Below are 72,089 nucleotides of genomic sequence, written 5' to 3'. Positions count from 1 at the left end.
GTGGAGAAACTGGTCATGTAAAAGTAGACTGCCCAAATTCAAAAAGGAGTGATGAAAAGAAAAGCAAGAAATACTATAAGAAAAAGGCATACATAGCGTGGGAAGATAATGCCTCAAGTTCATCCAACTCTGAAGGATCCGATGAGGAAGAAGCAAACTTTTGCTTAATGGCCAATAGTGATCACTCTGACAGTGAGGTAAGCTCCTCTGACAATGAAAATGATTATGATTCTCTTTATGATGCTTTTCAAGAATTGCTTGCTAAATCCAGTAAACTAGATATTGCTCACAAAAAATTAAAAAGGATTTTAAAGAATTACAAAACAATCTTGAAAAATCTCTTGAAGAAGAAAATGTTTTGAAAAATAAAATCTTAAGTTTAGAAAATAGAGAAATTGAGGCAGTTGAATGTGAATCTTGCAAAAGCTATATGTTTGAGTTAATGATTTTAGAAAAACAACTTAAAGATGCTTTAGAAAATAAATCTTTTGAAAAACATGCTTTTGAGAAGAAGAATCTAAGTAGAAATAAATTTGTTCCTAAAAATAAAATTAAAAGGACTCGCAGAGTGTGGGTAGAAAAAGGAACTGCTCACTATAGAAATACTTGTTTAGCTACTTGTTTTTATTACATGAAAAAGGGGCATACATCAAATAAAAGCAATATTAAACACTATGATGTTCCAAATGGGAAGTATACTTGGATGCCTATTGCTAGATAATTCTTATATCTCTCTAACCCCAAGGACCCAATAAAGTTAATGGGGACCTAAAGAAATTATTTTTTATTTTGTAGTTAACTTCCAAAGCTAGAAAATCATTGTGGTACCTTGACAGTGGATGCTCAAGACACATGACGGGTGATAAAAGGAAGATCAAGAATCTTAAAAGAAAGGATCAAGGATTTGTTACATATGGAGATAACAACAAAGGGAAAATAATTGGAATTGGAGATGTTGGTGGAGGGGATACCTTGGAGATCAAGGATGTGCTACTTGTAGAAGGACTGAAGCACAATCTTCTCAGTATTAGTCAACTATGCGACAAAGGTCTCAAAGTTATCTTTGAAAGTGATTACTGCACTATCCACCAAAAGGATTCTAATGAAATTGCTTTGAAAGGTATGAGACACAACAATATCTATTTAATTGATCTTGATTGTGCATCATCTAGTGATATAACATGTCTAGTTGCAAAAGAAGAAAATCCTTGGTTGTGGCATAAAAGGGCTGCTCATATTCACATGAAACAGTTGAATAAGTTGATTTCTAAGGAATTAGTGATTGGTTTACCAAAAATAAAATTTGAAAAAGATAAAATATGTGCTGCTTGTCAAAAAGGAAAACAAGTAAGATCATCCTTTCATTCAAAAAATATTTTATCTACTTCAAAGCCTTTAGAGCTTTTGCATATGGATTTATTTGGTCCCTCTAGGATTAAGAGTTATGGAGGAAATTATTATGCTCTTATTATTGTGGATGACTACTCTAGGTTTACTTGGACCTTCTTTCTTACCTTAAAAAGTGAAGCCTTTAAAGCATTTAAAAAATTTGCAAAATTAGTTCAAAATGAAAAAGATTTGAAAATTAAGATTATAAGAAGTGATCATGGTGGGGAATTTCAAAATGAGTCATTTGAAAAATTTTGTGATAAAAATGGAATTTTGCATAATTTCTCTGCACCTAGGACACCTCAATAGAATGGTGTTGTAGAGAGGAAAAATAGATCCTTAGAGGAACTGGCTAGAACAATGCTAAATGAATATAATGTTCCTAAATATTTTTGGGCTGATGCTGTGAGTACTGCATGTTATGTTTTAATTAGAATGCTTATTAGGCCTATTTTAAAAATTACTCCTTATGAATTATTTAAAGGTAGAAAGCCAAATATTGCTCATCTTAAAATTTTTGGATGCACGTGTTTTGTTTTAAATAATGGAAAAGAAAATTTAGGAAAATTTGATTCTAAAGCTGATGAGGCAATATTTCTAGGATATTCTCTTACTAGTAAAGCATATAGAGTCTTTAATCGAAGAACTTTGAATGTTGAAGAATCCATGCATGTTGTCTTTGATGAAGTTGTAGACCTTGAGGTGAACCCTCTTGAGTCAAATAAGTAAATTACAGGTGATGAAGAATATATTCAGGAGGCCCTTGATGAGATGTATTTAAATGAGAATCCACCTTATCAATCTGAAGATCTTGAAAAATGCTGGAAGTCACCAAGAGGACTATCTCTAGACAACATCATTGGTGATATTTCAAAAGGGGTAATCACTAGAAATATGAACAATTTCTGTATGAATGTTGCTTTTGTTTCGCAGATTGAACCAAAAAATGTTCAAGAAGCTCTTCAAGATGATCAATGGTGCATTGCAATGCAAGAGGAGCTCAATCAATTTGAAAGAAATAAAGTATGGGAGTTGATTCCAAGAGATGAATCCCTTCAAGTGATTGGAACAAGATGGGTTTTCAGAAATAAGATGGATGAAGATGGAAATATTACTAAGAACAAAGCTAGGCTTGTGGCAAAGGGATATCGACAAGAAGAAGGTATAGACTATGATGAAACATACGCCCCTGTTGCAAGGTTTTGCAAGCATAATGCAAGGTGAGTTTGAAATGTCAATGATGGGAGAATTAAACTTCTTCCTTGGTTTGCAAATTAAACAAATGGATGAAGGGACATTCATATCTCAATCAAAATATTGTAAAGAAATACTTAAAAAATTTGAAATGGATAGTGCCAAAGCAGTAAGTACTCCTATGGCAACTTCCTACTATTTGGATAAAGATGAATTAGGTATTGAGGTAAATCAAACCATGTTTAGAGGTATGATAGGATCTCTTTATATCTTACTGCAAGTAGACCTGATATTATGCAATCTGTATGCGTTTGTGCTAGATATCAAGCTAATCCTAAGGAATCACATCTTATAGCAGTAAAAAGAATCTTAAAATATCTTAAAGGAACTATATCTTTTGGACTTTGGTATCCTTCTGGGGCATCACTTAGTTTAATAGGGTACTCTGATGCTGATTATGGTGGCTGTAAAATAGATAGAAAAAGTACCAGTGGTACTTGTCATCTCTTAGGAAGCTCATTAGTTTCTTGGCACTCCAAAAAACAAGCCTGTGTGGCTTTGTCAACTACAGAGGCTGAATACATTGTTGCTGGCAATTGTTGTGCCCAAATCCTATGGATGAAGCAATAATTAGAGGATTACAATATCTATCTAAATCATATACCTCTAAAATGCGACAATACTAGTGCCATAAACTTAACTAAGAATCCCATAATGCATTCTAGGACAAAACACATAGAAATTAGACACCACTTCTTAAGGGATCACATAAGTAAAGGCAATTGTGTGATAGACTATGTAGACACCAAGCATCAATTGGCAGACATCTTTACAAAGCCTTTAGCCAAAGACAGATTTTATGAGCTTAGGAGAGATTTAGGAATATTAGAAGTCTCTTGAAAGAGCAATAACCTTCATTTTTCATATTTTCGTAAAACAACACTCAATCACTCATGATAATCGATTATCTTCTCCCAAAATAAGTTCTAAATTCCTGGAATAATCGATTATCAATCAGAATAATCGATTATCATGACCCTGATCAAAATACTCAAAATCGTTCTGGAATAATCGATTATTACTTACAATAATCGATTATTTGCTCATACCAATCATTTCTGGAATTCATATTATGAAACATAATCGATTATCACTCAGGATAATCGATTATTGCACGACGTTATGTAAAAATTTTCAAAAAAATAGTCGTTGTAGCGGCTATATTTGCTTTGATTTTCGCATTTTAGCCGTTGGGAGCCTATTCTTTATAAATTACGAGTCCAAATTTCAATTATTCACGCAGAAACGAACTCCTCTCATCATTTGCCCCCTTTTTCTTTTCAAAAAGAAAAAACCCTAAAAGTGTCATCCTTTGCTCTTACAATCAGCACCATGGTAGAATCATCTTGCAGAAAGATCCCAACACGTAGACGAACTGCTCCACGTCCAACTCAACCTTCCATCAGATCAGCATCCATTGAAGGTTGGATCTCTGACGAAGATCGAAGGGATGAATTCGTTCAGATTTGGAAAAACAAAGCAATCATCTCTCCCAAGTACATCACTCTTCGAAAATTCACAACTGCAGGTTTTGAGTTTCCTGCTCTCTTTAATTTTCAAGGCATCAGACCATTTGTGGAAATGCATGGAAACTACTATCCTGATCTTGTACGAGTGTTCTACTACAATCTCAAGATCAGAGATGAAGTTGCTTTATCAAAGGTGAAGGGAGTGGACATTATCATCGACAATGATATTTGGGAAAATGTGGCAAAATTTCCCATCAATGATGTTGCGGAATCAATTCTCCATGGGATTGATGGCTTCAATCGAATCTTGGCCTATCAATCTTTCTTACGCAATCCAGCACAGGATGTTGGGAGACAATTATTGGCTGGAGGACTAAAAATGGATGAAAGACTCATCCATTACTTAATTGTCTGGATTTTGTATCCTAGAGGAACCAATCATGCTCAGTGCTTAGAGGCTGACCTTATCATCATGTATGCGATTCTAAATCGTGTTCCGATAAAATGGTCTAGTTTAATCTTTGACACTATGCTCAAAGCAAAGAGGTACCCACAATATCCTCTCCCATATTCCCTTTTATTTTCCAGGATTTGCGAATACAAAGGAGTTGATACCACCGGGGAGCTTTGTCAAAGTACCTTACTTGCAAATGAAATTGCTGAAAGTTCTCTCAAACAGCTAAAACTTGTTCCTCTTGGTGATACCTATATCCATAGAGATGATATGCCCAACTATGACGCTGAAGATGAAGAACTTCCTCCTACTGATCCCATACCTCCTGCTACACAAAATGTTGGCTCTTCAAGTGGTGCTGGCTCATCTTTCTCTATAGAAGACAACATAGCCAACATGAACAAACGACTAGAAGAATTATTTCTTCTGTCTAACTCTCGTCATGAAGAAGTTGTCGGGCTCATTAAGGGGATTGATACTAGAATTTCCCACTTAGAACATAGGTTTGATGAGGAATTCACTCATGATGATGACATGAGTGCAGAATTTTAGGGGGAGGATTTCTAACATATGTTTTACCACTGCTTGTAGTCTCTTTTCATTTCTGAATCAATAAATGATTAAGTATTTTATCTCCTGCTGTGAGCCCTCAAGCATTATTTCATTTAGGGGAAGCTCTACCCTTTTCTCATATGATCAAAAAAGGGGGAGAATAAGTTTAAATGATAAAGACACATTATTTTATTTTAACCATTCTCTTTGCAAGTCTCTAAATTGCAGGTAGCAACAAGTCCTTAAACATATTTTTGATCATCATCAAAAAGGGGGAGATTGTTGGCAAAAAGAAGGAAGTCGAGTGATTTTGAATGATGATCAAGCACTAATGAAGACAAAGTGTTCAATTATGCAAATGTTATCTTGTAAAATAAAATAAGTGTATTGTAGAATAGTTTAATTAAACTTAGAATCAGTAGCATGGCATTCGTCTTTCTAGAAGGTTTCTTATTTTTAGAAAAACTACAGTGATAATCGATTATCACTATTGATAATCAATTATCTGTGCAGAACTTGTATTTTTCGAAAACCTACTGGAATAATCGATTATCTCCTGAAATAATCGATTATCCTGTTCAAAATTTGCTTTTCAGGAAACCTACTGGAATAATCGATTATCCTTAGTGATAATCGATTATCCTTGGCAATTGGAACATAACGGCTCAATTCTTAACCTAATTTTCGAAAACTCTATTTAAGGAACTGCAGTTCAACTTCAAAAATACCTTTTCAAGATTCAGAATTCTTTGGCTGTGACTGCAAAGTGTTGCTCTGTGAGATTCTTAAAGAAAACTTTGAAAAACCTAGTGTGAGTGAGCGATAACTTTTTCTAAGTGAGTTCTTAGAAGATTGAGTGTTGTGCTGTTGCTAGGAAAGCTGGTCATCCTCTGTGAGATTCAGGGGGAGTTTTGTTCATCTCTTGTGGCTGTTCAAGAGAGGTGTTTTCTAATCTTTTCTCTTGTATAATCTGTTGTAATTTTGATTATTATAGTGATTGAGTTAATCTCCTTGTTTAAGAGATTAACAACTGGACGTAGGGTCTTTTGGTCCGAACCAGTATAAATATCAGTGTGCATCTTCTTCCCTTAAACTCCTTATTTATCTGCACTTGCATTTAAAGTAACTATTACTTTAAGTTAATTAATTAAATTTTGAGAAAAATTTTAAAACCTGTCAAGATTTTTAAAAATCCAATTCACCCCCCCTCTTGATTTTTGACCTTTGTTTAGTCATTCCGCTGCGCGATACCAACATAATCGCATGTTGACTTCTCAAATTTAAGGATTTTTGGGTGCTTGTGTTTTGCCTACACTCTTCAACAAAATAGAAATAAGCTTGATCCAATAGCTAGAAAATGTATCTTTCTTGGTTTTAAACCTCAAACAAAAGGATATATCATTATTGATACAAATAACAGAGAAATATTTGTGTCTAGAAATGTGATATTTCATGAAAACATTTTTTTGTCAAGTTTCTGATACTAAAAAAGCAATTGATATTGATGTCTTTAATGATCAAGTGTATGATTATTGTTATGATGCACATCAAGATGTTACACAAACCATTGAGGATAATCATGATAACACAAATGATAATGAGAATGAATTCATGAGATAATGTTAGAGACGATCCTCGTGTTGATAACTTGAGATGTTCTATAAGAATTCGTAAAGCTCCAACATTTCTTTAAGATTACCATCATCAACTTCAAATATCTCCATTAGCGACTTCACAAAAATATGAAAAGGTTCGTTACTCACTTAATTTTGTTTTGTTATACAAGAATTTATCTGAAAAGCACCTTATTATGCTCTCTCTCTCTTACAACTCAAACTGAGCCACAATGCTATAAAGAGGCAGCATGAAAACCGGAATGGGTCAAAGCCATGGAGGCAAATATAAAGGCTCTTGAGGCTAACAACACTTGGAAGATAATGGATCTTCCTCCACGGAAAATGCCCATCGGATGCAGATGGGTATACAAGACTAAAAGAAATGTCGATGGACACATAGAACACTATAAAGAATGGGTTGTCGCCAAGGGATACACACAACACGAAGGAATAGATTATCTAGACACATATTCTCCTATGGCAAGACTAACCACGGTTCAAATAGTTCTTATTGTTGCTACTATAAAGAATTGGTTTTTGGAATAGCTTGATGTCGACAACGCTTTCTTGCACGGTGATTTAAGTGAAGACGTGTATATGACTTTACCTCAAGGAGTTAATGCTACTGTCCTTTATGGAAAACAAAACCAGGTTTGTTGCTTGACAAAGTCTCTTTATGGATTTAAACAGGCAAGTAAATAATGGTACGGGAAACTTACTTCCTTTTTACATACCATTAATTTTAGTCAATCAAAAGCCGATAGTTCTCTCTTTATTAAAAATTCAAATAAGTCCATAATTGTTCTGTTAATATACATTGATGACATCATCCTACCTGGAGATGACATGAATGACATTTCATATGTTAAAGCAACTTTAATTGCAACTTTTAAAATTAAAGATCTCGGTCAACTACGATACTTCCTTGGATTAGAGATAGTGACAACTCATGACATCTTAGCTAACGTTGGAATGCTCAACGCCAAGCATGTTCGCACTCCTATGGCAAATAAGAATGAAGTTTTGTTTGACCAAAATTCCACGGTTCACAATGTCAACACAAAACCAGACATAACCTTTGTTGTGCAGTTCCTCAGCCAATTCATTCAAACACCATCAAAGTATTATCATCAAGCCATTCAATGGATCCTTAGATATATCAAGGCTTCACCCGTACAAGGCATTTTTTGTCCCAAAAATTCTATTTTACAATTAGAAGCTTTTAGCGACTCTGATTGGGCATCACGTTTTATCACTCGACGATCAACAACTGGATATTGCATATTCTTTGGAGATTCATTAATATCTTGGAGAACTTAAAAGTAGAGTACAATTTCCAGATCCTCAATCGAAGTCGAATATTGTGCCTTGGCTTCAACTTGTTGTGAAATACAATGGTTAGTTTTCCTCTTTGAAGATTTACATGTGACTACTTGCAACATGGCCAACCAATGGCGGATCTCCACCAAAATTTTTGGGGGAGCCAAAATAATATACTTAAAATTTATATATTTAATATTATTGTGACTAATTCAATAAAAATGAATACATAATCTAGTATATCTATAACTATCAAAGAAATTACACATATCTAAAGGAATGTTTATCGTTTCTTCATATTTTTGAACTCATATAATTGAATCCTAATTAAATTTTTCATTTTTCGATGTAAATAACCATATTATTTGCAAAATATTTATCTTCCATTTTATTAACGTACATTTAATTCAAAAAGTCTTCACAAACTTTCATTTCATTATTAGGCGATGAACAACCATATTATCATCTTTTCATCTTCACCGACAGTTTATTTATCAATTTTAAAAAATAAATTCTTTTATTTTTCATCAATATACCTATTTAAAAAAGGAGTCTAAGATTAAAAAATAATTTATCATAATCTAATCAAAAGTTAAGAGACATAATTACTAAAAAAACTATGATAATCAAGTTACAATTAAAAATCGACTATGAAAAATTACATAGCACATTGCTTCTTCTTCTATATTAATAAAAAATGAATATACAAAAAGGTCATGAGATAAAAAATAGTGTTAAATGTTAAACAAATATTTCACTATCAAATGAGACAAGAGAAAGTTATGTTTTTTATTTATTTAAGAATGGAAGAGAAGATATGAAAAAGTGAGGACAAAAATGATGAGTTTTTGTCTAACATTTTTTAGTAATAAAAGAAAAAGCATGAGAGATGAATACAACATATGAAAAACTCAAAAGACAATGGAAGAGAAAATAAAAAATATCTTAATAATTTTCTTTCTTTATATATTTGATTTTATGTTTTATTATTTATTATTATACTTTATAAAATAAATAAAAAATACATAATTTAATTTTCATTAATTTTTAATATAAAATTATTTAATTTAAAAAGATATATACAATTTAAAAAAAAATTCAAAAGTTATATAATTTAAAAAAATTTAAATGTAAATAATGTAAAAAAAAAATTCAAAAAAATTGGGGGAAGGGGCGTCGTGGCCCCCGCTTGCCCCTTCTAACATCCGCCCTTGTGGCCAACCTATATTGTGATAGTGAATCCGCGAGACATATAGCTCATAATAGTAGTTTTCATGAACAAACTAAGCACATAGGCATAGATTGTCATGTGGTCAGAGAAAAACTTCAACAACGCCTCTTCAATTTGCTTCCCATTTGGTCTTTTGAACAGTCCGCAAATGTGCTTACTAAAGCGCTCGACCATGATGTATTTTGTAAGCTTGTGTCCAGGCTTGGAGTGCTTTGCATACACACTCCAGCTTAAGGGGGGATTTTACGCTATCATTACTATAGCAACTCCTATTAACGATGGCTATTGAAAGCCTATGAAGATGGCTTCAAAATCGTCGTTGCTAACACCGTCATTAAAAGTAACTTATAATAACGATGGTCTAAGAACACTATCGTTAATGTTACAATATTCCACGATGCTTCAAAAGCTGTCGTTGAAATTGCTTTTTCTTCGAACTAGAATCACATCTCCTTACCAATAACGACGACGGTTTTGGTATTGCCCGTGGTGGAAGTGTTCAAAGTAACGACGGTTTTGGTCATAACCGTCATTAATTTTTTTTTTAAGAACCAAGTTTGTTTTATTTTTTAACACCAACCTGTAAGTCAAAAAAGCATTCACAATTCGAATACAAACAAATAGTGCCAACACAGTTCCAACACAGTTCCAATCCAGACAGTTTTAACAAAGATACAAATAACTTATCATATGACAAAATAAGTCTAAACTTTTAAGTCTCCCTAAACCTAACTTTCACTAACTCTAGATAGAAAGTATTTCGCCCAGGTTTGTTGAACATAAGTTATTGCTCCTGAATCCTTCGAACTTGGGTTATTGAATTTCTGCAAAAGTGTAGGAGAATTATTAGCAATACATATATAAATTAGTTCAAGTTAAAATTAGTACATGAAATAGGTTAGTATATTACCTCATCCCAACCACTTTCATAATTGCCTTTAAGAATGGTTATCATCCATTGCATCACATAATAGCCACACTCAAAGCTTTCAGTTTATTTATTACACTACACTTATAGTAATTGTATTTAATTATAAATACACAGGACAATGCTAAAGTAAATGAATGGCATATAACGTATAAGTACCCGGAGGGAAATCCAAGTGACCCTTTTAGTATTGGCAGTTGATCTACCACTCAATATAACATTAAAAGCACTAAAGTTAAAATTATCAATGTTAGAAAACATGACATATTATATATATATATATATATATATATATATATATATATATATATATATATATATATATATTCAAGATTAAAGTATAAATGAAGACATTTATTGAAAAAGACTTACGTATCAATTATGCTCTTCATATAGGGGGGAGGAGGTCTATGACAAGAGCAAAACCATAAAGCAGTACGCTCTGGCACTGATACAACAAGTAGTTACCAATGACAACTGCAATGAAAATTAATTTAAATACATCAAAATTTAGACCTTATGAAATTAAAGATAAGAATATAGTTACCTATATATGTGGAGCAATAAAAATCTTATTATTTCATTGCATTATGGAATTCAAGATGTACGTTTTTGTTCCAGGGTTTTTGTTACCCATTGGAGTCATGAAATGATGGTCTATAAACCCATATATGTCATCCTTTCCAACTTCCACACTTAAACCATGCAAGTACCTAATTTGACGATGAAAACATACAATTAATATCTAAGAAGGAAATGATTAAAAAATTATTTATAAATGATTCACTTACATCATCCATAATTGCACAATAGACACATTTCCTCCGTGCCTGATATGATCTCCATCAAATCAGTTTTATATATTTACAACGACAACTCACTTTCTCTACCAAAAATAGTGGTATTCCAAGGAATCAAAATTGAATTTGTAGTCATGCTTGCAGTATATTCCACTAATACCGCTATTGGATCCTCATAATTTTTTGACACATGTAACTCTGGTTCATCTTGCTACACACAAAAACAAGCATAATATTAGTTAGGATAATATATATATATATATATATATATGTATATATATATACATATATATATATATATACATATATATATATATACATATATATATATATATATATATATACATATATATATATACATATACATATATATATATATATATATATATATACATATATATATATATATACATATATATATATATACATACATATATATACACATATATATATATATATATATATACATATACATATATATATATGTATATATATATATACATATATATATACATATATATGTATATATATATATATATATATGTATATATATATATATATATATACATATATATGTATATATATGTATATATATATAGTACATATGTAAAAATATTACTACATATACAAACCAATTTAATGTGTGGTGTCATCCTCACGAGATGTTTTGGCCAAGCGATGAAAGTTTCCACTGCTTGTGATACAATACCAACCTCTGATGTCAGTATAGGAACTGCAACATCACCATAACATATCGTCTCCACCATAACCTTTAATAAGTGAGAGGGTAGACATTGACCATGTAACATGGTTGAACCTTCAAAGCACTTCCCATGGGCCACCAACTAAGGTGGAGATACATAATCTACCAATGTGTACAACTCACATTGGGTACCGAAGCTAATGTCACCCTATGTTTCAGTTGTAGCTGAAAAACTTCCTTTTGTACTGACTTTGACGACACCGAGAGAAAGGTTAGGTTCTCCCACAATGGGGAAATCTTTTGAGAGCAATAAGGTTTCTAGCCGTTTTCAAATGCATCCATCATCGTTTGTCGCTCTAATCTCATCTTTTGACGCTCTTACTTGATCTGCTCTTGTTCTTGTCTCATCTCTTCTCGTAGTTGCTCTGCCAAGTTAGCTCTCATTTTCTACAAGGCTTCCTTTGTATTCACATTAAATGATGAATGGGATTGTCGATGCGATGACCCCCCAAAGTAACTTCAAATCCCCACACCGTATCCAACGATACAAACACGTCTAGGGTGTTCAGGTCGTCCAAGAGCAGTACTGAGAATATCCTCTCAACCATAAGGATTGAAGGCACCCTGGGTTTGTTCTTCAACTAGAGAATCCTACAACAGGGAAACATATATAATTAAAATATTTTCCTTACAATAATAAGTTTAAAGTTAAAACATAAAAACAAAATTACTCACAATCCACTCAACAACCCGTTGTGATTCATCTGAAGTCCAAGTTCCTGATTTTTTTATACGGGTCTGCTTCCATTTCTCATGCCTAGATGGTGGGGATGGAGGTTCAATTAAATCTGCACTACCATTGTCATCACCTGAACCACCACGTGCCTTCATCTTTTCACTAATCATATTTTGTTCTAGCTTTTGATAGCCACCACGAGAAAGCAAGTGTGGAGTCTCATTATGTGCTTGTATGTCATGTGCTCTTTTCCGAACACCCTATAAACATTTTAATGAAATTTATTTGGTATTTAGTAAAATATGGAATAAAATAGATACAAATGATAATACTAACCTCCCATTTTTCACTTTCTCGAATTTGTACGAATTGTTGCCAAGTTTCTTCAGTAATGCAAGTATACTTGGGGCAAGGACTTTCTCCTTTTCTTGCACCATACACATAAATCGATGTCAATTTGATTTAAATTGACGCCATTTGATGGCAACCGAAGACAAAATCTTTGACTTCAACATCCTTACATTAGGGATATCAAAAACCATCTACATATATATGGACAAAAATATAAATTAGAACATCTAATATTTCATAAAGATTTTAAAATATACAAAATTAATTACCAAAATATCTTTGATTGTCTTGGGTTTTGTCTTTCACAATGTCTTTGTGTTTAGTTAAATATGGTATGACTTCATCTATGTTATTTAATATATACAAATGTGCTTGCATAACCTCTTTTCTAGATTTGCTTTCCACATGTACACCTCTTGAAGACTTTTGCATTGTTCTACGTGGATGCCAACAATTTTCAGACACTCCTAAAGAATTTTTTTTGACATGTACTCTGAACAAAACTCAATGACTTCCTCTGTAATGTATCTTTCAATGATTGAAGCTTCTGGATGATATTGATTCTTCACATATCCTTTCAAAATCTTTATATATCGTTCCACTGGGTACATCCATCGTAGATAAACTGGTCCACACAATCTAATTTCTTTTACAAGATGAACGATCAAATGCACCATGATATCAAAAAACGATAGAGGAAAAGACATCTCTAATTGACACAAAACAGTAACAATCTCTTGTTAAAGTTCCTCCAAATTTTGAGGGTCAATAACTTTCTTACATATGGAATTGAAAAATGAACACAATCGAGCTATACTGAACCTCACATTTTTTGGTAAGATACCACGTATGGCCACAGGCAATAATTGTTGAATTAAAACATGACAGTCATGACTTTTTAAGCCAATTGGTTTCAGATCTTGCATGGATACAAGTTTACTTACATTTGAAGAGTATCCTTGTGGTACCTTAACTCTTTGAAGACATCGACAAAAGGTTGTTCTCTCCTTTTTCGACAAAGTATAATGTGCTGCGGGCAAATAAGTTCTCTTACCAACTTCTTTTGGTGTTAACTCCTCTGGTATATTCATTTCAATCATATCCAAATGAGCATTGACACCATCCTTCGTCTTCCTTTTTATATTTAGAAGTGTTCCAATTAAACTATCACACACATTCTTTTCAACATGCATCACATCTATACAGTGTAACACATCTAACTTGCACCAATATGGAAGATAAAAAATATTGACCTTTTCTTTCCATATGTTAGTCACATTTACCTTTCTTTTTTTCCAAAATCGACATGAAGACCTTTCACCTTCTCATAAACTTGAGCACCGGTTAATGGAATTGGAGCAATGTCATGTTCTTGGTGTCCATTGAAGGTCTTCTTCAATCTACAATACGGATGAAATGGATTTAGAAATCTACGATGACGAACTAATCCATCACATTTCCGCTCATCAGCATGCCATCTAAGGTTTTTGGCATCAGTTGGATTCGCAAACATACGTTTAAACCTTGGAATTATTGGTAGATACCAAACAACCTACGAAGGAGGGTCGTGATTTGTGACCTCATCAGTATTCTCTTTATCACCATCTTTGACCTTATTATGTGATAATCCACACTTAGGACAACTTCTTAACTCTGCAAACTCTTTCCTATATAAAATACAATCATTAGGATATGCATGAATCTTTTCATATTCCATACCCATCGGAAAAAGTTTTTTTTTTTTTTTTTGCCTAATACATTCGATCAGGTAATGTATTACTTTGAGGAAGCATTTCCTTCAACAATTGAAGCAATTCTGTGAAGCTTTTATCAGTCCAACCATTCAATGCATTCAAATTGATCAACCTTAACATTGCTGATAATCGTGTGAAGTTAGTTGAACCAGGATATAATGGGGTCTCTCCATCTGTAGTCATATTTTCATACACAGCTTTAGCAAATGTTTGTACTCTAACATCATGAATCATGTTCTCTAATCTATCTTTCATTGTCAATTCCACAAATTGATGTTCTTTAGTCATAGTTTGAGTTTCTACCAATTCACCATGCCACATTTGTGTTGTATAATTCTTTAGAAATCCATTGCATAAAAGATGTTCTCTAATCTAAGCCACATCCAATATTCTTCCATTCAAATAATTGACACATGGACCCTCATCTTTCCTCTATTTTTAGCATTATCACCATGACGTTGAACAAATTCTATAAACTCATCGACCTCTCTCTCATAATCATCACTTATACGCAATAGATTAATCCAGCTACGATCCATCATTATTCTGTAATGAGAAATAATTCCAACTAAATACAAATAGTAATTGTTGAGGGTCAGACACCCCCGAACTCAATACCAACACGTTCATCAAGACACATATTCATAATATTGACAATTCCAGCACTAACTATAGATAATAATTTCCAGGGGTCAGACACCCCTGGACTCAAAATACTAACATGTTTAACAAGAGACCTATTCATAATATTAAACAATTAAAAATATGACTAAGTTAAAAAACTTACCTCTAGAAATGGAGCAATGGAGCAGCAACGGAGCTCAAAGAGGGAGGGAGGAGCAATAAACCAAAAGCAATGGTGGCTATAGCATCGTGCAAGCATCGGTGGCGATTCGAGCAATAGCGGTGGGCTTGACGCAAGTAGCGGCAACGGTGGACCTCGCGATGCAACTAGAAGTGGAAACTGGAGCATAGTTGGGGCGCGAGTAGGCGATGGGAAGACGAATCACATTGGTGGTGGTAGCTTCGCCAGTGGCAACGCCTCAGCCAGCGGACCTTTGACGGTGGCAGCGCCTCATCCAACGGCAAATTTGACGGTGGCAGCGACAAACCCAACACAACGTTCAAAGGTGGAAGCCCCTCACCCAGCGGCAACAATAAACGGTGGCAGAGCAGAACCTTCGACGATGGCGGCGCGTAGACGGTGGCAGAGAAAACTGTGAAAAAGTCATGAAGTGAAAACAGAGAAAAGTGAAATTGTTCTTTTAACCCTCGACACATTTCCACAACGATTCGCAATATAATCGTCGACATTATTAAGCAAATAACGATGACTATCAATAAAGTCGTTGTTGATGTCTTAGTGATTCAAAATAACAACGGTTAAGTGTAAAATCGTCGTCAATTTTGATCACGTTATTTACATTTCTGCCACTACATTCCTTTCTACTACGCCTGCGTGGCAGCTGTCGTGGAACAGTGTTTTTTACTAGTGTATATAGTTTTTCTTTAGTCAATCAATTTCTCTTTTTTTTGTTGTCTTTTTTGTTACCTTCCTCTTTTGTATATATAAACCCATGTATTTACGTTTTTTAATAACCAGTGAAACTTTCAACTTCTTTATTGAAATATCTTTTTACACTTTATCTGGCTCCTCGTTTGATGTTATACCAAAAGTCATTACAACAAGATTTAGATCAAGGCACACGATTTATAAACACATAAAACCATTAATTTCTCTCAATTAATATTTTTACATCCATTGCTTATATTGACATGTATCAAATTACTTTAAATTCCATTTTGTATTTTAATTTTTCAAATAAATTAATATGAATTTCATACATCATTTCGTTATTACGGATCTTAATAGACTTATATACGAACTATTTCTTTCAAAATTATTCTTATGTCAAGGCGCCATAATTTGCTGTGATTACTTTTGTAGATGTTAAAGAAAAATCTGTTATATTAATGTATAGATAAATCAATACATAATATAAAATTATGTACACATTATTCGTATATAAAAATCCATAAATAACTTATTATTTATTTACAAATATAAATTCATACATAATTAACGATGAAAAATGACTATAGTGACTCCAATATACACTTAAATAGGCTATGATAGAAAGTCATTCAACAAATAAAAGAACAAATAAAACAAAAATTTTAGATATAAGTTATAGGTTTAAATTCTCCTTTTATCTCTTTGAGAAAATCTGAAGTTTTCTCGAAAACACAGAATAATTAATTCATCATCATTTCTCCCTAATAACTTAATATATTTTCTTTATTTCTAATATTCAAACAAATAATTGGCTTTATTTTATTACCTGTAAAGAAACATTTCTTTAAATGTTTAAGAACTGTCAAGAGAGAGACAGAGATGGAGATGTAACTACCAAACTAGAATAAATCAGACACATCAAATCAACAATGTTTTTAGGTAGTGGAATATGATAATTATATTTTACTTTTTACATGAAAAATAAAATTTTGAGAACAGAATTAATCATGTGGAGGGAACAGCAGGTTTCAGACACAGTCCAGTTCACGTGTGCCATTTTTATTAATTAAAGGTTTAATTATGATTTAGGTCTTTATGGTGGAGGCAAAATCTCAACTTGATATCCAAATTTTTAAAAATCTCAAAATGGTTTCTTTTTTGTTAAAACGTTTCAAGTTTGTCTTTTTTGTTAAGTCTGGGTTGATGCCGTTAAATTGGGTGTCACGTGTCAGTTTCTCGATTTTTTAATTTTTTGATTTTTTGATTTTTATTTTTTGAATTTTTTTTTTGAATTTTTTAAAAAGAATAAAAATTTTGCCACGTGTCAAGCTGTCGTCCTGCCACGTGGTAGTGACAGAGTGATGTGAGAGTGATAATGTCAAGGGTTAGTATTATGCTAGATGTCATTTCTTTAGTCTCAATTTGGTCCTTGTTTTCTAATTTTTGTTTCAATTTAGTCTCTATTTTTGTAAAATTAATCCAATTTCGTCCTTCTCCAAATTAAAACAAAAATTAATTTTTATATAAATGTTATACAAATATTTTTATTAAATTTGATATTTTTATTCAAATTGATATTTTTATTATATATTTTTAACATAGCTAAGTTTATTTAAAATTGTATTCCACATTCAACTTTACTTAAAATTGTTTTCAAATTTTAAATTTATATGTTTTTTATTGTTACATGAACTAGTTAATTTATGAATTTTTTTCTATTAACAACTTTAAAACAATTTTAAATAAAGTTCAGTGTAAACTATTAATTAAATGAACTTAATTTAGTTAAAAATATTTACTTGAAATATCAATTTTAATAGAAATATTTTTGTACATTTATATAGAAATTAAATTTGATTTCAATTGGGAGAGGGGCAAAATTGCAAATTTTTACAAAAATTGAGACTAAATTGAGACAAAAATTAAAATAAAGGAACCAAATTGAGATTTTGGAAATGACATAAGTGACATGTGTCATTGTCACTACCATATCACTCTGTCACGGCCACGTGGCATGATGACAACTTGACACGTAACAATTTTTTGATTTTTAAAAAAAAATAAAAAATAAAAAATAAAAAAATAAAGTCAAAAAATCCAGGAACTGACACGGGGCACTCCCTCTAACGGTGTCAACTCGACTTAACAGAAAGGACAAACTTGAGACGTTTTAACAAAAAAAGGAACCAATTTGAGACTTTTAAAAATTCGGATACCAAGTTGAGATTTTGACTCTAAAATGGGAACCAAAAGTATGATTAAACCTTAATTAAACAAACCTACGATTTAATGTATTTTGTTTATCTCTACTTAAGGGTTTGCTACTATCTTCACGATATAACTAAATAAACAATGAAGAATTAAAAAAAAAATCAATGAATAATATTTTTCCTGTGTTAAAATTACCTAATAAAAAATCATTTCATATTATTTATTCAAATTTTATTTTCTAAATTTTGCATAAATTAATTGCATTTTATAAAAAAAATGTTTATTTTATTCTTTTAAGTGTTAGAGAAAAAAATTATTAATAATTTTTATAATAAAAAGATTATTTATATAAATAATAGGGTTAAATATGTTGTTATATATGAAGTTTTATCTAAAATTGAAATTTGTATCTCTTTTAAATTTTAATATATTTTTGTCTCTAAATTTTTTGAGAATAAATTAATGTAGTTCTTTTAACTTAATAATATTAATTTTTTTGGACTTGTTAAACGTGTTTGAGACTCATATTTAAATTAAAACGTATCAAAACAGTACAAACAACTTAAACGTTATCTTAAAATAGAATAAATTAGGATGATTATATTAATTCATTCTTAAAGTTTCAAAAACAAAATATATCAAAGTTTGAAACAATGACAAATTATAATTTTATATGCATGTTTCGAAACTAAAATCATGCTTAATCGTGAATATATATAATATGTGCTTTTATTACTCTTATATAGAAATATAAATACTTAAATAACCGTGTTTGCCCTCGAAAGTTAAAAGTCCTTTATATTTGTTTAGATATAGAGACAAAAGAAAAGCACAATGTGGGACTAGAAAAAATGTGTAGAAGTTTTACCCTCCTTGTTTTGCGAAAATGAAGTTAATGAAAAAGTTGGCATGATAGGATTCTGAAAAGAAACAATATATCCACGCTCCTGCTCTGCCTCTTTTTTCTGCAAATAGCTTCTTTCTATCTTCTGTGCACTCTGGTGTATCCCTGCATAATTTCTGACCCTGTCCCAGTTCTAATTCACATGTGCTCTCCCTTTATCCCACTACGAACCCTTCTCTATCATTCTTCTTTTATGTATTCAACTTTGTCCAAGGATGTACCTACAAAACCTCATGCACACATATTTTTGCTTCTGGGCTGGTTTTGGTCTGATGCATGTTTGTTAATCTTCATTCACAGAAAACACATCTCATATCAGCCAATGTACAAATCAGATTCTGTCAAAAATTTGTGCCTTGCAGATCCTAGACACTCATGGTTTATGGTTTTTAACAAAACTTTCCTATGGAAACAGCCTATATTTTCTTATTTCAGTTAGAGATGGTGAATCTAGAAAGAGTGAATTGAAAATCATAGCTATCAATATAAATGTAAGATTTCAGAATGGTGGTATTGGTGGCCATGAGTGAGCTTTGTTATGCTATTTCAACATATGTTATGATATGTACAATAGTTTCACATTTATTTAATAATTTAGATTAGAAGTAATTTAAATATATTTTTCCTTTTTAATCTTTTGAAAGTGCTTGCATTTGGTGTGAAAGTTTGAATTTTTTGTGTGATTGAACGAAGGAATTTTAGATTGAGCAATTGAACCAATCAGAACCAGTTGAAATGTTTTTAAATAATCAAAAATATTGTGGAAAGTAAAGAGTACCAATTTTATGTCGTTGAAGAAGCTAAAATTTCTGAAATCTTGTTCTCCACTGTCATGGGACTAAGGAACGTTGGGCGCCAGTGTTGTTTTTGAAAATTAGAGAGCAAATTCATAACAGATTACTGTTAAGTGGTAGTTTTTGCCGTTAAGCGCCACTTTCATAAGGAACTCGCTTACTTTGTGGCATTGACTGCTAACTCTTGTTATTGGGCGCTAATTAAGTTCCCTGGAAGCACAGCGCTGAGCGTCCCTCCTTATTGCTTGGCGTCATTTTCGGTTTTGTGTTTTTTTTTTTTTTAAATTATGTTTCATGGTTTTATGATTGATGTTAGTTATAATGTTGATTTTAGTTCATAAATTTGTATCAATGGTTTGACTTGAAAATTGGAGGGCATTCCCAAGGAGAGAATCCCGATAGTATGTGTAATTTCTTTAATGTATGTATTTGTGTATAGATTTAAGTAAGCAGATATTTTGATATTCTAATAACTATTCTTATTCACATATAGTAGAATAAGGTATGTGATGAGAGTTGTGAGAGATCCTAACCTAGAAATTTTCCTTGACCTAAGTCGTGAAGGAAATTAACCTTGTGTCTCATTGGTAATGATTTTGTAGAGTAGTAGAAGTTACCACAAGTGTATGTATTCAGTGAATCTGATATCAATACATGTATTGAGATAATCACGTCTAGAAATTGCTCATGTTGTGAAATGTATGTCCTTATGTATGTTTGGTGAGAATGGTTAGATAGATTGTAACAATATGGTTTTCTCTATGCCTATTAGCTTAACCTCGCTTTGGTTGTGGTTTTGGTTGTTTTGTATTCCTTTTCTTACATCATCTAAATGGTGTGAACAGATGAGTATAAAGGTTGAAGACATCTTAGGAGGAAGATGATGGAGCAATTATATAGACAATTAGTTTAGAAATTAATGTTCTTGTAACTTTTTTTGAAAACATGTAAAATTATGTTATATTAATATCTTAGTTTTTTTAGAGTTCTAGTTTCGTACCTGTCATGTTATTTTGATTGTATCTTGATATGAATGTAAAAAGATTATTTGCCTGAATTATTAAATTTATAATATTTTATTTTATTAGAGTTATTATATCATTTCAAGAAAATTATCTATTATCTACAAAATATTATCTACGAAATATTTTTTATAAATAATTTCGTTTTATCTATGAATAAATTTCGTAGATAACATTAATGTTCGTAGGTAATTTTTTAATAAAATTACATACGAATTACATACGAAAATTTCGTAGATAAATATAATAAATTTTAACGAAATTTTTTCATACGAAATATTACTTACAAAAACAAGTGTAGAAAATAAATACTATAAAAAATAAATTAACAATTATAATATGAGATGCTATATTAACAATTATAAACACCAAAGATGAATTTAAGCGTTAAGATTAAATAAGCAAATATACTAGTTTCTAAAGCCATGACAGTCATTAAACTTATAATTTAAAAATTATAGGGTTAAATATGTTTTTGGTCCCTGATCTTTCAGTAAATTTTGGAATTAGTTCATTTCGAAACTTTGAATCAATTTAGTCATTCATCTTTCGAAATACGTGGATTTAGTCTTTTTAATCAAATTTTGTTAAGTTTATTTGACATTTCAAACGCATTTCATAATAGTATTTGACTTAACATTAAAGTAAAAATGTGTCAAATTAAAGTAAAAATGTGTCAAACCGTATAAACAACTGAAAACAATCTTGAAATGCATACGAAACGTCAAATAAACCTAACAAAATTTGATTAAAAGGACTAAATCCACATATTTCGAGAGATAAAAGACTAAATTGGTTTAAAGTTTCGAAATGGACTAATTCCAAAATTCACTAAAAAATCAGGGACCAAAAATATATTTAACCCAATATTATATAATGTTTAAGCAACAAAATAATATAAACTACCACAAATTAAAATAAAAATAAATAATAGTTGATAAAAATAATTAATACTTGTGCAGAACATTTAAGCATATACTTGCACTTATCTTTAAAATATTTTAGTTAAGTAAAAACAAGAAAATTGATTCACGTATGTTTTCAATAACGATTTTATACAGTTTTTTTTATTGTACTATTAGAAAAATTCATATTTCTTGTTAACTTTTGTTTTTGAATTTTTTTTATAAAAAATACTTACAAATTTTATTGTGAAAATAAATTGTAAAAAAATGCTACCAATTTTCTTGCAAAATATTTTGTATAAAATAATTTTCGTAACAAATTTTGTAAGAAATACTTGCAAATTTTATAATTTTGTAGGAAATGATTACCCACGACAAAATTACCTACCAATTAAAATTCTTAGAAAAAATAACAGGAATTTTTTTTTTACAAATATTTTTAATTAATTTGTAAGAAAAATATTACGTAATATGGAAATTTATAATAGGGTCGATGTTTAAACCAATTGGTTCTACCCAATTCTGAGATATCTTAATGTTTAGAGTATCAAAATTAATTATTATACTATTCTTTGGTTAATTAGATTCGTTGAAATCTACGTTATTTTTTCTTTCAAAACTGTGCTTAAAATTCATATTATATGAGTTCTCTGTGTCTTAAATTAAAAGAAATAATCCTTAAAACCTACTTCTACTTCATGCTTGAATTTCTAAATTATTAAGTGATTAAAGAGTTCTATTATTGGTTATCATCTTATAGTTGCCCCACCGAATGATATCGACGCAACTCACTAACATTTGAATGTTGTATTATTGCAGGTATATACTATAAATTAAAAACAAAATCACTGCTGTTTTTAAAGTTATATATATATATATATATATATATATATATATATATATATATATATATATATATATATATGGGTTAAATATGTTTTTGGTCCTTTAAATTTCAGCAAAATTTGGAATTAGTCCCTCATCAAAATTTTTGACCAATTTAGTCCTTCTTCTTTCAAAATACGTGAATTTAGTCCTTTTAACCAAATTTTGTTAAGTTTATCTGACGTTTCAAGCGCATTTCATGATAGTATTTAAATTATTTACACTGTTTGACACATTTTTGCTTCAATGTTAACTTAAATACTATCATGAATGCGCTTGAAACATTAGATAAACTTAACAAAAGTTGGTTAAAAGGAATAAATTCACACATTTTGAAAGATGAAGGACTAAATTGGTATAAAGTTTTGATGAGGGACTAATTCCAAAATTCACTGAAATTTGAGGGACCAAAATCATATTTAACCATATATATATATATATATATATATATATATATATATATATATTAATTTATTTATGTGTTTGTTTATGGGTGTAATATGATATTTAATATAAGTAAGAAAAAGAGACATTGGCCACGAGAGATGGAAAAGATTATTCTTCATGAAAAATAATAGATAATTGTTTTTTATACTTCTACTTATTTAAATAGTTCTATTCAAATTTGTTAAAAAAAGTAAATTTTTTTATAAAAAAACACTTTCATTCTTAAATAAGTTCATACAAACTTAGGTATTGGTGTTACACTTATACACAACTTAAGTATATTTGTCTTTTGTAAATAAAAAACCCACCTACTACCTTTACTTTCTTGTTTGAGTATAATATCCCCTTTCTTTCTCTATTTCCAAAATCTCCACCTTCTACTAACCCTAAAGTGGATCAAGTTGGCGTTTGGAAATAAATCCTTGACTAAATCAACCACTATTGAATATTTTTAATGAATAAAGAATGGTCAAAAAGACTCTTATTTATTATATATCAAGAACTTATTATAATCTATTTGTCATATTCAAGAGTTCATCATTAATCTCTCTTGCATCATGTATTACAGTCAAATTCTTTCTTAAATGGGTTAAAATACATTAAAACATGCCAACAACTAAGATAATCATTTTTTTCTTCTCAAGTAAAGTAACCATGATGATTAATGAGACACATTTAACTCGTTTATACTAAATATTTTTTTTTCTTGTTTAGTAAAAAAGTATTAATAGAATTAGTTTTCTTAACTTATAAATCAATTCTTTATCCATAAATAAAAAACTTTAAATCAATTCAATTAAGATCCGATTAATTTGAGATATAACTGGATCAAATCAATTTATTAGCTAGCATTTCATAAAATTAAACTCTAGAGATAAATAATATGATACACAATTAAAGAACATTTTAAATATATATTTAACTAATATTAACATAACATCATGCCAAATAAAATATAATTATTCAGTTAATAATAGATGGCAAAGCAGGTCAGTCTGACTCATTTTGGTCCGCAAAGTGCGGTCTGGATTGGCTTACCCCGTAATTTAAAAACAGGTTTACTTTTTTGGCCCACAGGCTGGTCCGCATTTGTAATGAGCAAAATGAAAACTTTTTTTATCTGCCTATAATAATTGATATTCATTTTCTATCAAAATAATTTCAATTAGTCTAACTAACTAAAGACAATAGCACTGAAGATTATAGCCAAAGTACAATAACAACATGTCACCTTACAAGACAGGTACAAATTTGTATATTCCATATTTGAGAACTAAAATCATTATCTTATATACAATGATTATACATAATAATAATAATAATAATAATAAGGGTTAAATATGTTTTTGATCCCTTAACTTTCGGTGGAAATTGGAAATAGTCCATCCTCGAAACTTTAAATTAATTTAGTCCCTCAACTTTGGAAATGCATGTATTTAGTCCTTTTAACCAATTTTTTTTAAGTTTTTTTAACGTTTTAAACGCATTTCATGATAGTATTTGAGTTGTTTACATCGTTTAACTCATTTTCGCTTCAATGTTTACTTAAAAACGTGTTTAAAATATTAAATAAACTTAACAAAATTTGGTTAAAAGGACTAAAATTCACTCATTTATTAAAGATGAGGGACTAAATTGGTCTAAAGTTTCAAAGAGGAACTAATTCCAATTTTTACTAAAAGTTAAGGGACCAAAAACATATTTAACAATAATAATAATAATAATAATAATAATAATAATAAAGAACTTACAAAAATAGTGTGATGAATGTTGTGGAGATTGAAAAAGGATAATATTTAATTTTTTTAAATGGGTCAATGGGCTAGCCCTTCTCACCCCGTCTTAAGCCTATGCGGGCTGCGGGCCAGCAGATTCAACATCCCAACCTTTCCTCATTTTTTTTTTGGCAAATCTGCATACCAACCCGCCTGACCCATTCTGAATTATCACCCTTAGTTAATAAGTTGTCTTAGAATAGAGCTTTAAGTTTAATACAACTTAGTAGAAACACCATACCGTAAATAATAATAATATATATATATATATATATATATATATATATATTATTCTTTCTACTATAGTTTTTCAAGTTCTATCTCTAGATGATAGAAAATCTAAAACTATATTTTTCTAAAATATGAGTTCGAGTGCAATTTAATCTTAAAAATGAGATTGTAAGATAAAAAGCATTTGTGGCCTTTATATATTTTATGCGTAAGACTTTAAATTTTTTTAATAAATTATATTATTAACTTACAAGTATCACTAACATTAGGGTTAAATATGTTTTTATCCTTTAACTTTAAGTGAAAATTACAATTAGTCCTTCTTCGAAATTTTTGCCCAATTTATTCTCCTCTTAAAAAAATTTTATTAAATTTATTTGACATTTCAAACGTGGCACATGTTAGTTAAGAAACTCGTTTGAAAAGTCAAATAAACTTAAAAATTTTTGGTTAAAATGACTAAATGTATTTCTAAAGTTGAGAAACCAAATTTGGCCAAAAGTTTCAAAGAGAGATTAATTTCAATTTTTACTAAAAGTCAAAGGACAAAAACCATATTTAACCCCTACCATTGTATAAAATAGATTTTTTCTTTTCAATCTTCAACCAATATTTTGGGGTGCCAAAATTTTGGTTGAAATACTCTTTTAACCCGTGTTTTTGTCCAAGAATGTTAAGTTGGTCCTTCAATTTTTTTAGTCTAAATTTGGTCTCGATTTTTTAAAAATTGATGCAATTTGGTAATGTTTGTTAATTTTTGAAGTAAATCAAAGATTTTTCATCAAAATTCACACTAAGATTATGTCAATTACACCAACAAAACAAATATTCACAACTTCAATTTTGATGAAAAAACTTTAATTCGATTCAATAAATTTAACAAAAAAGGACCAAATTGCATCAATTTTTCACTAATCAAGACCAAATTGAGATTAAAAAAATTGGAGAACCAACTTAATATTTTTAAACGAAAATAAAGACCAAAAGAGTAATCCAAATTTTTTTTATAAACCAGTAAAACATTGTATTTATTTTTTTTATGATAATTAAAAGTAATAAATTTATTATTATTGTTATTATTATAATTATAAAATTAAATATAAATATTTTTTATAAATTTATTATAATTAATTTTCATTTATTATGATTAACTTTAAAAAACATTCGAACCAAATTAAATTAAATAAGTAATCACTTAAAAGATAATATTAATAAAATATTTATTTTAATTTAAAAGAATGTTTAAAAGGTAAAATTAGAAAATAAATATTGATAAAAAAATTTCTTTATTCAAATATAAATGTATATTTTTTTTAAATATCAAATATATAAAATATATTAAAAATATTAAATTTTAAAAAATATTAAAAGTTAAATATTAAATTACATAAATATAACAAATTTTGGACCCTCTCACTGCAAAGATCCGCAGGTGCCTTTTCATATACACACTTTCTTTCGCATTTTATTCTTTAATGCTATGTTCACTTGGGAGAGAGTATTTGAGAGAAAGTGAGTGGATGAGTTTGAGTTGATTTAAGAGTGAATTTTGTGTTGTTTTTTTAAGGGATTTAGAGGTAATTGTAAGTAAATTTAGAGGTAAGTTGTGTGAAAGTTTGTGAGAGATTTGATTGATGTGGTAGATTAAAAAATATGTTTTAATATAATTATTAATGAGATTACCATTTTGCCCTTATTTTGTAAGTAATATGAATTGATATTTGTATGAGTAAATTACATAGGGATCAGATCCTAAACGGCATATCCAATCCAATGAGATGGAGATCGAATCCTAAGCCCCATATCCAATCCTTTGAAATGGGATCGAATCCCTTGCCACATATCCAATCCACTGCAGTGAGATTGGATCCCTTCTCCTTCTCCACGTTCACCTGCCACACACCTTGAGTGATGGGTTCCAACTTTGCATCATAGGCTTCACAAATTAGGAGGGGTTAAAATTGTCATTAAGCTCATCAATCCACGCAAATCAGCACATAAATGGCGAGATGGGTAATCTTCTGCATCCCGTTGATCATCATTGTATCTTCCTCTCAAAAGATCATAAAAGAACAAATAAAAAACTTGTCAATCCATCTTCGATAAATCACTCTCCCTCAAGTGAACACAACGTAAATAATGATTATTTTAAATTAAAATAATTACTTATCAATTTTACCTTTTTCCATGATAATTTTCTAAAATTTAATAATTATTTTAATTTAACACTTTTTATACTTAATATTTTTAAATTAAAATAACTAACTATAATAAAAAAGTTACTTACAAAATAAATAAAAACTATCTATAATAAAATTTTACAAATATTTATATTTATTTTTATAATTATAATAATAATGATAACTTTAAAAAATAATCACACATCCACATTTTCAATAGCTTAACATAATATTTCTAAGAAATACATCATGGTGAATTGGAGTAAAAGGATGAACTCAATTCATTCCCAACTTTAGATGGTCAAATTATTATTATTTTTTAAAACTGAACCCGTTCTAGCTATTTATTTAAATCAATTATTGATTTTATGAATTCTGACTAACGATGATTGGTTTTTATAATAATTTTTAAATAATTTATATTTAATTATAATAAAATAAAAATTTATACTAACAAAATATAAAAGTCAATGGAATAGAAAAAAACTAAAGAAACATTGGAGAGTATGATGGTTGGAATATTCAATCTTTCCATGTCGTGTTGATTGTTGATCTGCCTTTTTCTTTACAATCCATTTTTTTAATCATTATGATAAGTTTTTGATAAATCTTAGATTTTCATACGTTTGAATTATTCATTGGTTGATTCAATTAGGGATGTCAATAAAATCTGTACCACGGACATTCACGGATAAAACTTGCAACAGATAAGAAATGAATATCCGCGGGTAACGTGTACGGGTATTTTTTATACCCGCATATTAACGGGCGGGTACGAATATTATAGTATTCGTACTCGTGGATACTCGTACCTACTATACTCTAATTTAAATCAAAAAAATTGAAAAAATGATTAAAATATTAACTCATTGATTTTGAATAAGTTATTTTTTATCAAGTATTTTTGCAAATAGCTCTTTGTGTTCACATATTTTTGAATTGTTTGAGGCTCAATAAATCCATATGTGTTTGACCAACCTTGCTCAACAATGATTATGTCCATATACCTAATAAGACAATTAAGTATAATGTATCAACTTTAAGATTTAAATATAGAAGAAAAATTAATACTTATATGCACCATAGCTGGATGATAGAAATATTTATCATCCTCTCTCCCAAAATCACTTATAGTGCATCATGTAACAAAATGTACAATGGGACAACAAGCTCTAGTCCAAATACTTTGAAGTCTCATATTAGCTCTACTGTTTTTTGTTCAACCTATTTAATATGGCTAGAAGCTTTATATAGGACCGTCCTTTGCTTCTCATCTTCATTAATAATAGGTTTTTGCAAGACCTACTTTTTCATGATAGGAGAACTGAAATAAAGATATCCAAAGCTTTAGTCCATTTATTTATAAATTGTAACAGAGAAATACTAACAAAGACAATGTAGTACTTATGGTCAAGCAAAGTATGACAAAGTTAGATTTTTATGCCAACTTATAAATGTGCCTAAAAATCCTCTCCTATGAATTGAACCTTTGAAGTTGGCAGAGGCACTTGAGTATTAGGGTCTCGAGCTTCATCAACCTTCACACGTGTGTAATTAGACTGTAGAGGAACACCGTGGATGGTTTTCCCTCCTTCAAGTTGTCGTCCTATTGCGACTACACAGGTGATCTTCATCAACATATAACTTATACTTGTTCACTCGACGTTGGTCAGGAACTTAATTGTAACGTCTCTACTGGAAATTACTTAAATAAAAGAAATAATTTATACTTGAACTCCAAACATTATAATTTATTATTCCCAAACGCGGGAAAAATTTGAAAATTATTCAACGCGCTTAAATTTAAATAAGTCAAAACATAATTGTGCTACAAGTTCTAACAAACCAACTGAAAGTAAATACACTAATTATAAAAAGGGTTCATAATAAGCTCCTAGAATAACCCTCTTTCTGTCTCTAAGCATCACCAACATCACTTGGAATATCATCTGCTCCTGTGTGACAAGCGACACGATCATCGCCAAACACAAACAAAAAGGGTGAGCTCATAAACAAATAACATATAATTTGATAAAATAAAGATTTACCCAAACTACTTTATTTTAGTTAATTCTTGGCCAAGAACATTATTGCCCCAAGGTTTTCCAACCTACAAGTCACACAAATACTTTACCACAGAACTAGGATATAACGTGCTTACCATGAACCTAGGATATAACATGCTTCCACGAACCTGCCCGCCCGTGATCCTGCCTCTATGAACCTCCCCGCTCGTAGTCTAACGCTACGAACCTCCCTGTCCGTAGTCCAACACACGTGATCCAACAACTACGAACCTCCCCGTTCGCAGTAGCCCTTAAGTGTAAGCACGAAATATACGAACCTCCCTGCTCGTATCCTCACACGAGAGCATTATAATATGAACCTCCCCGCTCATATTATTACGTGTTCACCACCATCCATGAACCTACCCACTCATGACACAAATAAGCATCGCCTGGTCCAAGTGTCACATCACATCATTCAAAACGCAAATAAGAAAAGCTTATTGCCTTCAATGCTATCGCCTGATGCTGCCTAAGCGTCGCCAGGCAATATTCCTGCGCAGACAGCTTGGCGGAAGAATTCTACCGCCATGCGCCAAATAGCTTCAGACCCACTATTTTGAAGTCTATCGCCTGAAGGGTCACTCCTCACCGCTAGGCGTCGCGTGTTCCAGGGATATCCCTGATAGTCTTATCGTATGGCGATTACTCTTGTGGCGTCAGGCGCTATATCAATAGCGCGACCTTACCGCATGTCACTCCAATAGGTTATGGTGTAAATCAAATTACTCTTTGTCAATAACTCTTATAACTAATTTAGAGCCTAATTCCTGATGCATTGCCACGTCACATATGGTTCAATCCTCTATATTTACTCCTACGCACATTTACTCAAGTACAACTCAATCCAATATGATATTTGCATCCACACACCCATTGTCTACACACCAATTATAACCGTATTGATTTGCATCTGAAATCCTAGTGCAGGTATAGTTTATTACCATATCAGAGACTTATACCACATACAACTCATGACACAACCAATTCTTACCATAGTCTTATTTGCAATCTTCAACTCATTACTATAGCCCCTTTCTTAACCAATTTTAACATCTCTCTTAATCATTCACTTATTGTGTCTAAAACCACCAAACTTCATACACATAGGAACCAACATTTCCAATTTAGGTATACTTAATTTTTCTATATCCTTGTTTCATATTATTAGGCCATCTCTAAGTATTCACGAACAATCACAACATCAATTTAATGTGAGTACACCATCTTATTCCATATATTCCATATATTGTCTACCCATAAACTGAAGCTTTTCTTCAAGACTTTTTTCTAGTTGTTCATGAAGTTTTTCTTGAACCTTTGCTTTAGGGATACCATCCTTTTATTAAATATTTCTTCAAATTGAATTTCCATCTTCCTTATGGCATCCTGACTTAAGGATTGGGCACTTGTTCATTGTGGTGGACCGAAGTAATCTCAAAGTCCGAACGAACCTCCAATGTTGTGGACATGACCTGGATGCTTACCTCTTCCAATGGATAATGTTAGTATATCATCCCAGCCATGGGGAACAAATGAACCTTGAGTGGTTTGCTCAACAAATGAATCTTGCAACACATATTCAAGTTTAATCATAAAACGAACCACTTTACTATGAACTTTTGGTTTTGGGTTTAGGGTTTGTACTTACTATTTTTTTCATAGATGATTTAAGCTTATTATGATGTAATTTGCACATCAAATTTAGTCTGAGAAGCCTTCCACATCCCATACCGAGGAGGTGGAGATATTAGGTCAAGGGACTCAAGCCTTAAAGCCTTTGCTTTAGACTTCCTCAAATGTTTCTCCAGTAATGAATACCCACCTTGTAAGTGTGGGTAAGATGTATCATTAAGCTTTTGTCTTTCTTGAACCGCTACTTTTGCCCTGTCATACATAAGATAAAATGATAATTATAAATAATAATGTACGATTTGTGTGATTATAAAACATTTAAAAAACAAACATGTTATTCCTTAGATAATATAGATGCACGAGACTACATTCACTCCTCCTTGGTTATTTGGGGTACTTCAAACAAAGACTATCATCTTTCTTATTTCTGAACACATATTTCAATCTCAAGAAAGTCTTGAAGTCCCTCCATTACAAACTTCATTTCCATACTACTCACTAATGCGACGTGCATTCGTCCAACTTTGATCCATACTATGTTCATAATAACTCCATCATTCTCAAATTTTTAATTCTCAAAAGTTAGGGCCCTACCCATTCGAAAAAAATATTTTTTCATAATTTGATAACATATATACGAAGAAGTCTATCATCGTAAATTTGATAAAATTTTGGTAGTATTTCGCAGAGATCTCCGTAGTACACGAAATGAAAGTGATCACTAATGACCACAATCAAGTATGCATTCGGAGAACAACACAAAATGGTTGGAACTGTAATTTTATCAAATTTATGTATAAACTTACAATGGACATATATTAACAAGTTATGAAAAATAATTTTTCCAGATCGTTTGATCGGACAATTCGAGATTTAATATAAACGATTAATATCAAACGACAACTAAGGTTCACTCAGTATGTACATCTAAAATTGTAAACCTTAATATAAACTAACAATGCACCTAATAATAATTTATAATTTAATTAAATTTTAAATAAATCAAACATCTAATAAATCCAAAAAAAAAAACTATAAACATAAAACATCTAATAATTAGGAAGTATATTAACTCTATGCCATGTCCGAGTTGTTCCTTAATTTTGGTTGCATTCAACTTTCTCCCATTCAAACAATTGACACAAGGACATCTAAACTTGACTTCATCACCACTTATAACCTCATTACGTTGCTCAAATTGTATAAATTTTATTCCTCTCTCATACTCAACACTAATGCATGATGAATTAATTCAGTCTCGATCCATATGTACATATACTAAAATTGTGTGGAAAATTTCAGTACTCTTTAAATGAATGATCACCTCACTTTTGTATTTAAGGTGTGACCTTATCCCATTCAAGAAGATTCACTTTTTTTTTGTTTATTAGTACATATCAATTTTAAACATCTATTAAATTTCATGAAATTTTAGCATTTCGCATTGGTCTTCAGATAACACAAAATGAAAGTGATTATCAACTACAATCTAATATGCACTCAAAGATTCAGACAAAATACAGTTGACAAATATTCATGAATTAAGATACATATATTAAAATAAATATATATGCAATTATTAAAAAGTGATTAATCTTTTTAAATTCTCCAACCGGACAATTCAAGATTTCATACATATAAATTATTATTACTGCCTCCTTTTATATTAATTTCTTTAAAATATAATTAAACAAACAAGAAACTAAGACTAACTCAAAGCAACAATAATCTTAAATAAACAAATTTAAACACATAATTAACCAATCTTAAATAAATACACAATTTAACATATCAAACTTACAAAAATATTAACAACATATTAAAAACATATACACTTTTAAGCAAATAAGAACCTAGAAGTGTAGATGATAGGAACCACAACAATGGAATGCGTTTTGGAAGCAAGGAAACACGACCTACACAATGCCGCTAGAATGCAATACCTTAGACACAAATGGCAACACAAAACTCGTGCTTTAGGAAGACATTAACATAACTTAATGGAAAAAAAACTAATGGGGTAAGAGAACAAACCTCACAATGGTGAAAATAGAGGAGGAATGGAGAAGGAACGCAATAATGGCGAAATGGGGATGTATGCGCAATGAGGGAATGGAAGAATGAGAGTGAATACTGGGATGAGTTTGTAGCAGTGGAAATGGGAGAACTCGAGGGATGGCTTCAAAATGGCACTACAGTAGTGGGAGATTGTACGAGTGGGGTTACAACGACAATAATGGAGAAACAATGGTGGTGAGAGGCGAAGGAAGAGAAAAATGCTAGTGGAATGAGGCAAGGACAAGAATTGGCAGTGGCAGAGGAAAAGAGAATGCTAGTTCTGTAATGGCGCAATGTCATTGTGCCTTGGCACATATGTAAAATTTCTTAAAAATTATTCCTAAGCAGAGGAATAGACTTCGGTTCTCTATAAAACCGAAGCATATACCCTAATAGGCTTCGATTGTTTGAAAAAACCGAAGCCTATTAGGGTATAGGCTTTGGTTTTACAGAGAAGTGAAGCCTATACCTATACCACTTAGGTAAATTATTTTAAAATAACGATGACATTTTTGAAATTATTTGGAACCTATAGGCAGCGGTTCCCTACCAACCAAAGCCTATACACTAATAGGCTTTGGTTGTTTTGAGAACTAAAGACTATACCTTTGACACTCAAGTAAAAAAATTTAAGGTCAATGACATTTTTGAAATTACTAGGAAAGTATAGGCTTCGGTTGGTGAATAATTGAAGCCTATACGTGTATAGGCAACATTTATTTAGAGAACCGAAGCTTATTCGTTCGCAATAATTTCAAAAATACCACTGTATTTTCAAAGGCTTCATTTTTCATAAATCTGAGGCATATTCGGCAAAGTTAAATAGTCTTTTTGCACTAGTGAGGGCTTTATATGAGTTGTATCTTATCCTTAGCTTTCTTGAGTTATATTTGAATATGGTTAGACAAGTGAAACTCATTATGGCCTATTGTCTTTAATTGTTGTGATGAAATCATTTATGCTAATGAGTTGTTTTTGAATTATGATTCAATATAATGAAATATGGGGACACAATTTATGATATGACAATTATGTTAAATAATATTGATTTAATTTATTTAAATCATATATGATATTAATGAGTGATCTTACATTGATTTAAATAGAATGTCTATATATGACATATATGCATAAAAGTTATAGGTCTTAAGTTTGGGATTATATTATGTCGGATATATTAATTAAGTTATCAAACGATGAGAAGTCGAAAGAGTTATTACATATCATAATAGTTGTAGTTATGTGATTTGAATCATAATAAATTCATCATGATCCTTGACTTTTCGGTCTTTTGTGGAACGAAGTCTTAAATTAAATCATGTATTAATATAAGATAGGACACACTTAATACAATGAGTGATATGCTAGAAGCACTCAAAGTATTATGTCCTTTTCCTTTCTCAAGTCTCCTTTCTATTACTTCCCTCCTTTACTCCGTTTGAATTCCTCATGCATTTATCATTCATAAACTCCCCATTTATTATCGTTAGTTACACTTTAAACTCATGTCCTTCATTATCAACTTTCCCCCTTCTATGGATGAACCCACTCAAGGGTACTAAAATAGATCGACCATTTTCCTATCAGCCCATTCGATGCAATACCTATCAGTTCAATTGGCCTTTAGCCTACCTCGATATTGGGCCTATTAAACTAATCAACGTGGGGCTTAAATTGGCCTTTGGCCTGTGGACCCAATCAAAATTAGACCTAACACCATATAACCCCCCAAGCCTTTAGCACTACAAAGCGTAAAGCTTACAATTCCTAAACCAACACGACCTTTGGTTGAAAACCATTAATACTAAATTAAAGTACCTAATCTTCCATGGGCCTATTAGGTCAATCAATTTTAGGCTTAATTTGTCCTTTGGCCTATGGACCCAACCGGAATTGGGCCTGACACCATACAATCCCCAAGCCTAAAATGAAACATTTTCTAATGCATGGGCCTAATATCGTATAGGCCCATTTTTCTCAGGCAGTATTAAATAACCCAAACAAGCCCATTGCTACTTGTTCTTCATACATCAAGATAGTAAAAATGAAACCTTTTTTTTAGCTTCTCATGCCTTTTTTGTTGCTTCAAATGTCTTATTTTATGCTATGTTAGCTATGTCTTAGTACATTTACATATGTTTTATTTTGAACAATGCTTGAGAACATGAATGGTTATAGTGGTTAACTGTTTATGAATGCATCTTAATATCTTGACGCGGTTCTCACCGAATTTTGAAAACTAACGAAATGCTATGATACTCGTTGCCACTTTAAATTGTTTTCTCCAAGAATTTGTTAAAGTTGTCACTTATTCACCAACATTCCCTAGTGTACAAAGTCTTCTTATTTTGTATTAGAATGTTAGCTTTAGCCTCTATCCGACATATAGGCTATGATACTTTGTGGAGGTTTAAAGTTTTGAGAGTCCAACTGTGATCCATGCTCCTTAGACTAACATTTTACTAAATCTTCAATTAGAACTAGGCATTTTTCTAATCCAAATTTTGGGGGTATGATTGTACCTAACCTTTTACCAAAATTCTCCTTAAAACTTGGTTTTTATAATAAGATTTTTTTGGGATACCAGTTTACAACCAAGACTTCAACTGAGAATTAGGAGACTTACACCCAATGCTTGAATCGTCAATTTGGAGGCTAATCATCAATAAACATTTAGATCGTCAATTGGGAGACTAACGCTCAACTAATGTTTAGATCGTCAACTAAGAGACTAATGCTCAACCAACGTTTATATCGTGAATTTGGAGACTAATGCTCGAACAATGCTTTGATTGTCAATTGCGAGACTAATGCTCAACCAACGTTTATATCGTGAATTTGGAGACTAATGCTCGACCAATGCTTGGATCGTTAATTGGGATACTAATGCTCAACCAACTTTTTTATCATGAATTGAGAGACTAATGCTTGACTAATGCTTGGATCATCAATTGGGAGAGTGATGCTCAACCAACATTTAGATCGTCAATTGGGAGACTAAAGCTCAACCAATGTTTTTATCATGAATTGGAAGACTAATGCTAGACCAATGCTTATATCGTCAATTGGGATACTAATGCTCAACCAACATTTTTATCATGAATTGAGAGACTAATGCTTGGATTATCAATTGGGAGAGTGATGCTCCACCAACATTTAGATCATCAATTGGGAGACTAATGCTCAACCAATGTTTTTATCGTGAATTGGAAGACTAATGTTAGACCAATGCTTATATCGTCAATTGGGAGACTAATGCTCAACCAATGTATATTGTGAATTGGGAGATTAATGCTCGACCAATGCTTACTTAGATCGTCAATTAAGAGACTAATGTTCAACCAATGTTTATATCGTGAATTGGGGGACTAATGCTCGACCAATGCTTGGATCATCAATTAGGAGACCGATGCTCAACAAAAATGTAGATCAACAATTAGGAAACTAATGTTCAACCAATGTTTTTATCATGAATTGGGAGACTAATGCACGACCAATGCTTAGATCATCAATTGGAAGACTAATGCTCAACCAATGCTTTGATCGTGAATTATGAAAATGGTGAAATTATAACTAAGATATGCTAAACATGAATATTTATTTATGCATCATTGAAAAACCTTACACTAGTTTGCAAGGAAAAAAGAATGCATGTTACATTAGGCTGTAACTTAACTATATTAGAAACACAAATTTCTTACCTTCCATGTCCTAGGTACTAACTTTCCTCCTAATGTCTCTAACTCATAGGCTCCTCTTCCTATTACTCGAAGCACTCTCTAAGGCCCAACCCAATTTGGTGACAAATTATTCTTAGTGTGAGAATAACTTTGTTTCTTCAGCACTAAATCTCCTGCAACCTACATTCTAGGTTTTACCCTGTTGGTGTATTTCGCTTGTACCCTTCATTTAGCTGCTACAGTTGTTATCCAAGCTTTCTCTCGAAACTCTGATCATTTCCATAAATCTTTCTACTATAGGAACACTAGATTCCTTTCTCTTTGTTATCTTCTCACCTCTTCTTCTTATGGCATAGGCAGAGATTTTATCTGCCCCATGGTGGGAGCTAATTTTCTAGGCATAATGGTAAAATTCGATCAACCAAAACATACAATGAGTGATCTGATAAAAGCACTCAAAGTAGTCTGTCCTTTTCCCTTCCTCAGGTCTACCTCTTATCATTCATAAACTCCCTATTATTATCACCAATTACACTTTAAATACATGTCCTTTATTATCAACTTTCTCCCTTTTATGGATGAACCTACACAAGAATACTAAAATAGATCAATCATTTTCCTATCAATTTAATTAACCTTTGGTCTATCTTGACATTTGGCATGTTAAACCAATCAACATGGAGCTTAAATATATCTTTGGCATGTGGATCCAATCGAAATTGGGCCTAAACCAAATGGTTAATATATATACCAAGATTCCTATATTTAGGAAGGTGTTGCCATGCTTAAATGGTCATGTTTGTATCTACATTTTTGGGGCAATGTTTCTCATGCACTTTCAACCTTTTCTCATATTTTCATTTTGCATGTAGAGGGTAGAAATCTTTGAAAAATGTCATTAAATTAAAATTAATTAACATAAACATTAATTTTTTTAATTTAATAGCATAAAATGAAGTGATAGAAAATATGGACAAAAACTAACCTAACCGGAATGAATGTGGGGTCGTTACATAGTAAGGCGGTGCAAAGAACTTCTATATATACGTGCGCCTTCTCTATTCAATAAAAACACATTCTTTACTTTCATTTCTCTCATCTATTACACGTCTGTGTGTGTTGCGCTTTCTCTCTCTTCTGTTGTAAGTTTCGTTTTTTTTTTTTTATTTCTTTTTTTCCTCAACAACCCCTCTTGCAATAATATTAATTAACTATTATTAAAAGTTATTTTCTAAAGATAGTGTTCCTTTCCAATTCATCGGTCTCCATTTTCTGTTATTCTTTTCTCCATAGAGTCACGGCGTTGTGTGACTCTGCCACCTTATTTGAACAACATAAAAACCTGATAGTTTCCAATTGAAATGGATTAGTTTAGGTTATCTATTACCTTGAATTTCTAACGCATGCAAGGAGTTCGATGAAATGCTTGAGAAGGGTATTGAATGAAATTTAGGTGATAAACTATTGATTTTTTTTTATATTTTTTTTATCATAATGCAAATTCACATCAATTTATGTTTATAATGTTGTTCTCTTTCGTGAGATAGTGTCAAAGAAGAGAGAAGATGACAACTCAATTAGCAGCAGCCCACCCTTCTGTTCTCTTTGTTCCTCCCTCTTCGGCCTCTCCCTGTTTAACAAGGTATTTATGTTTCCCACAGCTTAAAATTTTCTAATTTTCATTTTCCTCTAATCTTATAATTTTCTGTTGTGTATTTATTGTTGTTGAATGTTTACTATCTCATATGGTAAGCCCTTGATTTATATTAATTTACACCCACAATGAATTCAAGAAGAGGAGCCTTTTCTTGTCTTGTTTTTCAATATCTTGTATAACTTCTTTTGTGAGAACCCAAGTTTGTAATTTAAGATGACCTAAACGGTAATAGCATGACGAATTATGTATTATCTTTCTTAATAAGCAATGTGCCACTGGAGTTTTTCACGTAGTAGACAAACAATTGAATTTGGGGATTCATCAATCCTCTAGTTTTTTATGATGTAGAATCTTGTTGTCATAAATACTGAGGTTTGTGATTTCTAGCATTAAATTTTGAGATCATGGTTATTAGTCCTTGAGTTATGGTGGTGGTTTTTCACTGTCCGTGATTTTTGAGGGTCCCCTCAACCATTTGGGTAGAGCATAACGTAGTAGGGTCATTTTTTGTATTGTACTTTTTAATTTAAATAAATAAATGATGGCTCAAGTATCTGCCTGTTGGGACTTAAATGGAAGGACATTTGTTAGGTGTGCTAATTTGCAATATATCTTGAACTGCGAAGTGCGCTCATTAGGTTAAATCCCAGTTAGCTTATACACAAAAGGGCCTTGTTACAATTAGACTTTTGAGAATCAGGGCACATTTTTAACCTTTTCTGTCTTATTGTGGCATGTTAGAGAGGCTTTTGTCAATGTGATACTTGTATATGGGGCCATCAAAACTTATGACTTGGTGTTGTTAAATCATTGTCTCTCATGCTTCTCTATTTGCATTTGGTACTCATTTTCTTTAAATTTGGCTTTAAACTAGGAATAAAGATTTGATTCCAAAAAGATGCTCTATAATCAACAGGAAAAAGAATTATGCCATCACAGCTTTTGCAGGCAATGCTCTTGGTAAGTTAGCATCATGCTCCCCAGCAGCTTTTATGGATTTTCTATCTGATTTAATATTTAAATTTCTCCATTAAGTTGATTTTAATAAGAGAAGATCTCTATCAATAATGAAATGAGAAGATATCTGAAACTTATATGTTGATTTGATTAATCTCCTCGTTACATTTTGTTCATTTCAATGTTAAGACATTTCTTCACCAATGCATCTAAATGCTATCCCTTTTTGAAATTGCATATACTGTTTAGCTCGAGTGCTTAAAAATTGTTTCTATTTGTCTAATCCCCAAATTCTTTATATCAGGAAAATCAACTATCCAACTCACTGCAGATTCATCGCCACTATTTGCCGCTAAAGAAGCTCGCCTCTCACTCAGATTTCCTAGGTCTCAAAGACGCAATTCTACTATCCGTGGACAAGCATTTATATATCATTCGTCTGGTTTCCGAATCCCAGCAAATGCTGAGAAGCCAGAATGGTGGTGGAGGGCTTTATCCTGTGTTCCCTATCTGATAGCATTGCAGACATCTGCAGCTGGGATTTATCTAGAACCTATCCTTGAAAAATTTCCATTGTTTCATGGTTTGATTTTTTATATCCCAGGAGCTGTCAACCGATTACCAAACTGGTTCCCTATGTTATATTGCTATGTTGCTATTGTGTGGGTGGTAAAAAACAAGGATTTGCCCCTTATCTTCAGATTCCATGTAATGATGGGAATGCTGCTGGAACTTGCTCTGCAGATAGTGTGGATTTCAAGCAATTTCATGCCACTTATACACTTCAAGGGGACATTGGGAACGTATTACTGGGCTGGTGTGGCGCTGGCATATATTTTTGTAATGATAAGGTGCATAAGGTGCGCGCTTCTGGGTACATTTGTGAGTTTCCCTGTACTTAGTGAATCAGCATTCCTTCATTCTTTATTCAGTTTAGGAGGATTTCAACGGCCTTTTTAGGATATGATCAAGAGCATATCTAGTGATTTTCTAGGTGAATGGAGGATTGTCTCTATTGTTTGTATTTGACAATATTTTTAACCTTATACAGAAAAATATATCATGATTCTTTTTGAAGATTCCAGTAGTCTCTTTTATTTTTGTTATCTTTATCTTATATTTGCCGTTATTGATTGTTTCTAGGTTCTTCTCGGTTCTAGGCCCCTCTCTTTCATTTTCTTTTTAACCAACCTAGGCGTTTAAATTACAAAAAATATTTTCTTATTCAATGTGGTATTTCCTTCTCGTAATATGAAATTATCAATATTGCAAATTATATCAAATACCACTACAGGGATAAAATGCTTATCGATAGGACTGTGCTGTAGACTCAAGGAGAAGAGTTGCATATAATAAATTTGAAACATTACTAAAATGAAAAAGAAAAGGCGTGTCATCTTTATTGGAAATATCTCAGGAGTTTAGCAAATCTGTTTATAAGGCTCTCAATTTTGTTTTTCCTTCTCTTTTGAATTTCTCAACTGGCACCCGTCCTCTTATTAGATTTCTATCTTCCTCTCTCTCTCTTTTTATTTGTCTTCATTTGCATTTCTTGGAGGGAACATGGGGGATGTAGGGGAAAAGAAAATATCAAAATGAATCTTGAATCCAGATACAAATTAAATATTGGGCTTAAATCATGAGTTATTTTGTATTGTGAATAGGAAGATTCATCGACATTACAAGAATTTATATATATATATATATATATATATATATATATATATATATATATATATATATATATATATATATATATATATATATATATAGGGATGTCAAAAAAATCCGTACTCGCAAATATCCGCGGATAAAAGAAAATGGATATTAAAAATGGATACCTGCTACCCGTGGATACGGGTATTTTTGATACCCGCATGTTAACGGGGCGGGTATGAGTATCATAGTATCCGTACTCGTGGATATCCGTACCCGCTAAACTTACACCCCTTGACATTTTTCTTTTTTCTTTCTTTGAAATTGGGCATATACATCAAACCTTATATAGACAATGACGTTTATGGTATGCTTGTTGCCAAATGATGAAATCAAAATAAGAATACTTGACACGTGGCAATTGAGGTTTATTATTTGTTTATCTTTTAGAATCAATGGAGAGAGTGGATTTGTTGATCAAATCATTAATTAAAAAATTTTCATTGTGTTGAACGTCATTTTATATTTACTTCTACAATTATTTAGACTTGTATCAACTTGAGTTTATTTGAACTTTATTTAAAATTTATGACAATGATGTATTTTATTTTATTTTATTTGAATTTATGATTAAATATTTATTTCTAAATAATTTTGCAAACACCCGGCGGTACCCGTGGATACCTGCGGATATGAAAAAAATAGGCGGATACCCGCATAACGAATACCCGACGGATATGGGTATGGGTATGGGGTAGATATTTATCCAGCGGGTAGGATACGGAGAGTTACTACCCGTACCCTACCCGCCTCGTTGACATCCATATATATATATATATATATATATATATATATATATATATAAACATTCAAAAATATAATTAATAAAAGATGAGAACATGTGTAAAAAATGAAAAAGAAAAATTGTCATAAAATTAACCACACACTTTTTAAACAATTTTCAATTTTTCTGTAAGCCCTCTTACCTAATAAGGGTTGTCCTCTAATGGGCTTAAGGGCTGGCCCATAGGGTGCCCAAGGCCCCTAAGACAACCAAACCCCTCTCACTTCTGTCATTCTTGCAAAAACAGTACTCTCACTCTACTTTTCTCTCCATAGAGACTTTGTTAGGGTTTAACCCTTAGTTCACTTCAAGCTAGTTCAATCTCGTTTCTTCTCCATGTAAGTTGTATCTCACTCACATTCTTCCATTCCTAGCTTGTTTTCGTGATTTCAACTAAGGATCATCATTATAACCTTATTCCCTATCTGTCCATCATTTTTCTAGCTCACTAAATTGTCCTAGGAGCAGAGGTGCTTCTCTGTTCGTACTCTCAACCCTCACAGTAGCTTTTCCAAGTAAGGAAAGCTAGGGTTTTCGTGTTTTAATTTATATGCCTTGATCTCAGTTCTGTTTAGTGCTCTTGGTGATTGTATGCTATTTAAAATAACATAAACATGTATTGTACATCATTCTGGGTGTATTTATGTGTTGGCCTGCGTGAACACTAGAGGTGATATGATAATCTCTCCTAAGCGAGTGGCTCTCGCCTAAGCGAGAGTATCAGAAAACCCTCCCAAGTGTTGTGCGAGCTGTTGCTCAGGCGACGAGCTCCTGTTTTGAGCGAGAGCCAATCTCGCTCAAGCCAGGAGGTCTTGCCTAAGCGAGAGAGCGTGACAACACCAATTCCACTTTTCGAGCTCTTGCTTAGGCGAAGGGAGCTCGCCTAAGCGAGACTCTTCCGCCTGAGCGAGAACTAGGCGAGAATGTGCTTTGTTTTGTTTCTTTCTTTGTTTTTGGATGTTTGCCATATGTTTGGATTGATTACTCTTTAAAAGCATGAATTGGATGAATATGCATGAGCAACATGGGTTATGGTCTATGATTGATAAGTTTAGCATGATCTTGGCATGTGACATGTATGGAATGGTTGGTTACAAAAGTGACACGTAATTCCACAATAGTTTCATGGTGGTGCCTCATTGGTTAGGGCGTAATTCCATGAATCTCTAGGTGAGATCTCATGGTGGTGCCTCAGTTGGTCAGGACGTAATTCCATGATCCTTATTAGTGGGAGTTCATGGTGATGCCTCATTTATATAATTTAGTAAGGATTAAAGGTAAGGATTGCATCCTGATACTCTAAAGAGTCAGTTAGTCTCACATAGAGTGTACTGACTCAAGTGGTGAAAGTAGTAGGAGGTCTGAAACACTTTAAGGGCTAACCTTGTGAGTGGGGATGAAACATTGGAACAATTAGCTCGGTAGAGTAGTAAAGGCCACCACAAGTGCAAGTATCCGCCGAATCCGACTAATTATATGTATCTAGATGAGTCGTGTCTTGAGTCTTAGTGTATTGTTTGCAGGTCAGAACATGATTGATTGACATATGTATCTTGGACTATGAAAATGTATGCAATTGTATGATAAAATCATTTTACTCTAGTTTACTCCTTTTGCTTGTTTGTGTTCTTGTGTGTGGTTTTCTCTCTTTGCAATGATCATCAATTTATTGATGTGAGAAGATGTGAGAACTCCTCGTGGTCAACAAGGAAATGGTGATTCCACTCCATAGTCATCTAGATTTGGATTCCGCTCGTTTATGTCTTCTTTTAGGGTTATGGCCCATGTATTGCCTTATCTTAGAACTTTATTTGGAATACCTTAGATTCCTTACTCTATTTTGTTACTAGCATCGTGGTGTGTCTTAGTTTTTTCCTGTTTTCCTTTAAACACCTGTAAGGAATACCGTTTATACTCCAGGACTGTGCTTACTATATTATTTTGTGTGACACTTTCTTTAATTAGGGTTATTAATTAAATGAGGTGTTACATTTCCTCTCTCAGTAAGCTTTTCAAGTAAGTTTATTACTAAAATTTAAATATTATAATATTTTTATTATTGTAATTAATATTTTTATTATTTGAAGTGTTAAATTATTAAATTGAATAAATTATTATTTTATTGAATATTATAATCTTTAACAAACACATCAAATTACTAAGCTATAAATAATATATTTGATTAAAATATTGTAGATAATAACATATTATGTGGAAGAACTTTTCTAAAATCTTTTATTTAATATATATTTTTGGGTTTTGTGGTGATAGGTTAAACGGTCGATCTTTTTAAAGTAAGTTATTTTGAACTCTTTATCCTTCTAATCTTTATGTTCCAAAAAGAGTTAAAGGTTTGAAGTTGTGTGGTGATAGGTCTAATCAGTCAGTCTTTTCTTTAGTAAGTTATTTTAAATTCTTTTTCCTTCTAATCTTTATGCTCCAAAAAGTTAAGGTTGGGAGACTAGTTGGGCAACCAAATTAGGCACCTTATAAGGATAAAAGGTATATCTGTCTAGGATGCCATATAACGATAAAATAAGGGATTAAAGAGATGGGTTAAATAACAAATCATATAGGAGAGCAATAATAGGGCATTAAAAGGTGTTAAGGGGACAAAGGAGTTGAGGGACTAAAGAAGAGACAATAAAGAGGGGAAAGGAAGGGGATAACACTTTGAATGCTCTAGCTGATCAAACTCTAGTCTTTTGGCTAGAACATTTTGATGTCCACCATGAAAAAGGTAGAACTAGTCCTACGTCACAAATTTGAAAACAAAATAAATAAGTAAAAAAAGGATAGGGATCTCAAAAGGATGGGATTCACTCCTCCCACAATGCAGTAGTTGATACAAATGATTCAGACCTAAGACGACAAAAAGAGGAATGTGACTGACCACAAATATAGATGATCAAGGATACTCCCACAAGTCTTATGATCCTACCATACGACTAAACAATCTACTATGCATGAGACCCCTTTTTCTTTGGTTTATGAAGTTGATGTGATGCTTCTTGTTGAGATACAATTTTTTTCACCATGAGTACACACTTTTTCCAAGTCAACAAATGAAGAAAGCATACAGGTAAAGTTAGACACGGCTGAAGAGATCACAGAGATTGTGTGCATCCAAACGTTGGCAACAAAGAGAATAATACATGCGAAATACGCAAGCATGATTAATCCATGGAATTTTTGCAAGGAAATATGATGTTAAAGAAGGCCACACATCCACAAATGGAAGACAAGCTATAACCCAAATAGGTGGGACCATACCGAGTTCAACAAGTATTAGGAAAATGGGTGTATGAGCTAGAAACGTTAGATGGTGGCACTGTCCCCAGGACTTGGAACATTAGAAATCTAAGGCTTTACTATTGTTAGGACTTGGAACATTAGAAATCTAAGGTTTTACTATTGTTAGTCTTTTTAAACGTTGTATGTTTCCCTATTTTGTTTCTTGTCTTTCACATTGTATTGTTGTACTTTTTTTTCCTCACTATAGATGAGGATTTAATGAGGCATGAATAAAAATGAGAAATGTCACAAAAGAAACATTAAACAAATCCAAACTAATTTGATCAGCATTAATTTCCCAAATGGTGATCTATATGTTAGTTAAGCAACCAGTCTCCCAACTCATTTGTCGAGCAATCAATCTCCCAAATGATGATATGTTGGTTGAACAAATAGTCTCCCATAAACTGATATGCTGGTTAAGCAACCAATCTCCCAACATATAATTGGTCGAGCAATTAGTCTCCTAGATGACAATCAACTTATTGGTTGAGCATCAAGACTTTCAACTAATTTGGTTGAACAGTTAGTCTCCCAAATGGTGATCTACATGTTGGTCTAGCATCCAAACTCACAACTAATTTGGTTGAGCAATTAGTTTCCCAAATGACAATCTACTTATTGGTTGAGCATCAAGACTCCCAACTAATTTGGTTAAGCAATTAGTCACCAAAATGATGATCTACTTGTTGGTTGAGTAGTTAAACTCCCAAATAATTTGGTAGAGAAATTAGTTTCCCAATTAATGAAAATCTACGGGAGTCACCAGTCTCCTAAGTTTAAAAATCAGTAGGGGAAACCAGTCTCCTAGGTCTTAAAATTTGTTGTGAGAGCAACCAATCTCCTAGATCTAACAATCTACTATGGAGCAATCAGTCTTCTTAGTCCAAAATCCGCTAAAGAAACAATCGTTGCACCCATGACTCGGTTTTAGCTAAAGTTAGCAAAAGGAACTACTGGTCTCCCAAAAAGATAAACGTTAGTGGAGAACCTTTACACTCCAAAGAGCTTGAGGTTATGTGGTGATAGGCCAATCGGTCGACCCTTTTTGAAGTAAATCATTTTGAACTCCTTTTTCCTTTTGGCCTTTACGCTCCAAAGAGCTAAAAGCTTGGGGGTTGTGTGGTGATAGGCCAAGTCACTCGATCATTTTTTAAGTAAGTCATTTTGAACTTCTTTTCCTTCTAGCCTTTATGCTCCAAAGAGCTAAAGGCTGGGGTTTGTGGTGATAGGCCCAATATCAGATCGAGTGCTTTATGAGGAGAAAAAGTATATCTACCTAGGATGCCATATAAGGATAAAAAAGGGGATTAAAGAGACGGGTCGAATAACGAATAATAAAGGAGAGCAATAATGGGGCATTAAGGGGGAATTAAGGAGACAAGGAGTTGAGGGACTAAAGAAGAGAGGATAAAGAGAGGAATATGATAAAAAGGAAGAAGAGAACACTTTGAATGCTCTGATTGGACACTAGTCTTTTTGCCTAGAATATGTTTCCTTTACATTTATTTGTTAATGATTTTTAGAGCATGAAATTTTTCTACCTTATTTTTTTTCTTAAGCTAACATTTTCTACAGTTCATTTTTGAAGTTTGTATCTGCATGTGTTTTTTACTTTCTGTGTTTAACAAGAATTTTCTGAACAATTATACGTTTTTTTCGTTCTACTTTTTCTTTCAACACATATGTTTATTTGATTTTTTTAAGTTTGATTTCCTTTTCATTTCTATTATTGTTTTGGATTTTTTTTATGTATATTGTATATATGTTTTCAAAATTTTTTAATTTTTAATTTTTAAATTGCTAAATTATATTTAATTTATTTAGAACTATGGATTTTGGATTGTCGATTAGCTCTTGTTTTTTCCACAAAATTGGGATCACATTGGGTTTTGGTTGATAAGGAAGGAAACCTCAATATTGTGTCGTATAACATGGACATTGACTTTCCTTTTTCTTACAAGGATGGTTCAAATTGAGGGATTTGTACAACCTTGAAGCTGGTAACTGCATCTTGTTTTGATATGTAGGTATCAATTTCTTCCATATAATTGTTTTCAAGGAAAGGTGGAGAAAAAACACTATAGACAAGTACTATGTCTTCATGGTAAGCTTTCAACAATCAATCTCTTCATTCTAAATTTTTTTGAATATCAATGTCAAGTAAGTCATTTGATAAGAATTTTAATTTTTTTTCTTCATGTATATACATGTTATTTGCCATGGTTATTTTCTTACCTCAAATACTTTCTTTCAAGATTTACTAGTCAAGTTTGCTAGTTATGTTCGTAAACATAAGTATAATTATATGTTGTATTCCATGGTAAATTCTATGAAGTCAAATGTAAATCTACTATAAATATAAGAACCCAAATTGGTAGGGATATTACCCTAATACCTATATTTAAATTGTCGACAGTTGTTTATTATGTTGGTTTTTTTACCTTTTACAGTTGCATTTTGAATTTGTTTTTTCATGTACCACTGCACTAACGCCAAATATTGCAACTGATTAAAAGCTTTCTTTTCGAAGTGAGATAAGCTTTTCAGCAAGCATCTACTACACTCCATTGAATTGAAGGTTTGTTTGTCTTTTCCACTTTTTTTATGCTTTCCCGCTTTTTCACCCTTTAATGGTAGGTTTCAATTTTGATTTTGACTGACGTAATGGTTGAGAGGAACCATTCTTCTTCTCCAAGACTGACTCTTCTTCTTCTTCTTCTTTTTCTTCTATAACAGAATTTTTACAAAAGTGTAAGAAAATCATTCAGTCTTTCTCTTTCTTTTTTTGATGAAAGGATTTTTTTGTACTTCTTATGCGTTGAACATGGAGTTCATGATTAGCAGTCGGTAAAAGTTAGTAGCTTGATTTTAAAATGGAATGGCTTTCGTGGAATTTCTCCTTTCCTGCTTAATCTACCTTTGTTGCTTAAACTGGTGACACAGTGTTGAATGATTGATGTGTAAGGCTTACTTCTTTTTCTTTTTCTTTTTTGGTGAATTAGTGTTGTTCATTATATGTATAAAAAGTTTGTGTTGTTTCTTGAAGCTTGAAGATTAGGTACTTCTTCTACTTATTTCTAGTTACCATAAGCTTGAAGTTTAGGTTTTTTGGTTCGTCTCTTTTGTATCTTGGTATGTTTGTTGTTATAATGTGATTTGTTACTTTTGATCTTATTTTGTTTTTTTATCTTGCTATGTTTCTTTTTCACAATCCACTTTGTATCAGTAACTTTTCCTCCTCATATGTTGCTGCCAAATAACCCTTGAAACTTTCTTCCACCCTTTTCCATTCCCAACCCTAAAAAACACTCCTTTCTATCAATGACATTGTTTTATCCTACCTTCTTTATTGCGCTTTGTTCCAATAATGTTGTTGTTGACCCTATTCTTTTGGAATCTTCATTGATGCTTGGTTCAATATCTTTTATAACCTTTACTGACGTAGCTGATTTAGAAATCAAGGATCATGAGCTAATAACTTAAGATATATATTTTTTTTAAATTATCTGAGATGTGATTAAATTATCTGAGATGTGATAAGTCAATAACTTTCATTCACTACATAACTAGATAAATCATTATTAGCGATAAGTTGTTTTGATTTTTTTTGTTCATTATTAGTTGTAATTTTAAGTTAAGCCCAAACTTTTGTCTTCAGGTGTTTTTCACCTTGTGGATATGACCTTTCTGTATTCTTTTCCAGAAGAAATTGTCCTTTTTATCATGGGCTACAAGAATAATTATCTTAAACTCATCCATCTTCTAACAATTAGTGCAAAGGAATGTTCTATTATATTTAATGTTTTTAGAGCTTGAGTTGTTTTTGTAGTTGAATGGTGTTATTTGTGGTTAATAATATCTATTAATGTTAAGTTGGTTGTAATATCCTTATACTATAAGCATTCTTGCATCTTCTGGTGATAATTCATGGTCAATTGGATTGGTTGTTTAATATGTGATTGTAAAGCTTCATTATGACTGCAATGAAACATACTACTAATTTCATGTCAATTATGTGATTGAATATTGAAAAGCATCATGCTGACAATGTTATATGATTGTTGGATTAGTTGCACAAGGCATTTGCAATCTTTGTCACCGACTCCTTTGTATGACTGCATGAAACATATTGCTATAAAACAGGTGTATTGAAGATGCTATGAGATTTGAGGTATCCCAACAAAAGAAATAGTTGGTTGGTATGGAAAGCTAAGTAGGCTAGGTGATATTTGTGAAGATATCTTAATGGTATCCTTACAGAGAATTGCTCCGTTACTGATTTAAACGACGTCACACAAAAGGACTAAATTACACACGAATTACGAAAATAAGAACTATTTTAAATATTTGGTAAAAATGATAACCATCCACAATAAACACTACAAAAATAAGGAATAAAAAGGTATTTAAACCTAAAAATAAAAACATAAAACCTAAGAGGTTAATATCAAAATAAGAATATGTAATTATATTTAAAAAAGTACAACAGATCCACAGATAATTCTAATTTTGTGTTTTTAAAGTTTTTTAAAAGAGAAGTAAAACCTAATTCAACTCTATTGTAAGTCAACATCTTTTTGTTTTAAAATTCTGAAGTTGGAAACTATAAGTGAAAATTACGCCAACCTTAAAAACCTCCATTAAGTTATCAATGTCTTATTTTCTTATGTTCTCTTCTATGTCTATAACCTATACTCATCTCAGCATATATATATATATATATATATATATATATATATATATATATATATATAAGAAATCAGACAATAACCGTGCTATCTCACATGCAAATATGCCAATATTTGCCTCAAACAAGACTGCGCTTACAGTGTCGAAGACCAACAGAATCGACAAGAACCAATTGCAAATTAGGAATTTAATTATTAAATGAAAAAACAAGAAAAGAATAGAATTGTTTTTAAAGTGAATTGACATTTTCTACACACACAAAAACAAGGAAAATTTCCTTGCTTAAAAAAAAAAAAATCTTTAAAAATGGGAGATTAAATTTGCTTTTGTGGTGTGGGCACACGTAATGTGTCGAGCATTCACGCGTTCTCATTGGCTGTGCTGTGTGTGCCATTTGGGTTCATTTTTTCTGGAGACCCGTTCCATTCTCCATTATTATCATTTTTATCGCTAGCGCTTCATTCAGCTCAAGAAAAAGAAAAGAAAAAAATCTTGGTCCTCCTCATCCACTACACTACGCCAATCTAAGCAACGTGTCGCTAAACCAAGCCCAGTGCGCATCACGCACCCCCTCCCATTTCCATTTATCATTCTCACCATTTCCTTCAACTACTTCACTTGCAACCGCCACCACAACCTTCGCATTCACCCTCCCTTCCAAATTCATTGTTTATCGCTTTGATTCGTCGGTTTTTGAACTCTTAAAAGGACATTCTCTTCTTGTTGTTGTGTATTTGATTCCTGTTATTTTTTAGGTTAGTCTTTTCGCTCTTCGATTCGTTTTCTCTCGATTAGATTTGCGATTTTAAGTGAAGCCGAAACCGAAACTGAAACCCTACGCCGTTGGAAACGTGTGAGTTTTGTTGAAGAAGAATCTGTTCTTTGTCTTCTATTGCTTTTGTTTTGAAATATAGTAGATTTCGATTCAGATTCCGTCATCGATGCTTTGATTCGATTGAGTCGTTGTTGTTTAAATTAGATTTGTTTGTAAGAGAAACGCTAAAGCTCATGGAAAGTTAGTAAGTTTTGTCGAGGAAGAAGATGTCTGTGGAAAGGTCGTTTGAGGCATGGGAAGAGGTGCAGCGTCACGGGCAGGACCTGGCTGACCGGCTTGCCCAGGGTTTCAGCGGATTGATTCATACGCATATGAATCCTCCGCAATTCGTGTGGCCGAACCCTCCGCAATCGAAGCTCTTTGATCTGGAGTTTCCAACGCAGAGCTTTGGGAAGAGGGATTTCGCTTTGGCGACTCAGGAGTACGGGATCAATGGCGTGTCGGCGATTTTCGACATCGGGAACAGGATCGGGCAGGCTGGGGCGGACTTTGGGGCTAGCTTGAATGGCCTGGTTCAGCAGTTTTTCCGGTCGTTGCCGGTGCCAGTACCGTTCAAGCATGAGGAGAGTTCGGTGAGGGTGGATGGTGGGGATAAGGGGTGGCAGAGAGGAGGAGTTGGGATTGCTGTGCCGGAGGATTTGGGGCTGGGGTCGCTTAGTGAGAGGTTGAAGAATCATGGGTTTGCTGAGAGTGTTAGTGGCGGTAGCGGTGGAAGTGCCGAGGAAGAGGGTGGTGGTGGGTTTAACATTGGCTCTATTGGTCTCCTGGGCAGGCGTCAGGTAAAAACCCTTGGTTTTGGATTATATGTTTGTTTTTTTGTTTATTTGCATATTATTTTTGGAATTGGAAGTGATCAACCGTTGCTGTTTAATTTCTTGTTTATTGATGGAGTGATTAAACAGTTTTTTTTTTTTAAATGGAAGGGGAGCATTTATGATTGTAGAGGAGCTATTGAAGTAGTTGCTTGCTATGGTTTACTGCGCAATTGTGGTGTTCATGCGCAGAAGAAACAGTTTTTATTTCTAGAATTTTATTCTGTTTTAGATCTAGTGGTTATTCCGATTAGGTTGTGCCTTTGATGGTGAGATTTGGGTGCTAAATGTCATTTTGAGGAGGGTGTCATTGGTCTTTGTTGTGTTTTTGTTTATGAGAACGCAAGCTCGTGGGGAATTCTTGAGCCCCTATCGGAGGTGCAGAGAATTGTTAACGTTCATGAATTTGCATTAAAGTTATTTTCTGTTCATTGCTTCTGCGGTTTTCTTTTTGGGATTCATGATGGAGATGTGCAGTGGCATCTTGGGTCTTAGTATAGTTGCACAAGTCATGTTAGACAACGGAAATGCAAGAGTTGAGCAAATGGTTTCTTTATCATTTGTAAAATCTGTACATGGACTTTTATTTCTCTTCAATGCCCTCAACTTGTCCTGTGATACGTGCATAATAAAACTTGTAATTTTAATAATGAGTACCTGCACTAACTAGGTCAGAGTAAATTATTTGTTTATGACATAGACCGCATTAGCAATTGAGCATAGCAACTGTATTATTGACCTTGTTAAGTTATAATCTCTGGGGCAGAAACTTATATTGAATTTCTTCATGGTACAATTTAATATATTGCGTACTAGTTTTCAAATTTTGATTGATTGTTTGGAAATATTTCTTATTTTCAACATTTATTTTGAATGGTTTGTGAAAAATGTGCAAGCTCGAATCTGTACTTTATATGACTAAATTCTCTTTTTTCATTGTTGAAGTTTTACTCTATCTATTTCATTTACGTGTTATATTTTTGTCTTGTACAGGGAATAATAAATTTTACGTCAACTTATGATAGCAGAACTCAAGAAGTGGAAGGTTCTTTAGTTGCAAGGGGAGATTTGTGGAGACTAGAAGCATCACATGGTGGTTCTACTTCTGGAAATGAAAATTCATCTCTTTTCTTAGTTCAGCTTGGACCTCTCCTCTTTATCCGTGATTCAACACTCCTCTTGCCTGTTCATTTGTCAAAGCAGCACTTGTTGTGGTATGGCTATGATAGAAAGGTAAAGATAACATTCTTTTGGCTAATTAGACTTTGCTACAAAATTGGTAATGTATAGGGAAGGGGAGTAAAGCATATCCATAGAAATTGTGTTTTATCATTGAAGCAACTGTGTGAGCGTTGTCTTGGACTCTAGCTAGAAAAAGAAATCTTTCATAGCCTTTCCTGATAAAAATTCTTTTTACTACATCTTGCTACTTAGAAGCCAGATACATAATACGATATGGGTATGATGGATACATACAAATCGTTTTTAGAAAATCAAGATTTGACACAGTCAAGCTACAGTATATGTTACTGTAGGCAATAGGCATTTATATGATTGCATGATATTTGTAGAGAGATTTGATTATTCACACTAATAAAAGATCATTAATATATAAACCTATCAATAGTTATTAGATGACGATCACAATTTATAATAAACATATATGACCATAACAAGTAAGCACAATTACATATGTTTTCTCTACCCATATTATCATATATATTTTTCTAAGATAAACATGTCACAAAAGTATACTATTTTCCTGTCCCATTTAGAATCACAAGAATATGATAAAAACATCAATAGCCTCATAAAAAAAGAAGTTTTGGCCCTATATAATTGCCTACTATTCACTACCTTAGATGCATTTGGTATTGGGTGTGTTGTTTTCAAACTCTACTAGTCGTGGTTTGGGGGCTTGCTTAATTGCATTAGTTGAAGCAATTTACATGGTAGAAGATTGAAAGGTTAAGGCAGAAAAAATTTAACAATTTAAAAACAAAAATTGTGGTAAGTGTCTATTGAGTATGAAGTTGTACCCTGAATTGCATGACCATATCGTGTAAATTTTTATGAACATAATCAATATTTTTGGATGCATATTGGGATGGATTGAATGTGGTATTGGTATCAGATATGTGTTGGACAATGATACCTTAACCTTTTCTGAGCATGTGGGCTTCATTGTACCATATGCATTTGATCATTGAGCACTATTTGCTCATTTGTACCATATACATTTGATCATCGAGCACTATTTGCTCATTAAATTGTTAACAGGATTTCCTATCCAACCAAGCTGTTGTAAAGTATGCTGAAATGATGCCCATGTTAGTATGGCTATTCATCTTGAACATTGTAATAATTTATGTACTCTTTTCTGACAGTAGCAATTTATAATATAGTTTGTATGCCTCGTTTTTCTTGTTTTTCTTGTTGAAATTACTCTCTTGTACTCTTGTTTAGTATCCATCATCTCTGTTATCTGCTTGTGGATGCTCCATGTAGTGCTCCTCGCCCAAATATAGCTTTTTGTTAGCTTACGTGGTCATTATTTTTGTTGTCAGAATGGAATGCATTCCCTTTGTCCAGCAGTGTGGTCAAAGCACAGAAGGTGGCTGTTAATGTCCATGCTTTGCCTGAATCCCGTAGCTTGTGTAAGTTGATAGATTATGCTGTTGTGATGCCTTTAAAAATGCATGTTCTATTTTTTATTTATTTATACGGTGCCATGATGAAATTTATAATATTAGTGAACCACCAATTAATTGCTTAGGTTGCTTTTCTTTGGAAGTCAATTTGCTTTCCTTTCCTGATTATTACAATTTAGGATTATATTAATCTTACCCTCAGATGTAATTCTTCACCCATCATACCCTTGTTTCGTTGTTATATAAGTTCATCACTAAAATTTGACTTGATAGAATTTTCTTGGTTGTACCAATCTTTTATGCAAGAGCACGAGACATAGAAAGGGTTGTCAGCATAGTTTAATCATTTAGGGGTAATTAAAGAGCCTTTGCACCGAGAAAGATGTATAAATTTTAGTGTTCTATGACACTCGACATGTAACACTCTTGGAGAATTAAGCCAAACATCAAACGGCAGATAACTAGGTACTTTAATGTTTTTAAAATATGGTGTTAGGGTTTAAAATTGTTTATGCTGGGTCATTTTTCGAATGTCAAAACTAGTTCAATGGATATACTCTTACACGAGCAAATCTCTTGGCATAACTTTCCTGTCTTAATTATTTTCTCCCTCTTTCTGCACCCAGTCATTTGTCGATCTTCAATTTCCTAATGGGCAACTAACCTACGTATCTGGTGAGGGTCTAAGTACCAGTGCTTTCCTTCCTGTTTGCGGAGGTCTTCTTCAAGCTCAGGGTCAATATCCTGGGGAAATGAGATTCAGCTTTTCATGCAAGGTTAGAATTCAAGTTATTGAAGGCTCTGATTTGATGATGTTTGAAGTTCACAATATTTTAGCCTGAACTATTTTCCTTGTGCACTGGATTTAATATTGGCTACTCTTCAATTGTTTTAGAACAAGTGGGGAACAAGAATCACACCAATGGTACAATGGCCTGACAAATCATTTTCTTTGGGTCTTGCTCAAGCCTTGGCCTGGAAGCGATCTGGTCTCATGGTGAGACCATCCGTTCAATTCAGGTAAGACGTCACATTTGGGGCTCTGGGGGAAAGGGACGATGGTACACTGGTTATCATAGGTGTTAAGGCACTTTCTTAACGTTACCTACTGGAGAAAGTTATTGTGCTGCTTTACTTGGTTGAAGTTATCTGTGGACGTGATGATTGCTTGCTTTTCAACTTCCTTTGACATTTTAGAATTAATTTCTCCAATTTAGATAAAATTTTCTCCTCCAAGTGTGGATGAAGTTTCTTTGCTAGTATGCCACAGTTTTGAAAGTATAGTTCATTATCTAAATACATAAAATGTGGTGTAGTTTGATGGTTGCATTCATGTGAGGAAAATAAGGCTTTCGAAGTTGTCTTTCTTTGTTTTAAGCCTGTTTGACGAAGCAATGGACTGTGTAACCTGCCATGCTCGATTCCATAGTAAGATTTACTTTAGAATTGAGAAATTTGGATATGTAATATAACCTGTAGTCTCCTGATTACCAATGTGTTTTTTTCTTTTTTTTTGTATCCACTTTGCCTCTCTGTATCAGAAACCATTTTGTTTCAAATATTCTGAGGATACATTTAAAAAAAAAAAAAGATCTTATGGTGAATAAAATCCTTATTGCTTGAAAATTTGGTTTTTAATCTAGTGCAATGGGGTCATCAATCCATCTAGCTGATTTACTTGGTGGGCTTTAGCCCATTTTTTTATATTTTTATTCTTTAATAATCACTAAGTGTGTTTTCGATTAGTTTGTTTTTTTTCATAATTATTTTTAATCAAAATCTTACTGAGTGATTATTATCTCCAAAAGCATCTAATCTTTTGGTGCGCTTCATTATTGTCTCCGAAACTTATATTTGCAATTTCTTTGATGCACCCTTATATTTTTTTATATTGCTATTTGGTCAGTTTGTGTCCTACTCTTGGCGGAAGCAATCCAGGGTTGCGGGCAGAGCTCATCCATTCAGTTAAAGAGAAACTTAATCTAATTTGTGGATGTGCTTTCATGACCTATCCTTCTGCATTTGCCTCAGTATCTGTAAGTTGTTTCTGAATGAGCATCACTTCCTGAATTATGCAAGACTCATTTTAGATGTTTCCTAATGTTGTGAAAACATGTTTATGATAGAATAAGGAGCTTCTGATGCTTCTGAATTGTAAGCTACTAAATGTGTAGAGTCAAGATTGATTATGATATCGACAAAAACTAAATTCTTTTGTTATGATCACAAATGTCTTTTTTGTAAATTGTGATCATCATACGAAAGGATAAATGTCTATTTATCAATATTATATATCTGTATTAAATAATTTATGAACTTTTAAGGGATCTTAAATTTGAGTAACCTGTTGTATCTGAGCATCATAGGTACTTGCTCATTACTATATGTACGTGAGTAAGCACATAGGAAGTAAATTTTTTTATGTTTAACATACTAGTGGCTTGAAAATTGCTACACCATTTCACGAATATCTATCAATGTGGTTATTCATTATTTGATGGTTTATAACAATTGTAGATTTTTATTGGCACTTATTGTTGACTATTATTTCCATAATCTATCTAAATGGTTGGCCTCTCTTTTATATTGTGTTGTACAGATTGGCAGATCAAAGTGGAATGGAAATGTGGGGAACTCAGGTCTTGTTCTAAGAGTTGATGTCCCTCTCTCCACCGTTGGGCGCCCTTCCTTCTCCGTTCAAATAAATAGTGGCATTGAGTTTTGATAGCGTTCTAGTGTTTGGTACGATCTGTTTATATTTTGCATGAAGTGTACATAGGTTTGATTCCTGGACAGTACTTGCAGGAAATCCAGAAGAAAAAAAAACAGAAATCCTAACAACAAAGCTTACAGTCTTATGTGAATAGAAAATCCTGCCTTGGTTGGTAGTGTATTAGTTTGTCATTTTGGAGCTTTGTACTTACTATTCAATTTCTAACTATTTTGCAGGCTTTAACTTCTAGAAGTTTCATTCAAATATTGTAGGATTCCTCATTGTTATTTTTCCTTAGATTAGTATTAGTATTAATATTCACATCCTAATACTTACTAGGGAAGTATTTTCCCTTTGTAAAAGAACTTAATCTTCTCCTTAAGGATATTATTCATAGGTCGATTAGATTTGTTCCAAGTTAAAATTAGAATCCAAATCGTTTTTTTTTTCTTTTTCTGGTTTGATTCATAGTTATTCAAAATTGAATTTAAGCTGAATTAAATAATCTCGATCTAGAACAAATATGTTTTGGTTCAATCAGGTAGCCAACAAAATTGTTCTTAATTAATCTTCCATTGGAAGTGGAGCATGTAAAAACCAGAAGAGCTCCAGTCCTAGGAAACAAGAAGGCACCATCCATAATGTGAACTGGAAAAAAAAAACATAACACTTTGATTTCTTCGTGATGAAAATTATTATGCATACTTAGTATTAGGCTGTTTCAATTGTCAATTTGGTGTTAAGAGATGTTGTTCTGACAAGCTGGGTTTCTTCCATACGCTAAGGATGATTAACTTTAACACTATTTAAGATTAACGCTTTCCATTATTTTTTTTTCTTAATTCAAATCAATTCACGTGAATTTATATAAATTAATAATGTAAATCATCGGTAATAATATTATATAATTATGATAATAATAAAATATAACTTTTAAAATTATATTTACAATATAATTAATATTTTAAATTTTTAACTATTTACCAAAAAAAATTCAATATGTGAATATATTATGTTTTATTAAAATATGTTTACTCCAATTTATTTATTAAATATTTTTTATAAAACAAATTTAACTCATTTAAATATATTTTAATTTAAATATATTTTAATTCAATGTCAAAGACAATTTAGTAATCTTACTTTTTCAGTTAAATTTAACTTTTATCTATTACGTTAATTAAATCATTTTCAAATCTTATTTCTAAATTTACTTATTTTCACTTTCAAATCACTTAAATACAAACTTTACCTTCTAATACTTTTAAATCTATTTTTTTCTCTTTTCTAAATCAATCTTCATAAATAAATACTTACATACACCGGTCAGTGGCTTTTTACAATTTAGATTTTCATTTTGATGAATTTTAGCGAATATTATTAGAATTGGTTTAAAATTACACTTTCAAAGTCAATTCTTATATTTAAATATAAGAAAATTTTTAAATAAAATTAATTACAAATCTTATAATTCAAATTTTTAATCTATTAATAATTAAATAGCTTAAATATAACAATATAGTTTACTTTTTTATTTAAGTTGATTGGATTCGATCATTTAGAAAAAAAAAAACTTGTTAAATACTTAAACAGAATAAGAAAAGTTTGAAAATGTTAAAATTTCCTTGTAAGTTAAACTCAGCCTCTACATTTAACTTTTGTTGGAGTTTTTCATGTCAAGTTAATTTTCCTTGATGAAATAAATTAGTTACTTTTTTATTCTTACAATTAAGGAAAGATTTATTTAAATATATCCTTAACCAACGTATGAATGATTTTATAACATACAATAATGCTCAATTATGACATGTGCAAGCCTAATAATTTTGATGCAAATGTATCACTTTAAGGTTGTGATCATATATCTCTAAGCCTTCTGCATCATCCATGTCTACTCAACAATAATATCCACCGAAAACTTCGTTTGATTGTTGGCTACACCCCAATCAAAGCTTCCGAAAATTTTTATCCGGAATAGGATTCTAATGAGTGTCTTCTTGAAAAGGTTTTCCGAAATTGATTTAATGCGTTCCGGAAAATAAAATCCGAAATTGATGGGGTGGCAAATGAAATTTGATGAGGTGTAGGAAGGAATTGCCTTGATTGTTTTATATGATATTCAACCTTTCTTGCTAACAAATGGAGGCATTTCAAGCCCAAGAAATCATTCAGTAGGAGCTTCGAAAATGTAATTGAAATTGAATGCCATATCGATTAGACCAAGGTTAGAAAAACCTTTAGTAAGCAACAAAGAAAAATCTTCTATATACTTTGAAACCTGATGTTTGACTTCACCATAGTTTTGTATGTATGTTATCAGCCTAACTAGTTTTTGTTCATATCCTTTACAAAAGAATTTGAATTTGGTGAGTTCCCTGCCCCAACTTCGAAGCACTCGTCATTTGAACTTGTAATAAGTTTATCAGAAGAATGATCGGTTCTACTTGGTATAGATATGGTGGAATCAACCCATGGTCCCCCCATTGACTTGCTTCTTTGCTCTATACTATCTTGTGAGAAATCAGAAGAGACATGAGTTTGGCTGTCTTGTGATAAGAACTCCAACGCTTTAAATCTTGCATCCTGTGCATTGTCACTGCCTTTGATTATTGGTGGTGCTTGAATTGGAGTTTTTCCCTGAAGCATGCTCACTACCGATGACATAGGTGGTCTAAGAGTGGGAGAAGGATTGGTACACAACAGTGCTAACTGCAGCATTCTCATTGCCTCTTCTGAGGAGTACTTTGAACCAAGACTTGGATCCACCAAATCCAGAAGGTTTCCTTGCTCTTGGAGAACATAGGCCTTCAATCAAATGCAAAAAATAGTATTACAAAATTTCAACCAAATCTTAGGTAAACCACAATATCATAAAAGAGAAACATCAATAATGTCTACATTTAAAGTGTAACTTACCCAATCCAAAAGATACACAAACTCCTCCTTTGGCCTGTAATTTGTGTTGCTCTTTCCACTAACAATCTCTAAAGCTACAATACCAAAGCTATAGACATCTGCTTTGTCTGTCAAGTAACCCCGCATAGCATACTCTGGAGCCATGTAGCCACTGGTGAGAGACATTTAGTACCCTTGTGTCAGTGATTTCAAAAAAACAATGAAATGAGGAACAAAGTCTAGAATGGTTTTGCATAGTACTAACATTGTCCCAGCTATTCTTGTACTGATATGGGTGTTCTCTTCTTCATCAAGTTTGGCTAAACCAAAGTCAGAGATCTTGGCATGCAGATGCTTATCAAGTAAGACATTGGTTGCTTTAATATCCCTGTGTACTATTTTCAACCTTGACTCCTCATGGAGATAGGCTAATCCCTTTGCAATCCCCACACAAATCTTCATTCTTCTGGGCCAGTCCAATTGCATCCTCTCATGCTCTTTACCTAAAAGAGAAAAGCTTTTTCAGTTGGATTTAACTTGGTAGCGGCATACACAATCAAACATGTTCATCAAGCATTTACCAAAAAGTGCACGAGCAAGACTATTATTCTCCATGTATTCATATACTAGAAGCAACTGGTTTCCTTCAATGCAACAGCCATAGAGTTTCACAAGATTTGGATGCTGCAAAGCAGATATCATGCCTATTTCATTGATGAATTCGCGGTTCCCTTGCTTTGATTTGGAGGAAAGCTGTTTAACAGCAATCACAGCACCGTCTGACAGCACACCCTGTGAATAAACAATGTCTTCAGTATATGTTTTTATTTGTAAAATATTGGAAATAAAAGAGTCAACCACAATGTTTTCAAAACTTCATATAGCTTGAGATGCTTGTAATCCATCCAAGGTTACCTTGTATACTGGTCCAAAGCCTCCTTCACCTATCTTATTTGCAGGATCAAAGTTATCAGTAGCAGCTTTAATCTGTCTTAAACTGAAATAACCTGTCTTCAAACCTAGAAGTTCTGCAACAAGGTAGATGTAGCTACTCAATGAAAAGTATCAAGTAAAAAGAGAGAAATTAGAGAACTGTTTTCATGAGAACTCAAGTGTGCATTTTTTCTGAACTTAAAATCACAACAATTCAGATCTTTGCAGTAAATTTTTTGTTGTAATATAATCTGATATTAATATCTACATAAGCATGTCTACTACAATATTATTAGACTGTAGCAAATGCATATTCGTCATGATTGACTTCAAACCAATCTGAACCTAGTATGAGCAAAAACCAAGTCATAAGGGCACCAACTTCCTTTGGAATATAATCTTACCTTGGTCTGTTTCCTCTTTCCCACATAGAAAACCCATCTTCCAAAGTGCAAGGAGTATCAATATGATGAACACACATATCCCAACCCCAATTCCAGCAATTGCTCCAGTAGACAGCCCTTGTGAAGGAACTTTGAAGTCTACATCAAAGTGGAAATATTTACTTGACATGAAAAGACAAGGTTTTTATTGATTTCATACATAGAAAACCACTGTTGTCAAAACTACTTACTTGGGGTCACAGTGATAGCAGATATAAGAGGTCCATATATACCTCTTTCAGGAATAGCATTAGTTCCTTTCCCTGCCCAGGAAAAGTGGATTTCCAAGGTGTTGTGGGTAACATTCACATTAAACTCCTTAGTGATTCCCTTACCAACTCCACCAGCTTCTTCCACAATGTTAAAATCTTTCAAATATTTAAAACCCTGTCAATGTACAGTGATGAAAATATCTACCTTCAGAACTCTTGCTTAATTGGAAAACCAAACAGAAACCGAGTCTAATATGTAAAGAGTCACTGGGATGAGCCATTTGATGTGTCACTCCTAACATAATATATGAAACAAATTGTTTGCTTCATTACTCACTTGGATTGAAACATCAAATACACGCCTTCCAAGGCTGGTAAATGCATTGTCATCAGAGAATGTTATCTCAGCAAAGTGAAGTTTCACTTTATAATTGCCATTCAGCATACAAAGACCATAATAATGAAGATATAGTGGGGCCAAGCGGGCTGTTTGGTAGTAATCAGAGCCATTAATTTTCAGATTAAACTGATTGTTTGCAACATAATCAGCCTTGTCCCTTCCTAGATATACTCCAGTGCTGCTATATGCCCATTTGCCATCATTACTAACAACATAGTTTGATATGCCTCTTAGATTGGGGTCGGCTTCATATTCATTGCCGTCAAACTCTATTTCAGGTCCTCCACAGTTTATGAACAGAGAATGAACTGCAGAGATACAGTGAAAGTGAATAGTTTATTAAGAAAAATGACTAAGCTTAATGAAAAAGCAGAAATACAAAACAAACAAAACAAAAACTTGATCTCTAATGCATTTTAGTTTGGATTTCAAAATGGAACTATCATAATTTCATCGACACAACCATTGTAGTTTATGAAAACATGATGATTACTTTCCAAGTCTAGACACTTACACCGGGGTTTTCCAGAACAAGGTTGGCCTTTCTTTAAACAAGACGATCTGCAAGATGTATAGTTAGTTCAGCTGATGATTCAAAGGTGATATTGAATTAAAACTAGATCACAAGAAAGAACATACGAAGTGTTTGCTGAGGGAGAGAGGCTGGAAGCTAAGTTCCTGCTCAATAATAATAATACAACGCTTAGAATTGACATAAGTGAAATGATTTAAATAATTTCTAGACAAGAAGAAGCTTACACATCCAAGACCTGGCAAACATTTGAAAAACTCTCACTAAAATTGTTCAAAGATAAATCACTGAAAGAGAACATAAAATGAGATCAAATTTCATAATTCAGAGAATTCTAATTCTAAAGTATGAAACTAAGAGGGTGGTAAATATTCGAGAAAACATGCTTACATCCTCTGTTTGAAGGTTTGTATCCAATTAGGAATTCGTCCACTTAGAGAATTGTTAGTCAGGAACCTGCATCCATCATGAACATATGCTTCACTATATCAGAGAGATAAAATTCAATCGAGAAAAAGCAACAAACATTCTCGAGATCAAATTGTTTGTAGGAACATCCACATATCATTTCAGTTAATCTTCTTGCCGGAAGATGAAAATATGCTCTTACAAGTAATTTATTTTTTCCAGGTCCTGAAATGAATCTGGGATTGGACCGGTCAGCATGTTGGAGCTCAGATCTCTGAACAAAAGAAAAAGGAGAAAATTACTAACATGAAGTAATGGCACATGCCACAGCCAAATTGTAGCAGCAGAATATGATGAGATGTGCTTTCAAGATTACAATAATTTTTTATTTTTCTCTTTTTCAGGCCTTTTGAAATTGGAATACAATATTACAGATAATTTGCACAGATGATGCATAGTAAAATTTATACTATCATTATAATGGTTTAACTAATTAACAAATCACAGTCATCTTAAAGGAAGTGCTCCCATTTGTAATGAATTTGGTTCAATAGTTTGAAAAATATAGCTTTTCAAACTACTACACAAGCAGCTGAAGAGTGTCTAAAAATAAGTCTTTGAAATATATTTAGCAATGATTACCAATGTAACAAAGAAGTGCTAATCACAAAATGATTGGATTCAAATTATTTACTCGTCTTCATAAGGATGTAATTCAATGATCACAATCTTAATCAAAGAACAATAGATCCTGTAGAGCAATTATGGATAGAAAACAAAGGTGCTACTCACAAATATGTGTGTGATTGTCCAAAAACTCAGACAGTAGAAATGAACATAATAAAATGATCAGTGTCACAGAGTGACCTCTAGATCCTTAAATGTGTATAATGGTGATTTAAATTCTCTCGTTTATTCATTATGATTGCAACCTGAACTTTCTTCTTATGCTACCATCTCAATGAAAAAAAAAATATCAAGTAGACCCTTGTCTTTGTCTCTATATAGGTCCGTGTGTTTTTGTAAACTAAAGTTTAACTGATAATAATGAGAATGGTAAACAGGTATATATATAAAGAGGATTAAAGCATATATAGCCATTAACATACTCTAGATGCAACTTACAGAGTTTTTAAACTTTGCTTTTGTCCAATGTAACTAGGAATTTGACCAGTGATTAAGCAATTTCTCAATTCTCTGAGTAACAGAAAAAACCAAACATTAAAAGCCTGAATGAATTATATATTTCTTCACGTAAGAGCAATGATGTTTTCAACTCACAGTCTTTGCAAGAGATTCAAATTCGTCAGATTAGGAAATGTCATGGTTGGTCCCTTCAAATCTGATATTCTCCTGATATATAAATGTTTCATCAATGAAAAGAAAATGTTTATCTATTGGAGATTGCATTCCATAGCCATTTTAAAATGCAAACAAAGTGTAACAATTTGGAATATTCTAAAAAGGGGAAAGAAAGTACTAACAATTCTGTCAAATAGATCAATTCAGATATGACAGAAGGAATTGGACCTTCCAAGGATGTGCCCTGCAAATCCCTTTAAAACAAAGTTTTCTCAGTAATAAAATACAAATATAGCATTATTTGATTCTTCAAGGGAAAAAAAGGTCAGAATAAGCCAAAATTTAGACTCACAGTCTATCAAGTTTGGTCCAGTTCCCAATAAAACTGGGTATCTTCCCAGACAAAGTGCTCCCATCTATCCTACTACAGAAAATGTGGAGTGGTTTCATAATTTAACAAAGACAAAATAAAAACAGAGGAACAAATTTTATCACATCATATCGTATCACTCACAACTGAGTAAGATTCTTTAGTTTTCCATATGCTTCTGGTATTGTCCCTGTGAAATTATTTGCAGAGAGAAGTCTGCATGTTCATATAGTGGAAATGAAAAAAGAAAAAGGAATTAGGCTGTGTGGGAAAAACAGTATATTTATGCATCAATGAAGACAAACTAATGATTGAATTTGATTATGTACATCAAATGAAAATTATGACATAAAACAAATAATCTCACAATTTCTGTAAGTTGCTCATTTTTCCAAGGCTTGGGGGAAGATGCCCTTCAAGTTGATTATCTTCCAAGTTCCTGTAAATATGTAATACAAATATATTTATTCCACTTCCTATGTTAATCAATATGACATCATGTTTTTCTCAAAGGCTTACAGTTCTTGCAGACTAGTCATATCACTAATTTCTGAAGGAATTGATCCAGTAAAGCGATTTCCCAGAAGTGACCTGAATCATGGTAACAATTGTACATTGAGGAATTGAATTTAGGTGAACATGGCAAATCATAGAAACCAGTTTTAAATAAAAAAAGAAAATAATTTAATTAGAATATATATATATATATATATATATATATATATATATATATATAAAAGTTTTGAGCACTGTTTATCCATATGCAAGACAAAGAAACACAGATACAGAGGTAATGATGACTTACAGAACTTCAACTGATGAAAGGCGTCCAAGGCTTTTTGGAATTGAGCCATTGAAATAATTTCGAGTGAGATCACTGTAAGAGTTTCAGTTAGTTTTTTCTACGTAGATTTCTTTGCATTTGATGAAATTAATAAAGCTTCATTTTCAAATGAAGGAACTGGAATGAATACTATTAATGTTAAAATAAATAACACTCTTCTGCAATTAACCATTCATATTTGTACCATATTCTTCTGGTTTGGTTGAATTTCTCAGTACTTCATTAATTGCTGGTTATAACAAATTTAACAAACTTCAAATTGTTTGCATTTATTATGAATTTGGCTATCAACAAATGCTTGACTCAACAATCATGCACAGGGTTCATTCATATTCAATATGTTCTAACAGAGACAATATTTGTGAACATAGAACTAGAAAAAGTTAGAGGGATAAAGAATTTAAAATCACTTACAGTATTTTCAGTCGAGTTAGATTTCCAAATTCATCGGGTAAAGGTCCAGATATATTGATACCCTTGAGTGCACTGTCATAACCAATGTGTTCAAATAGAATTCTCAAATGAATATTATTTTTACTTTAATAAACAAGAATAGATGTAAAGTAACCAAAGGTGATCTAAGTCTCTAAATAACACACTAAATTAGTCTCTAAACTTTACCAAATTAGTTCTTGAAATTAGAGTAAAAGAATTGGGTGCTTACTTACAAAAATAACTAAAGAAAATTTATTGATAACCACTATTAAATAAAGGATTTGTAATTCCAAGGACTAATTCAGTGCATTACTTCTTAAAATACAGCATAATTATTTTTGTGCATCCAGAAAAATCAAATCTTTATTTAACAGTGGTTATCAATAATTTTTCTTTAGTTTTCTCAAACTCACACTGCTGTCTATGGTGTAAATAACTGTCATAAGTTGCACAAAGTTAAACTGTATTATAAAATAGTAATAAGAGGTCTGAGAAAAAGAGCCATACATGGATATAACATGGCAAACAGTACCATTGTTGAAAGAACAATGACAAGTTACATTCCTTATGATTTGATCCCCATCCCTTGAAATCTTTCTGTTATCAAATCCTCTATCCCCTTTGTTGCAGGAACGTTGTGTAACTTTCCAATTCAAGTTCTCTACCTTGTCTGATATTGTTTGTAGTATTTTAACTGCAAGTATACAAAGCAAAAACAACTCATTTTAGGTTGGTAAAATTCTGAAATACAATGTGAAAAACCATTCACGTCACATGCAAAAACATGTTATGTTACTAATTAATTTAATCAATCTCTTAATGTGAAAGTGCTTCACATTTTTCAGAAATATTTAGCAGCAATCAGGTGGTAAAAGGAAAAACTTTAATTAGCTAACATGTATTGGTCACTTTCAACTCTCATAGTCAATGGCCTTATCAATTTGAGCACGATGCTATGTTTTCATGAATAATGAATAATTGACTGAGTCAAATAAGGTGGCCAATAAATATAAGAAGTTGAACTTTGCATGCATGCAAAGATAATCTGTTTCCAAAGTTCATATGGTCAACCTTCTCATATTAGTATTATTATTATACTAGCAATAGTCAATAAAACGAGAAACATGATTATTGAATAATGATAATTAAACCTTAAGTTGATCAAATCGTATGGTTTAAGGAACACAAAACATGACATGACATGACATTATTTTATACATTCATGTTGTGTTTATCATAAGGAATAGTGTTATTAGAGCATGTTGACACGTAATTTGACTCATATCTATCAAAATGATTTCATCACAATTTATTTTAACTTTTTTGTCTACTTGTTGACTTTTATGACCACAATAGTAGTGTTTTGTTTATCTCTTTTTGCATGTGAAATATGAACAGAATTGCAGAAAAGGTTGCTACTAATGCAGCTGGTGGTAGCAGTGACATTTCTCTATCAGTTATTTTCAAAAGAAAATAGAAAATTTTATGACAATAGTGCTCATCAGTGTGTGAAATGCTTTAAAGGGTAACTGATATGACCTTTTCATCACATAACAGTTTATGATTGGATTATATTTACAGTATGAAAATATAACTTTCTTCATATTTCATTGATTTTTCTCTATTGGTGATGCAGTTACCGGAAAAGGTACTAAAAATAAAGTTCAAAACCATTTATTGAAAAAACTACTGCTTACTCCAAAAAGGAAAACATCTATAAAAAAGGATGAACACAATCTGACACACGGTCTGTCACTTCCACTCGTTTAGACATAATCACATGCCCCTTTTATTACCAACTACCCTCATTTATTTAACAATTTTCAACCTTTTAGCCTACTCCACAGCTGTAGTAACTTCATACTAATCAACGTTGTGAGAGTGATTAAAGAATAAAACCAAAAAAATACACGTGGTAAAATAAATATTTATTCAGAAATCTTATGAGCCCAGTTAAATAAAATTGGAATTTCAAAAAGGGGATCACCAATAATATAATAAAAAAATGACCCTTTGGTGATAGAAAAATGTGGCCACCGTTGGACAGAGGATGCTACCTCACATCACATGAACAGTGAAGAGCAATTGTTGTGATTTCATTGGATCTTCAAAACACTCCAAAATTTGATAATGTCAAAAACAACAAATAAAATAAATCGTACAAATCCCTTGTTTCAATGATGATAAAGCTCTTTGCTTTAATGATCGAAGTAACATAAATAGAAGAGAAAGCTGAGTGAGGATATATTTCTTTTATTTAGTTGAATAAATAAATGGAAAAACAAAATATTATTTCCTTTTGTTTTCTCTTTCAATTTAAATTTCTATAATTTCTACCCCTTCCCATTTTCTTTCCTTCCAATCCATCAGAACCAAACAATCCCAGAAAATTAAAAGGCCAAGGAGTGATTATTCAATGACTTCAGAGATTACAGAAACCAAACACATATTTTAATTTATTTAGAGCAAGTTAGATGCTGAACTTACAAAAAAAAAATTAAATGTTAATGAAAGAGAAATAGAAAGGGAAAGAAAAAAAAAAAGTGATTTCCCTATGGATCTGGTGAGAGAAGAAGCAATGCAAGTTGATGAACTAAATTCTGAATGTTGGGTTTGCACTACAAGTGAGAAAGATTGAAACTTTGTGAAGATGGTGTTGAAGTAAAAGACAGTTTCTGTTTAGTTTTGGAAGTTACAATCCCCAACACAGAGATTACCAACAAATAAAAAAGCATAGCAAAATGGAAATTAAGTAAGCACCTTCATCTTGTGGTATGAGTTGAGCATTAGATCCAAAGTGATGGAAGTGATTCAAAGCCAGAAAGCAAAAAGTGAAGAAGATGGCGACATGTTTGGAGCTTGAAGACATCACAAACCGCATCTTGGTAGGATCAGGACCACTACCTTAATCTTTTGTTTCTGTTTTGAAAGAGAGTTGCAGAAAATAAAGGAAAAACGACAAGAAGAAAAGGAAGAAAAGAGAGAGAAGAAGAAGAAGAAGAAGAATTGGAACGATTATTTTTGTTGGAGGGAAAGGGTATATGACGTATGAGAAACTTTTGAAGGATATATTTTTTTTTTCTTCACATTAATAATACAGTCAGAAAGGTAAGTGAAGAGTAATAAAAGTATCACTATTGAAAAACAAAGGGAAGAAAATACTATTTTCTTCTAAAATAAATGGATATTTGGCCTACAGTTTTGACTTTTTTTTTTTTTTAATTTATTCACCAGGAATTTATTTGAATTCGTTATAAGGACAGTTGTGCACAATAAATGATTGACTTATGATCACAACTATTTTGAAATCATTTTAAGAATTAATTTTAATTTGTTGGGTGTAATTTTTTACATTACGATAATTAAATTGAGATAATCTATTATTTTTTAACTTATTTATCAATTAATAGTGGAAACACGTCTACGTATGTTATTTTTTTATAATAAAAAATAATTAAATTGTTATTATTACTATAAAATTAAAATTATTTTTATTATTTTTATTGTAAATAATTTTATTTATTTCTTAGGCAGTTTTATATTTTTGAAAATAATTAACTTTAAAGATACGGTTAAATAAAAAAACAACTAAATTTAAAAAAGTAATTACGTAATATTAATAAAATAATTATTTTAATTTAAAAAACATTTAGAGGATAAAATTAGAAAATAAATATAGATAGATTAAAAAGAAAAATCATTTAAAGATGTAGATAAAAATAAAATCTTCGAGAAAAACAACAATTCATTATTATTTAAGAAATATGATTAATTAATTGCGTGAACCTATTATTTTTGTTGTCTATTTCGGATTTTATCAAATTATCTCGAATTATAAAGTGACACATATTTAAATTTTAAAATTTATGACAACATGATTACTAATTAGATGCTTATAGTATTATGCATGGTTTAATATATAATTAATGATCTTTAATTTTATTATATTTATATTAAAATTTGGAATACTTAACTCTATTAATTAAAATAATATAAATTTATAAATATTACATAATTGTAATTAATTTTTATAAATAAATTTTGACCTTATTAATGTAGTTTTATTTTATTTAGAAGATAAAATGATTCATAACTCATAAGTTTTATTTTATTTAGAAGATAAAATGATCCATAACTCATAATTTATTTGATACACATAAAAAAATTAAAAAATTAAAAAATAATAAAATAATTTTAGATGTGTAATAGTTTATTATTTGATCATTGATATACTAGGTTGCTTACTTCTTTTATTTTTATTTTCATTTTTTATTTTCTGTGTTAATTTAAACTTTGTTTACATTTAGTTATATTTTAATTGTTAACACCATTAAAATGCAAAAGAAAGGATTAAAAAGAAAGAGAAAAAGTACAATAATGTTAAAATTATTTTATTATTTAATTATGTGTTAACTTTTTTGTGTGTGTATCATCAAATTATATATGTATAACATTTATAGACTTTTTTTTTTCTAAATAGAATAAAACTACATTAACAATTATTGAGATCAAAATTTATTTATTATATTAATTACAGAATTTTATAAAATTTAATATTTATTGTTGTTAATAGGGATGTAAGGAAAATTCGTACTTGCGAGTATTCGCGCGCGGATAAAATCCGCAACAGGTAGGAATGGATATTGTAAATGGATATCCGCGAGTATCAGGTACGGGTATTTTTAATACCCACAGGTTAACTGCGCGAGTACAATATCCTAGTATATGTACTCGTGGATACTCGTACCCACTATACTCTAATTTAAATTTAAACAAATAAACATGATTAAAATAATAATATATTGATTTTGAATGAGTTATTTTTTATCAATTAGTTTTTAAAAAAAATCATTTCTTTGTAAAATGTCATTTAACAATATTTAAATGGATTATTTGGACTTTGTTTAAAATGTATGAATGTTATGTATTGTATTTTATTTGAATTTACGATTAAAATATGTTGTTAAATATTTATTTTTATTTTTTTGTAAATATTCACGAATACCCATGGATATTCGTAGATATTAAAAAATTATGCGGTACTCGTATAATGGATAATCGACGGATATAGATATGGATACGAGACACATATTTATCTAGCGGATAAGGTACGAGGAAGCTACTACCCATACTTTACCCGCTCCGTTAACATCCTTAATTAGTAACCGGTGTTTGTGTACCACTAGTTAGCAACATCTCTTTAATTATGACTACACAAAAATTAAATATGTAATAAATACACAAAAAGTTGTCAATAACAAGGTTGTTAACTATTAACTAGTTAACAAAACCTATTTAATTATGACTACACAAAAATTAATCAGAAATTAAATATTTATAGTTTTCATTTATGATTCTTTATATAGTTACTAGTGAAGTTAATGAAAAAAGTAGAAAAAATTAATTATGTAATAAATACACAAAAAGTTGTCGTTAACAAGGTCGTTTATTCTATTAACTAGTTCAAACTCAGTTACAATAGGTATTTAAAAATTTAATAATATTACAATATCTAATTATGTGGAAATATTTTTAAAATCTTTAAAATGAATTTGAATTCAATTAAGGACATAAATATTCTGTAATAATATATAATAAGATTTTTTTAATATATGTAATTTCTTTTTCTAAAAGTATATTTAAGTGTAGTTGCAAATTCTATTTATAGACTTTATCTTTCCTGTTTCATTAACTTTTATTTTTATAATATTTTTTATAAAAAATAAAAATTATAAAAAAAATATTTTTAAATCTATTTTATCCATTTATAATAGTAATTTTAATAATGGTTTAATTTTTAAGATTTTAAAAATACAAAAATATTGAATGTCTTTTTAGTAGTGATAATAATAAAACTTAGGTTTTTCGAATTAATGAAAGCGTATTGATGAGTCAGCGTGCCGCATTCTTTGGCCAAATAGAGTCAGCAACTGCCACCGTTTCTTCATCTTTCACTAGCCATTGCTATGCTCATCACTTTCAAATAAGCTTTTTGACAGGTATTAATGAATAACATATTCATTATATTTTCCTCTTAAAAATATATTATTAATATTACTATTGGTAGCCTGCAATTTCGAAAATAATTAAAAACCCTAAGTCAACATTTTCACAATTTAATAACAAATTTCACATACATGAAAATTGACTATAATCCAATGTTTCAAACATTATCACCATCCAAGGACAAAAATTTCGTAAGGAGCTTAAATTTTATATATATATATATATATATATATATATATATATATATAATACGATTATCACTATAATATCACTATAAAATTGAAGTAATATTTGATATGAAATCTATTTTAATTAGGTTTTTCTAATTTTAT

At 31.6% G+C, this 72,089-nt stretch overlaps 3 protein-coding genes across 4 annotated transcripts; 2 read left to right on the top strand and 1 right to left on the bottom strand.

The window, feature by feature from the left end:
* The first annotated feature begins 37,945 nt into the window (after positions 1-37,945).
* On the top strand, positions 37,946-40,564 carry LOC114183611 (protein TIC 20-IV, chloroplastic-like). The gene is made up of 4 exons (XM_028070690.1): positions 37,946-38,008; positions 38,414-38,508; positions 39,398-39,483; positions 39,785-40,564. Exons 2-4 carry the CDS (start codon positions 38,432-38,434, stop codon positions 40,438-40,440), a joined length of 819 nt encoding a protein of 272 aa, XP_027926491.1. The 5' UTR covers positions 37,946-38,008; positions 38,414-38,431; the 3' UTR covers positions 40,441-40,564.
* A 9,857-nt stretch (positions 40,565-50,421) lies between these two features.
* LOC114185016 lies at positions 50,422-57,300 on the top strand. The gene is made up of 8 exons (XM_028072492.1): positions 50,422-50,819; positions 50,946-51,580; positions 52,607-52,846; positions 54,181-54,270; positions 54,891-55,040; positions 55,160-55,284; positions 56,171-56,300; positions 56,864-57,300. The coding sequence occupies exons 2-8, from the start codon at positions 51,008-51,010 to the stop codon at positions 56,987-56,989; spliced, it is 1,434 nt and encodes a 477-aa protein (XP_027928293.1). The 5' UTR covers positions 50,422-50,819; positions 50,946-51,007; the 3' UTR covers positions 56,990-57,300.
* Positions 57,301-59,169: 1,869 nt separating this feature from the next.
* LOC114185668 (probable LRR receptor-like serine/threonine-protein kinase At1g53430) lies at positions 59,170-68,791 on the bottom strand. 2 transcript variants are annotated; one of them, XM_028073534.1, is made up of 24 exons: positions 68,512-68,791; positions 66,259-66,445; positions 65,731-65,802; positions 65,278-65,349; positions 64,992-65,063; positions 64,840-64,911; positions 64,617-64,688; positions 64,455-64,526; positions 64,285-64,356; positions 64,082-64,153; positions 63,926-63,997; positions 63,003-63,074; positions 62,783-62,848; positions 62,620-62,679; positions 62,500-62,538; positions 62,375-62,421; positions 61,798-62,168; positions 61,440-61,635; positions 61,210-61,347; positions 60,788-60,900; positions 60,454-60,664; positions 60,138-60,375; positions 59,894-60,044; positions 59,170-59,782 (listed from the first exon to the last, which is right to left on the bottom strand). In XM_028073534.1, exons 1-24 carry the CDS (start codon positions 68,630-68,632, stop codon positions 59,303-59,305), a joined length of 3,138 nt encoding a protein of 1,045 aa, XP_027929335.1. In that variant the 5' UTR covers positions 68,633-68,791; the 3' UTR covers positions 59,170-59,302. The 2 variants fall into 2 exon arrangements, with proteins under 2 accessions (XP_027929335.1, XP_027929336.1); XM_028073535.1 differs by having other exon boundaries at positions 64,455-64,523.
* Positions 68,792-72,089: the final 3,298 nt, after the last annotated feature.

Source organism: Vigna unguiculata, chromosome 5 (assembly GCF_004118075.2).
Source record: "Vigna unguiculata cultivar IT97K-499-35 chromosome 5, ASM411807v1, whole genome shotgun sequence".
NCBI lineage: Eukaryota > Viridiplantae > Streptophyta > Magnoliopsida > Fabales > Fabaceae > Vigna > Vigna unguiculata.
The sequence above is the reverse complement of the archived record's forward strand: the minus strand, read 5'-3'. Positions and strand labels throughout refer to the sequence as shown.

What these genes read in the sequence shown, in the direction of transcription:
- LOC114183611 (XM_028070690.1), top strand. Translation starts at nt 38,432, where the DNA reads ATGACAACTCAATTAGCAGCAGCCCACCCTTCTGTTCTCTTTGTTCCT. An exon ending in GCCTCTCCCTGTTTAACAAG is followed by an intron (nt 38,509 to 39,397) that starts GTATTTATGTTT and finishes GCTTTAAACTAG; the next exon opens with GAATAAAGATTTGATTCCAA. An exon ending in TTTTGCAGGCAATGCTCTTG is followed by an intron (nt 39,484 to 39,784) that starts GTAAGTTAGCAT and finishes TCTTTATATCAG; the next exon opens with GAAAATCAACTATCCAACTC.
- LOC114185016 (XM_028072492.1), top strand. Translation starts at nt 51,008, where the DNA reads ATGTCTGTGGAAAGGTCGTTTGAGGCATGGGAAGAGGTGCAGCGTCAC. An exon ending in GCCTGAATCCCGTAGCTTGT is followed by an intron (nt 54,271 to 54,890) that starts GTAAGTTGATAG and finishes TTCTGCACCCAG; the next exon opens with TCATTTGTCGATCTTCAATT. An exon ending in CTGCATTTGCCTCAGTATCT is followed by an intron (nt 56,301 to 56,863) that starts GTAAGTTGTTTC and finishes TGTGTTGTACAG; the next exon opens with ATTGGCAGATCAAAGTGGAA.
- LOC114185668 (XM_028073534.1), bottom strand. Translation starts at nt 68,632, where the DNA reads ATGCGGTTTGTGATGTCTTCAAGCTCCAAACATGTCGCCATCTTCTTC. An exon ending in GTTTGCCATGTTATATCCAT is followed by an intron (nt 65,803 to 66,258) that starts GTATGGCTCTTT and finishes TGGTTATGACAG; the next exon opens with TGCACTCAAGGGTATCAATA. An exon ending in TCTTGCTCGTGCACTTTTTG is followed by an intron (nt 60,376 to 60,453) that starts GTAAATGCTTGA and finishes TTTCTCTTTTAG; the next exon opens with GTAAAGAGCATGAGAGGATG.